The sequence below is a fragment of the Narcine bancroftii genome, chromosome 12, assembly GCF_036971445.1.
Source record: "Narcine bancroftii isolate sNarBan1 chromosome 12, sNarBan1.hap1, whole genome shotgun sequence".
NCBI classification, from domain to species: Eukaryota; Metazoa; Chordata; class Chondrichthyes; order Torpediniformes; family Narcinidae; genus Narcine; species Narcine bancroftii.
The window spans coordinates 92082352-92154440 of NC_091480.1; the positions used below are offsets into that span (position 1 = coordinate 92082352).

Here is a 72089-nt window from a genome sequence, read left to right on the forward strand (position 1 = left end):
GTGTGTGTGTGTGTGTGTTGGAGAAAGGGTATGGTTGGAGGCAGGGATTATCTGTTCAGGTGTCTTTGTGAGTGAAGATGTTGTTGAGTATTTTCTTGACAACTACAGAGCACCAGCTGATTCACAACATGCTTCAAGCACACAAAACCATAAAGTCCAACATGTAAGTGAAAATTTATTTTCTGCATTCGCACTTGGACTTCTTCCCTGTTGATCTTGGTGCAGTCAGTGACGAACATAATGAAAGGTTTCACCAGGACATTGCAACCATAGAAAATTGGTATCAGGACAACTGAAATCCATCAATGCTGGCCGAATATTGTTGGATACTCACATGAGAGGCATCAGATGCTGAGTACAAAAGAAAATTAGTGGGAAATCATTTTTAGGTCAGTTGAACTAATGAAAAGTATTACGATCATTATGTGATTAAACATGATAAATTCAATAAAACAATGGTTCTTAACCTTTCTCTTTCCACTCACATACCACTTTAAGTATTCCCTATGGCTCTGTATTTAGTAAGGGATTGCTTAAGGTGGTATGTGATGGGAAGAAAAAGTTTGAAAACCACTGTTTTATCGTACCTAATTGATGCCTTATGTGCACGGTTTCATAACGCCAAAGGAAATGGGCCGATGACAATTTTTCTCAAGCAAAATATTTCAGTAACAATTGGGTCAAGAGCAGTGATTCTCAACCTTCCCTTCCCACTCACATACACCTTAAGCAACCCCTTACTAATCACAGAGCACCGATGGCCTAGGGATTACTTAAAGTGGTGTGTGAGTGGAAAGAAAAAGGTTGAGAACCCCTGCAATAAAAGATCATTTACTGTTTCTCCAAATTTCCAAATGTTACAGCAAATCTGAAATTATTTTTGTGTTCAGCTTGAAGTTATTTATCATAATCCCCATTTTTTAGGAAGCAAACCTTTTGAAAAAAATTGTTGTCCAGTTTAATTTAGAAAAAATTTTGGTTTTAATTTCATCATTATTAGTATTGAGAATGGCAGCTAATCATTATATTATATCATCAACAATAATTATCTCTTAAAACCTCTATATTATCATGACCTTGGAGACCTTTGAATTTAATTCCTTTATTATATTTTTAATAATTTTTGGCTTTCCAAGGGTTATGGAATTGATGCAGGTCAGTGGGACTAACGATGTTATGGCACAGACTAGAAGGGCCAAATGGCTTGCTTTCCAAGTAACGATATCCATCTTCATGAACTTCACAAGAGGCTATCTGAAAATCAATCCTAAAACTGGTTGTTTCTTGGCACAGTTGCACCCTATTTTACACTATTATTTATTTGTGAGTCTGTCGACTTGTGGGAGATTTTTTTTTTACTCGTTTCATGTAATAGTTGACTCCAAACTGCCTTTGCTGGTGCAGTTTAATCAACGTCGTGTGTTGATGGGAGAATCGGGAAGAGCTGATTGCTAAATGAATCTGACATCTCAATATGATTTATCAGTTCTTAGAGCTGGGATTCAGAGGAGTACTGAAATGCTACGCAAAATTAATTAGAACCATTTTGTCTTTGCAAAGGACTGATAGACTCTGAGCTACTGGGTCAGGTGGGACCAGAGCTTTTCATGGAAAATCAATTTATTTGAACACTGAAGAGAAGTATAAGAGCTGAAAGCTCAGGCGCAGGAGACACAGTGCATTTATTTCTGCTGAATCTGGACATTGGGTCGGTTAATTAAATTTTAGAAGGTGATGTGCCAACATGTGGCCAGGAGCTTGCATCTCACTTATTTGTCACAGATGATCATTAATGCTGTTTTGAGGAAATTATATGGAATTAGGGAAGGTTGATGGGGGAATGAGAGTCAACATTGGCTCGATGAGGCAAAATGCTGCCTTCTGTATCCTTGGAAAATATGAGAATGAAATTTGATTTTAAATTTAGAGATACAGCACGGTAACAGAACCCCTCCAACCCACAAACACATATCTCCCAAATACCCACCTGTTTTGCTTACTATTGATTTTGTAAAATGCGGTTGATTCCTAACTGTTCTAAACTATGACTATAGAACACTACAGCACAGAAAACAGGCCATTTGGTCCTTCTAGTCTGTGCTGAAACATTATTCCTCTAGTCCCACTGACCTGCATCCAATCCCTAACCGTCCAGACCTCTCCCATCCATGTATCTATCCAATTTATTCTTAAAGAGTGAGCCCACATTTACCAAGTCAGATGACAGCTCGTTCCACACTCCCACCACTCTGAGTGAGGAAGTTCCCCCTAAACCGTTCACCTGAAGCCATGTCCCCTTATATTTATCTCTCCGAATCTAAGTGGAAAGGGCCTACTCACTTTTACTCTGTCTATACCCCTCATAATTTTGTAAATCTCCCCTCATTCTTCTATGGTCCAAGGAAAAACAGTTGTAACTGTTTAATCTTTCCAAGTAATTCCTGAAGGCCCAACAACACATTAGTAAATTTTCTCTGCACTCCTTCATCTTACTGATACCCTTCCTGTAATTTGGGAAGCAGAACTGCACATAATACTTCAAATACAACCTCACCATAACATCCCAACTCCTGTATTTATGAAGGCCAAGATGCCAAAAGCTTTCTTTACAACCTTGTCTATCTGTGATGCCACTTTCAGGGAACCATGTATCTGTATCTCCAGATCCTCTTGACCCAGCAGGATACTCAGTTGTTTGAAATCTCTAAATAAGGAGAGGTTGTGGCTGCCTCTCTGCACCTACTCCATGATTAGTGTAATCTTACCCAATTTTAACCCATGTGCCTATCTAACATTGAAAATCCGCGATATCCACGACCCATCTTTGGAAGCCGGCTTGCTTGTTCACGTAGAAAGCCAGGTCAGCGAAACACAGCAAGCCAGCTCCCCATGCAAAAGAGGTGGGATGTGTAGTACAGCCCCACTTCGCCTCTGTCCCTACCTAACTTGCCGGATAAAAGCCAGGTGTGTTAAGGACCCCCCCCACCACCTGCCTTTCACGCGTTCACACAGGTAGGTGAAGCGTTCGAAACATGGATAATACCCAGATTGAATTCTCTGTGTAAAAGGGGTATGAGTCTTTAAAATGTCCCGATTATACCAGCCACCACAATCATTCCAAGGAATGCAGTTATTGTTTAACAGGGCAATTAACTCTTTTCAAAGTGTATTTATTATGACGTAATTGGAAAGGCCAGCATATGCCACCCATTCCCAATGACCTTCCACTGAGGGTCCAGAGTTCAGAATTAATCATATTGGTGGATTAGAGCTAGGTGGTGGATCCAAAAGGTTTTTAGACAACAGATGGTGGTTTTGTAGTCAACATTATCTACTTTCCCTCACTTATCTACCTACTACTTCTTGCCTGTGGAACTGTGCTCCTCCCCACCACCATTTTGTTCGGGCACCTGCCTACATTTTGCTCCTACCTTGATAAAGGGCTCAAGCCCAAAATGTTGGTGATGTATCTTTATCTCTGCTACATAAGGGCCACTGTTTGACCTGGTGAGTTTTTCCAGCGTTGTGTTTTTACTTCAATCTTGGTGTCTGCAGAATGTTGTGTTTTACTCTGATCTACTAATTTAGTTACTTGAATTTGAATTCCCTGGTTGCCATGAAGGTATTTGAACTCTCAACCCTTTATTCAATGGTTCAGGCCTTTAGCCAACATGGAGTCATTTAATTTGAATTTTAGTTTTAGATACAGCATTGTGGAAGATCCTTTTAGCCCTTTAAGCCCAGCTCGTCCAATTACACCCAATTAACCTACCCAAACTTGGAGAATGGGAGGAAACCTATGCAGGTCACAAGGGGAATGTACAATCTCCTTACTCTCAGTGCTAGATTCGAACCTGGGTCACTGGCGCCAAGTGGTCTTTGATGACTTGATTCCCTGATCTAAGGCCTTGAATTGCAGCCCCTGATCACTTTGACTGAGTCTCCAACTGAATCCAGGATGTCGCTTTGAACCCTGACAGATCTTCAGGAACACAGGAGTGACAGAGGATCATTGGTGTCTCCGTTCTCCCCCCCCCAACCCCCCCCCCCCCCAACTTGACGTAGTTACTGGAATTGTGGGCTGAAGAGGGTGTGCAAAATCGCTGAGGAGCATCCTCCAGCTGCTCCCGTCAGGAAAGAGGTTCAGGAGGATCAGAGCCAGGCAGAGAAACAGTTTCTTCCCACGGGCAGTGAGAATGCTGAACGACCAAAGGAACTGTTCACACTAACTGTCCAAGATGCTTGTGTTTGCTGGATAATATTTATATATTTATTTGTATATATGAATACTTCTCCTGCATTTGCATTGATTGCATGTGCGTTATGTCTGTGTTTTTCACGCTGTTTTGTCAGGCTGTACTTGTGCAACCAGATAACAATAATCTTGACTTGACTAGAGCCTAATTCAGCTCTACCTCAATGGATTTCTGGACCATTATTTGTATGCTCAGGATTTCTCTGTTCAAAATTCCACTTCATGCTTATTCTTAGCTAGATAATTATGGTTGATATTTCTAATAAGCAGGTGGCTTAGTTCATAATCAGGATTTTTCAAATTACCAAAATTGTTTACAGATCATTTTGCTTCTCTCTAATAACCAGCACAATTTAAAAATGATTAATGCCTCATCAAATATGACACTTCTATTTATTCCTTTTTCATGTTCTCATCTCATCAAAGACACTGCTTCTTAGATTGCACAAGTAAGCTGCATGTTGAACATTTATTCTAGACCTGTATGAATTAGCATTTTTAAAAAAATGCATCATCTTCACCTGTGCTAAATACGTAAAATGGTGCGAGAACAGCAACCTGAGTCTCAACGTGTGTGGCAAAAGAGGTGACTGTGGACTTCAAGAAGATGAAGAGCAACCCATTTTACATCAGTGGTTACATTGTAGAGAGCACAGAGTTCCTTGGTTTGCATATAAATGGACCAATCCTGGATCAACAGTTGGTCAGGAAGGTGCAGCAGAACCTGGACTTCCTAAAGAGGGCCCATCTTGACAACTTTTTAAAGGAGCGCAATTGAGTGTGTCCTGTCCGGCTGCACCATTGTGTGGGATGGTAGTTGCAAAGCATTGGACCAGAGGTCAATACAGAGGATCACGAAATGACCATGAAGATCACTGGAGTCTCCCTTTCCTCTGTTGATGACATTTACCAGAGTGTTGCTTAAGTCGGGCACACAGAATTTTAGAAGACATTTTCCATCTACCACATAGTATCTTTGACCCACTACCATCAGGAAGGAGGTACAGGAGCAACGAAGTCGGGACTGGCAGGAACTAACTTCTTCATGCAGGTGGTGAGATTAATGAACAATATCCTGAGCAAAGTAACTGAGTAAAACATTCCAAAATATTTATAGATATTTATTTTAAATTATATATTTGTGTATTTATGTGAATATTATGTATTGTTATATCAATGTGCGCACCACAATCCAGAGAAACGCTCTTATGTGTGGTGGTTTATGTACAGTGGGATGATAATGAATTTGAACATGTCCGACTGTTCATGCAACCCCATCAAAACCTTTCCCTGTCTTCCACTGTGATTACAGCCATCATCCATGGTAAATAATTTTGTTCTCTTGATAAGCTTCGCTTTTTTGTTCTGTTGTGAAGCAATAATATCCAATAATCTTTTGAAAGCTGCATGCAATGGTTTCCAAATCATTATCACTCGTCCAGGAAGATCTAACTCCACGAAACTGGCATTATCCCCAAAGCACAAACATTTCTCCCTAATCCCCAATGTTCCAGATCTTCTGTCGGTTTCTCTGGTTACCATTCATCATGCAAATCAAAGAAAATCTCTTTATAAATCTGAACATTATTAAATCATTCCTCAATATTCTCTGGTCTAATGAGAACAATTTTAAATGTTTAAATTTAGACATACAGCATGGTAACAGGCCAATTCGGCATATGAATCCGGGCTGTCCAATTTACACCCCATTAATCTACACCCCAGAAGGTTTTTAATGATTGAAGGAAGCCAAAGCCCCCGGAGAAAACCCATGCAAACACAGGGAGAACGTGCAAACTCCTTACAGACAGCCTGATTACAATTGCACATCAATTTTCATTCTTGGCTCTTACTTTTGGTCATGTCACTGAAGATTAGAGCAGGTTGAAAATGTCCCACAATTTAACATTTTGCGGTAAACACTTCATGCTTCACAAATGAATTCAAATACAGTTCCAGAAACCGAGATGCGAGGGCGGTGCCCAAGAAGAGTTCAGTAACTTGCCTTAACCACTCTCAACGAGTCGCACGTACATCAACAGAGATGAAGTGTGGCAAAAGGCTGTAGATGAAGCATATCAGCTCCTGTCTGAGCAGTGACGTGGATACATTCCAGTTCGTCTATCGTAGCAACAGGTCTACGGAGGATACCATCTCACTTGCTCTACATAAAGCCCTGGAACACTTGGACAGCAGAGATGGATACATCAAGATGCTCTTTATCGAATATAGTTTGGCATTTGACGCCATCATCCTCTCAAAACTGATTATCAAACTGGGAGTTAACACCCCACTGTTGAATTGGATCATGGATTTCCTTACCTCCAGACCACAATCAACAAAGATTGGTAAGAATTTCTCCTCCACAATCTCCAGCAGTACTGGAACACTGTGTTCTTAGCCCCCTGCTCTACTCACTTTACACTTACGACTGTGTGGTTCAGTCGGCAAAAGCACCATCTACAAATTTGCCGACTATACCACAGTTGTATAAAGGATGGGGATGAGTCAGCGTACAGGAGGAAGATTGAAAACTTGGTTGAATGGTGGACCAAGAGCAACCTCCCACTCAATATCACCAAAACTACAGAGCTGATTGTTGACTTCAGGAAAGGAAAGCCAGAGGTCTACAATCCAATGATCATTGGGGGATCAGAGGAGGAGAGGGTGAGCACATTTAAGTTCTTGGAAGTCGCTACCTCAGAGGATTTTTCCTGGACCGAATGCACCAATGATATCACAGAGAAAGCACGTCAGCGCCTTTACTTCCTCAAGAGTTTGCAGAGGTTTGATATGACACTAGAAGCTCTGACCAATTTTTACAGCGGTGTGGTGGAAAGTGTGCTGACTGGCTGCATCACAGTGTGGTATGGGGACAATAATACCCCTGAGTGCAAAGCCCTTTTGGACACAGCCCAGGACATCATAGTCAAAACCTTCCCCATTATTGGAACATTACAGGGAACGCTGCCATCGGAGAGCAGCAGCAGTCATCAAGGATCATCACCACCCAGCACATGCTCTGTTCTCGCTGCTACCATCAAGGAAGAGGTATAGGTGCTGCAAGACTTGCACCACCAGGTTCAGGAACAGCTGCTACCCTCCACCTTCAGACTCCTCAACAGCAAACGCACAGATTGTTTACATTTGTTATCTGTTTACCGTTCTTTGTTTGCACTGTGTACAATTTTTTTTACACTACCAATAAGTTGTAATTCTCCCTTGCCCGCTGGAAAAAGAATCTCAGGGTTGCATGTGATGACATGCATGTACTCTGACAATCAATCTGAAATCTGAGGTGACTGAAAGCCTGGTCAGGCAAGTAAGTAATCATAAAGATCATATAGGTAGGTCCAACAAGTAAATGAGAAGGGCAAGTGGCATTTTTTTCCTTCAAGATAAAGAGTTTGGAGTTTCAACAAGGGAAGGTCTTGTTCCAATTGTAAAGGGTATTGGTAAGGGCTAACCTGGAACACTGTGTAGATCGTTGGTCCCTTTTCTTTAAAGAAAATCTGGAAATATTGGAGAAATGCCAAGGAAATTCACCAAACTAACTCCAAGGATGAAAGGGTTGCTCCCCTGTGAGTGACTAAATGATGTGCATTCGTATTCTTTGTTGTTCAGAAAAATGAGGAGTGGCTTTATTCAAACATACCTGCATATGATGCTGTAGTGGCATGGCAAGGTAGATAATGGGATGTTTTCACACGAGGGAAGGAAATTTGGTCCCATAATGGATAAAGCTAAATTCCATGTTTGGCGGAACTAGGTCATATGAAATTCGACGTAATTCCATTCCTCCTTCCCTATAAGGAAGCTATTCTTTTTGGCATGATAGAGAAAAAGAGAGTGAGGGCCCACTGGGATATTAATGTATAAGCTTATCATTTTATGTAAGCAAGCTATTGGAACAAGAAGCCATGGAGATGGAGTGAATCAGGAATGTGCAAGAGGATAGAATTGAAACAATGAAGATGTGTGATGCTAAAGATTTGTAAGGCACGCGTGAGACCCTGCTTGGAGTATTGTGAGCAGTTTTGGGTTCCTCATTTAAGGAATGACCTGCTGACGATGGAGAGAGTTCAGAGGAGACTCACATGAGGAAGGCTTGACGACTCTTGGTTTGTACTCGATGGAACTTAGGAGAATGAAAGAGGGATCTTATTGAAATGTTTCAAAGGTGAAAGGCATGGGAAGAGTAGATGCAGAAAGGTTGGTTCCCATGGTGGGGGAGTTGAGGACAAGAGAGCACAACTTCAAGTTGAAGGGTGTTCACTTCGAGCAGAGATGAGGGGGATTTTCTTTAGCCAGAGGGTGCTGAATCTGTGGACTTTGTTGTCATAGGCGGTTGTGGAGACCAAATCGTTGGGTGGACTTGAGGCAGAAATTGATAGGTTCTTAATTAGCTAGGGCATCAAAGGCTATGGGAAGAAGGCTGAGTGGGGAAATGGGTCAGATCATGATTGAATGGCAGCAGACATGATGGGCTGAATGTAAGGTCATGGAGCTCATGCAGGTTAGAGAGAAGGCAAGTCATTAGTGGGATTTGAAAAGGCGAGAATTCCTGGATCGTTTAATTCTGGATCGTTCAAAATGGGTATTTTATGTATTTATTTGCAGTGCAATTGAATTTATTTGCAGTACTCGAGATGGCAGAGGTCGACAGCATCGAGTCCACGCTGCTGAAGATCCAGCTGCGCTGGATGGGTCACGTCTCCAGAATGGAGGACCATCGCCTTCCCAAGATCGTGTTATATGGCGAGCTCTCCACTGGCCACCGTGACAGAGGTGCACCAAAGAAAAGGTACAAGGACTGCCTAAAGAAATCTCTTGGTGCCTGCCCCATTGACCACCGCCAGTGGGCTGATAACGCCTCAAACCGTGCATCTTGGCGCCTCACAGTTTGGCGGGCAGCAACCTCCTTTGAAGAAGACCGCAGAGCCCACCTCACTGACAAAAGGCAAAGGAGGAAAAACCCAACACCCAACCCCAACCAACCAATTTTCCCTTGCAACCGCTGCAATCGTGTCTGCCTGTCCCGCATCGGACTTGTCAGCCACAAACGAGCCTGCAGCTGACATGGACTTTTTACCCCCTCCATAAATCTTCGTCCGCGAAGCCAAGCCAAAGAAAAAAAAAGAATTGAAACAAAGATTAACTTGCAATTTTGTTTTAATTGCTCCTGTCCTAAAAATAATAAATAAATAAAATGAATGACTCAGGCACACAAAGTTGCTGAGAAAAACGTATAACCAAGGGAGCTGTTGTACCCAGGGATAGTTTTCTGTGTGGGATAGTTTTCTGCTGTGAGATGCATCCTCAAGGAGAGAGGCTACAGTTGACCTAATTAAGGCTGGTTTCAACTCTTGAAGTGAAAGAATGTTCCTCAGCCCCTATGGAATCTGTTCTGCTTGATACATACCTGCATCCAGCCAACTTCAAAGCAGGCAGCTTTTAAAATGCAGGATTGAATTCCTGGACTTGGATATCTTGTTTTCTTTTGATTTGATTGCACTGACTGAGAAGAGGCTGCATATTACACTGTGACTGGATTGAGGTCTTGCCATGGGCAAGTAAATGTCATGGCAATGCATCTCTCAGCTCTTTTTGGAGTTGGGTGCAGGTAGAATTTCACCGACAGTAGGTTACACTAAATTTAGTGGATCTTCTCACAAAAACAACTTTTGCTATGTTCTGTGAGCTACTTGGAAAAGTTTGTTGAAAGTGCAGGTGATCAGTAAAGCAATGAAAGTCATCAAAGATGGTACGTTTCATGTTAAGAATGCAGGTGATGGTGTTGAACAGCTACCTCACAACATCATTTGCAAGTAATGGATGTTCTTGGATTTAAAATTGGAGGATCAAATAAACTGCAGTATTTAGCTGTATGTTTACACACATAGAATGTAGTGCCATGTGTTTTTGCTTTTCAACTTTGGCTAAAAAACAATATCAATAACACTGGGCAACAACATTATTCAAATATTTGCTTCCTAAAAAAAAATTGACGATTAGGATGGACAACTTCAAGCTGAACACCAAGTAATTTCAGATTTTCTGTATCACATAGGAATTCGGGGAAACAGTAAATCAACTTTTATTGAATTTAGCCTGTTTAATCGTGTAATGAGGCTGACACGTTGCGTTAGATCAACTGACCAAAAGATGTTTTGCGGCTGATTTTCGTTTGTACTCAACATCTGATGCCCCTTGTGTCAGAGTCTAACAATTGTTGGCCAGTGATGGTGGATTCCAGTTGCCCTGATACCACTTTTCCATGGTGGCAATGTCCTGGTGAAACCTTTTACCATGTTCGTCACTGACTGCACCAAGGTCAGCAGGGAAGGAGTCCAAGTGCGAATGCAGAAAATGAATTTATAATATCATGTTGCACTTTGTGGCTTCATATGCTTGAAGTAGACTTAAAATATGACAGGATATCACAAAAATAGGTTATATCTAAAAAAAAAAGCTGTGCTTGTAGGAATATTTTAAGGTGATTTTCATGATCAGCCCAAAATCCATAAAATATGCCTAAAAGTTTTCAGGATGCAAAATCTTCATTGTCCAATGTAATGGGTTTAAATATTCTTTGGTATAAGATGCTTCGGAAAGACAGGGAATAGATGAACAGCATTGACAGGTGAAGGATGCAAGGCAGATCAGAGATGATGCCCTGCAGCAATCAGAATAGAGTAGATCCTCAGCTAATAGAGATGCTTCTATACATAGCCAGCTAGTGAGAATTATATTCAGGAGGATCTAACAGGGGAAGCACAGAGATGTACGAAAGCCATAGTGGTATGGGGATTTCAACTTCCCAAAACTAAAAGTGGGGGCTGGAAGAGGGGCAGTTTCGCAAATGTATTCAAGTGGGTTTTCTTGATCAGTTCCAGCCAGTGAAGGAGGCAGCACTGTTCGACATTGTTCTGAGAAATGAATCAGGCAGGTGGTGTAAGTATTAATGGAGGTCTGCTCAGAAAAAGCAGTTACGAGATCACTAGGTTTAGAACAGCCTTAGAAAAGGATATAGATTGCTCCAAGTTAAAATTAGTCAATTTCATGTGGGCCGATTGAAAGGAATGGGAACAGATCAGGCCCAGGTAAATTGAAATCAAAGCTCAGCAGGCAAAATTGTGGGAGGCCTTTCAGGCAGAGATAGTTCAGCCATTGTCTAGCCACTGGATTAGCCCAGTTAGCAAAGCGGTTAGCACAACCCTATTACAGCGCCAGCGACCAGGGTTCAAATCCGGTGCTGTCAGTGAGGAGTTTTTACCTTCTCCCCGTGTCGGCATGGGTTTCCTCTGGTGTTCCATTTTCCTCCCGCCATTTAAAACATACCAGGGATATAGGTCAATTGCATGGAATTGGGGAGCACAGGCTTGTGAGCCGAAAGGGCCTGTAACTGTGCTGTATGTCTAAATTTAAAATTCCCAGGGGGCAGAAGGTAGGTATATTAAAGCTAAATGGCTCTGGAAAGTAGAGCATCTGATTGTTGAATGGTTGTTAGTTCAATTTGGAACCAGGCTGATGACAGTAAGATCAGAAGGGAATGTTATAAAAAGGAAAGGAGAGACGAAGAGGGAGATGAGAGAAAATTGGTGGCAAAATTTAAAAAAAAAGAAATTGAGAAGCATTTTTCAGAAAGTGGCCAGGAAATGTGTTATTGGAATAATGGTGGTGGGGTGGGGGGGGGGGGGGGGGAGGGAGGTGTGTGATCACATACCGTACCAAATGGGAAATCTATCTACTTGTGGAGGCTGAGAGAATGGCTGAGTTCCCACATGCGTTTTTACAACAGATTTTAGAATCATAGATCCTTTCAGCCCAACACTATCCATTCTAGCTCATTTGCCCCAAATCGCTTGCACCCTTCTAGAAGCTCAGTATGTCAGGCAATATCTGTGGAAAGAGAAGCCACCAACATTTTGTGCTTTAGCTCCTTTTTCCAGAACTGGCGATAACAAGTTGCTTTTCAGTGGCAGGGGAAAGTGCATCCAATATGATTGGGTCGTCATCTGTTCCACAAGCATTTATTCCTTGTTTTGTGGCTGTTGTGAGTAATATCCACCAAATGCATTCCAATTACTCACCCAGATTACTCTATCTGATGGCACCTGCACAGTACCTGAGGTCAACAATTACATGGGGACAACATCATCTGCAGGTTTGCCAGACCTTTATCTTTGCTCAGTCTAACATCCTGATGGGTAGGAACATTCACCAGAGGGACTGCAAAGATTCAAGAACAGGGATGGGCAACCTATGGCCTGCAGGCCGGATCCGGCCCGCAATCCAAATATATTCAGCCCGCAACCCAATACAAAAGTACCACATGCACCGGCCCACTGATACAAGTACAGGCAGTCCCCAGGTTATGAACGAGTTCCATTCCAACGTCTGTCCTTCAGTTGAATTTGTACGCAAGTCGGAACAGATCATAAATGCATTGGAACGTGTCTCAGCTGTATGGAAGCCAAGAACAGTTCCTACTTGTCACACCTTCTTATCCATTTAAAGTACTCTGACCCACCCCCCACCCACCCCCCCCCCCCCAACACTGTGAAAATGATCCTGAACTACATTGAGTCCAGGGTCAACCAGAAACTTCTGGACTTTATACAGTAGTTTTAATGCCGTTTCTTTTTGAAAACATTCATCTCTTGGAACTGCAATGCCCGTTCTCCCCTGCACCAGTGTCCTGGAGATGACAAGGCACATACACTGAGCAAATGGTCGAACATTCACAGATGTACAGAGTTCACAAAAGTCAGACATAAAGTCATAGGATTCTTGGAATCCTGGCTACTTTGATTTAGAAATGGCTGCACACAAGGCAGAGGATGGTAATGGAAGGATTATATTCTGAGTGGAGATTTTCAGCAAGGATTTTTTATGGGACCCCTACACTTTGTAATTTTTTTAATATATAAATGAATTGGCCAAAGAAGGTGGGTCAGTAGGTTTGCGGGTGATACAAAGGTTAAAATGCTATGGATAGTGTAGAAAATTACCATTGGTTACAGCGGGATATAGACAGAATGCAAAGTTGTGCAGAAAAGTGGCAGATGGCGTTAAATCTGGAAAAGTATGAAGTGATTCACTTTAGAAGGTGGAAATTGTACTCCAATATTTATCTGCAACTTGTATGCAGTAATTGTTAGTGAATATTCAAGAGAAATAAAACGCACAGCTCCTTCATAAAATACATATTTTCTTAGTTATAATATATTTACAATAGTTACAAAAATATGAACAAAAAATGGTCAGTCATTGAGTTAATTTACTCCAGTGGTTCTCAACCTTTTTCTTTCCACTCGCATACCACTTTAAGTAATCCCTAAGCCATCAGTGCTCTGTGATTAGTAAGGGATTGTTGAAGGTGGTATGTGGGTGGAAAGAAAAAGTTTGAAAACTACTGTTTTAATTGTACCTAAATGACTTTTTATATGCAAATAACTCCAAAGGAAATGGGCCAATGGCGATTTTTCTCAAGAAAATATTTCACTTTTCCAATCTTTTTATTATTATTATAATTTATAAACACATACAGTTCAAAGAGATATGAAAAATACATAGTAAATAACGAATTAATACAGAGATATTAAACAATAAGAAAATATTTCAGTAACAATTGGGTCTAGAGCAGTGATTCTCAACCTTCCCTTCCCACTCACATCCCACCTTCAGCAATCCCTTACTAATCACAGAGCACTGATGGCATAGGGATTACTTTAAAGTGGTATGCGAGTGGAAAGAAAAAGGTTGAGAACCCCTGATTTACTCTAATTCATTCATTGTGGTGCATTGAAGAACTTGCTCAACAACAATGCTTTTAAAACGAAATGGGTCTTTTTTCATTTTTTGAAAATGGATGCCCTTGGGGCTGCCTGTAGCATTTCTCATTCACAGTTCAGTTACAATGCAAGAGAAAGAATAGTTTTGGAGTTTTGATTTCACTGTTCATCTGCACAAAATTGTCATGAATTTATAATTTGTGGGTGATGAGGAGAAAATTACTGTGGTGCAGTCTGGGTCAGCAAGGATAAAGCTGTAAGAGAAAACGGGGCTAGGAATCTGTGGTCAGTGGTGAAGGAAAGAAAAGTCTGCAGATGCTGGGATCGAGTGCAATACACAAATGTTTTGGAGAAACTTCACAGGACGTAAAGTGTAACAAATGTTTCAGGCCTGGGCCCTTTGTTACTTGTGATCATATCATTTTGTTGCCCACACATTTTACCCCCAAGTTTTTAGTCTGGCAACTGGATGTTTAGAATAAAATCACAAAAAAAAAAATTGCTGGAGGCACTCAGCAGGTAACGCAGGCCCATAATGATGTTTTAGGCCTGAGGCCTTTGTCAAGGTGCGAGTCAGAAGTGGGCAGGAACCTGAATAAAAAGGCTGGGAGATAAGGCAAGAAAGGATTTGCGGGGATGGGAGAGGGGGGAGGAAAGCACCAGGAACAGGCAAAAGGCAATAATTGGAGTTGGATAGGAGAGGAAAGGTGAGAATTGATGAGGGTATGGCTCTATGTATGCAGTGCTGGAATAAAGATGTCAGAGGGAGAGGGAAAGAGAGAGAGAGACAGAATGAGAGACTAGGATAGGGAAAGGGGAGATACGGGGGACACAAAACTACTGGAGGATGTCCTCTGGTCACGCAGCGTCCTTAAGAGGACCAAAAAATGCAATTCGTTTCAATATGCCTTTCAGTGAGATGCAGCTTGTGTGGTTCTTGCAACGGACATGTTGAGTGGAGACCAGGATGTAAAGGGGACCTCAATTTGGCCATATCAACCCTAACCTCCAACGAAAAAGTAAGTAGATTCATAAAATGAAAGGAAAGCAGTAACTTTATGAGTCTATTTCTCCAAAAAGCTAACAGCCCTGGTTTAAAACTAAATTGCTGGGAAGGGGCATTCTTGCCAGTTCGATGTGGGGCAACAAGGGAGCATTTCTTTACTTTCATGGGCTTTTCTGATCATCCAAGTTCACTGCAAGCATTTGCCAAATTGCGTATGAAATGTGACTTTGCTTTATCAGCCTGTGACAGGGGTTCTTAAATGTTGCCCACTGATAAACTTTGCTGTTCCAAACTATTGCATAGTTCATTGGGGGAGATTTGTTAGCCTATCATTTATATTGCGGAGCTAAAGATTTGGTTCAGGTTATTTTGATAAAGAAGTTCTACCACACAATCCGATGTTGTCTGTGATTCTATTTCATCGGGAAAGTAATTAACTATTTTATGGATCTTCCGAATATTATCAAGAACATGCTGGAATAAAGATGAGGGTGAGCATTTTCTCTCGGCCTGGAGGTGCGGGCTCTGATAGTCCTGTATCTCTTCCCCGACAGGAACAGCTGTGTGCCTGGTGGAAGGGATTTCGTTGATGGGGGGTGGGGGGCGGGAGAAGTTCAGGGAGACCCCAGTGATCCTCTCTGCCACTTTTATGGTTCGATCCATTTCTCTGCGGCAACCGCACCACACTGTGTTTCAGGATGCTCGGGTAGAAGGTGTAACAGCACTGATTCACCACAGCTTACAAACAAATAAAGAATGCACTCGTTTCTTTCAGCAGACCATGAAGTCGACTTTCATTTTTATGTAACATTGCATTCTTAAACTCCCCAGACACCACCCAGCTAAACCCCTCTGACCTTCTCATTGGCTCACTGCCACACTGGTGATCCTTACACTCTCACTCTCCTCCTGCATCTGAGATTCATCGCCCATATACTGATGCTTAACACACCCGCACATGAGCGCAGCTACACCCGCACGTCGCGTCACTTACATCATCACCTGCGGCCGCCACCGCTCCCGACGAAGGTAGACACGATGGTGGCCTTGCCCGCTTCAGTCTTCTCAGGAAGTGCAGTCGCTGACAAGTGAACTCCAAGGAACCCTGGTGCAGTTGGCTCTCTCCACTCTAGAGTTGCTGATGCGTAATGGAGGATGGTCATTCCTGGTCCTCCCAAAATCATCTCCTTTGTCTTGTCCATGTTCAGGCTCATGTTGTTACTCAAGATTATTTTATTGTCATGTAATAAAGCAGAAAATGTAATATGACATAACTTTAACTTTAGTCTACTGTAAGGCACACAAAGATTCACCATCGGCAGAAATTGCCCGGGCCATCACTCCTTACAGTCAGAGAAAGAAAAGCAAAAGAATCCCTTCAGAGTCACTGATTGTCTGTGGATTCACCTCCACCGCTCCCACTGCCTCTGCAGCCACACAGACTTAAGACCAAATCATCGGAAACCTAAGCCCTAGATCCAAACCTCTAACATGATCACAACCCCCTTGATACCATCTCGAATCTTGGCTCCGATACCTGGTTACCCCTTCAGCCAGACTCGAGCCAGTCACTAGCAGTCCGCTGCCTGGTGCGATTTCCTTGACCACAGTTACCTGTAGCCTGTGTGGCTGCCTCGCCTCAAGTCACCAACAGCCCACCACCTGTGTGTTCCTCAGCCTCAGAGGCCCCTCGCTCATCCGTCCCCGTTGTTACAATCCCATGGGCCATCTCCTCTGCTTCTCCTTCTCAAGTGGGGGGTGCCCTCTGCCAGTCCACTGCCTCCCAGGAGTCTGCAACTCCTTGAGGCTGCTGCCCAACACAGGCGCCGCTGTATTAGACCCAGAGCCCGCGGTCAGAGGATTTTAAAATAGACCACCGTCGACTCCTTTAACAGGCTGTTTAAAGCCTGTGCTCTTGCACCATATCATGAGATTTTCCACCTACTTATTGATACCAAATTTGTACAATATTAGCTTGTGCAACTGCAAAAAAAACCCCAGAAGGAATCCAAAGGTGGTCATTTGTATTCCAGGAGAAAAGCAGAGATGATTAATTATTCATTGACTGGTATGTCCACTTGGATGAGACACTTCAATGGGAAAATAAAGGAAGGTTGTTTACAATAATGCGCAGTGGGAAGTGAGAATGACTGAAATAAAAGCAAAGGGGGATTACTGCAAAATTCAACACAAGGAGGTCAGAACATGGTGCTCCAAAAGTGATGCTCTGAATAATCCTTGACACGTACCTTTAATGACTGACAATTTGCGCTCCCTGGCAAAGTGGCCAATGCTTCTCGCTGGTCAGGAGCATAGCTGGCCTGCAAAGATTTCGCAAAGTTTATGGCAAGACCTTCAGTTTCTCCAGTGCCCATGCTGTCAGGCATCAAATCAGAGAACCAGCGGATGCCAGTGAGTTGGCCAAGAAACCAATATGACTGGCCAAAATTATCTGTTCAAACGCCATCAGTTCCGGGCTGAACTTTTGATGTTTGCTTCTATTACTGTATTATCTAATGATGGCGTAAAGAAGGCTCAGTGAGCTTTCATTTCAGTGATGATGGAAGAGAGGCAAATTCCACGTAGTTCGCATTTTATTAATTGATTGACTTAATCTTCAGGTATTCAATTCCTCTTAAAAGTTTATGGTGATATTTTAATGCTTTAAACTTTTTAAAACAGTTATATTTTTAAATCTTGTGTTTAATTTTTAATAGTTGTTTTATTTTAATTGTTTTGTGATGACTTTTAATGCTTTAACTATTTTCAAAATGTTGTAATTTATATATTTTAACCCTTTGGACTCTGGTCATTTTTAACCTTTCATAGTATCTACTCCGGACTGGATCCATGGGTAATAACACCAGTAAAAACCATTTGGTGGCTGGGTATCAAACCAGTGTTGGAAAACGGGGACAGGGAGTATATACGGTTGTTGGTCGTCCCTGAAAACAGTGGCATGGCGTCCAAAGGGCTCAATATTATGCTTAATATTTAATAGCTTTTATTTTTCAGTGCTTTAATTATATATAATTTTTGTAATAACTAATAGGTATTAAATATATGTTTAATTTTTAATAGTTTTTGAATGCTTGTGAACATTGGAGGGCTGGTTCGGCTTCAAGTCAGGATTTCACCACTTGACGAGGAACTTCTGTGGCATTTGTGACTGCAACGCCCAGACCTACAATCAGGTGATCCGGTTGGACCAAGCTTCCGTGAAAAAAGTTCTCACCAGGCGTGAGTCAGGAGGAGATGCAGGAGGTTGGCGAGGAGTAAACCAAGCTGGTGAGCTACTCTAGGCTCTTGAAGAGCTCTCATCTACTGGAAACACTTCATCATTCTTTGAAGGTGGAGTCTCATGTAGTGATAACGAAGGCTTTTGGTATGCTAGCCTTTTATAAATCATTGCAGAGAATATATGAGCTGGGAGTTGGTGTTGAGACTGTTCAAGGCATTGGTGAGGCTGTGGTGGTACACCACTGACCTATTGCAGGGGGCAACCTCTGTACCTGCAGGAGTGAAAGGAGACAACACCTGGCTGGCTGTCAGTCAGTTGGCATGAATGGATCAAGCCCCACCCGGTCAGGTGTCAATCACCCTCCAGGATATAAGCCTGTGCTGGCCTCCCGAAGTCTCACTCAGAGTTACTGCAGCTACAGCCAGCCTGGCTCTGTGGAAGTCTTTGTGGATTAAATTGTGGTGTGCTGTTAGCCAGAATCACACACACAGGTAAAGACTGTACAACAGGTGGGGCTTGATCCATTCAGGCTGACTGATTGACAGCCGGCCAGGTGTTGTCCTGTCCCCTTACACTCCTGCAGGTACAAAGGTTGCCCCCTGCAGTAGAACGGTGGTGTACCACCACAGAGAACAAATTTGGAATATTGTGTGCAGTTCTGGTCTCCAAATTATAGGAAGGATATCAATAAGGTAGAGAGGGTGCAGAGAAGATTTACTAAAATGTTGCCTGGATTGCAGTATCTTGAATATGGAGAAAGATTGAATCGACTGGATTTTTATTCATTGGAGCGTAGAAGGTTGAGGGTGGATTTGATGGAGTTATATAAAATTATGAGAGGAATAGATAGAGTCGATGTGAATAGGCTCTTCCTCTTGAGGGTAGGAGAGATTGGAATGAGGGATCATAAGTTATGGGTTAGGGGGCAGAACTTTCCAAGTAACATAAGAGGAAGCTTCTTCACTCAGAGAGTGATGGCTGAGTGGAATGACCTTCCGGAAGTGGTGGTTGCAGCAGGGTCAATTTTGACATTTAAGAGAAGGTTGGATGAGTGCATGGATGTGAGGGGGATTGGAGGGTTATGAGCAGGAAACAGGTAGGTGGGACTAGTGGAGTTCACTTAAATTGATATGGACTAGAAGGGCCGATATGGCCTGTTTTCATACTGTAATTGTTATATGGTTATATAATTAACATTATCAATATTTTACAGTGATAAGTTGAAGATGTACACTAAGAATTAGATTTCAGATTTCAAATTTATTGTTAGAGTACATACATGACATCACATACAACCCCGAGATTCTTTTTATTGCAGTTGAGGCGGAATTACAATTTATTGGTAGTGTAAAAAAATATACACAACGTACATGTGTAAACAAATAAAGACATGGAGCAAGTGACTGTGTAATACATTGAGGGGGAAAAAAAATCAATAAAGTGCACGTTAGAGTCTTAATTGAGTCGCCAGTTGAGTTTGTGTTGAGGAGTCTGATGGTGGAGGGGTAGCAGCTGTTCCTGAACCTGCAGGTGCGAGTCTTGTGGCACTGGAACCTCTTTCCTGATGGCAGCACCGAGAACAGAGCGTGTGCTGGGTGGTGTGGATCCTTGATGATTGCTGCTGCTCTCCGATGGCAGTGTTCCCTGTAGATGTTCTCGATGGTGAGGAGGCTTTTGCTTGTGATGTTCTGGGCTGTGTCCACTACCTTTTGCAGGGCTTTACACTTGGGCAGCATAGTTGTGAAGTGGTTTGTGTAAGGCCTTTACAGCGCCAGCAATTGGGACCAGATCAGGGATCGAATCCCACGCTGTCAGTAAGGAGTTTGTACGTTCTCCCCATGTCTGTGTAGATTTTCTCCAGGGGCTCCAGTTTCCTCCCACTGTTCAAAAACGTAACAGGGATGTAGGTCAATGGGCAACACAATGGGCTGAAATGGCCTGTTACATTTTTTTAAAAAGAGAGTATTAGTGTCCCCATACCAGTCTATGATGCAGCTGGTCAGCACACTTTCCACCATACATCTGTTGAAATTTGCCAGGGTTTCCAATGTCATACCAAATCTCCGCAAACTCCTGATGAAGTAGAGGCACTGACGTGCTTTCTCATGATGCCATTAAAATAGCTGAAATATAAATAAATTTGAAAAAGGAAAATGTAATTAAAATCCAATGTTTTGAAATACTCAGGTAAATAAATTACAATATACATACATGAAATTAAATTTCTCGGATCAGCAAGTTTGGTAATCAGTAATTATTACGTAATATATCACTAAAACTCATTATGAACTCACAAGAATTGCCCGAGAAATCTTGCTTTCCCAAGTTTGCACTGTCATTCGTCAAGATCATGTAACATCACAGTTGGAGGAAGCCAACTGCACTTGATGGATGAAAACCTACCTTTTGAGGTAGAGTGATGTGGCTATTCCTGCTGTCCATAACCAAGATGGCGACCTTTTGCATTCATACCAAAGATGCTAGAAGGAAGTGAATTGCATTACCACATTATAGAGAAAGAAGCGACTGCCACCATTGAGACAGTGCCCAATGGAACCACTACCTGCCACTTTAGCTTGGTTGCTGATCAGAGGTCAGTGGTTTTTATGTTTGACAGTAAAAAGCATCCAAAGATAAAGAACGCAAAGATTCAAGACTGGAGGCTGGAACTTGCAGCATTTAGTTACACAATAAAGTACCGTCCTGGGAAAGAATATGGGCCCTGATGCATTTAGTCTGGTGTACACTTGTTCAGCCTTTACTACCTCCACACTTGCTAACAATCACAAAGAACTTTGTCATCTAGGAGTAACTTGGCTGCTGCATTTTATTAGAGCAATGAATCTCCCCTTTTCTACTGAAGATGTCAAGAAGACTTACACTTCATGCAGGGCTAGTGCTGAACTAAAGTTTCAGTTCTACCACCCACCAGGACGGACTAGTATCAAAGCAAGAAAACATGGTTCAGCTTAGTATTGATCTCAAGGGATCCTTGCCTACAGATTCATGTAACCCATACCTACTTACTCGCGTTTCCCCTTGGCCTCTCCATATGCATATTACAACAGTGATCAGATGCCTGGATCTGCTATTTAGCCTATGCAGAATGCCAAATTACATACACTCTGATCAAGGCACCACCTTTGTGTCTAAGCATCTGAAAGATTATCTCTCCCAGAAGGGGGTTGTCACAAGTCTTACTATCCATACCACCCAAATGGAATTGGGCAGGTAGAGAGGTTCAACACCATCGTATGGAAGGGGGTCCATTTGGCCCCTTCGATCACATAACCTGCCTGAGAAGCACTGGGAACTGATGCTTCTTGAGGTACTCGCTGTTGTGTACAGCAACAAATACTACACGCCATGAACGTTTTTTTGCATTCCAATGCCACTCAGACCGTGAAAGTTCACTGCCTTCCTGGCTAATGACCCCTGGACCTAATCTTCTAAGGAGTTTTGTGAGGAGTATCAAGAATGAGCCACTTGTAGATCAAGTTGAACTCATTGACAGGAATCCAAAATACACAAACATCAGGTACCCAGATGGACGGGCGTCTATTGTGTCCTATTCATAACTTGGCACCTTGTCAAGAAATTCAGGCAATCCCCACATCTCCTATTGTGGAACAAGATAAAAGAAATCTGGCAGTACCAGTACCAGAGGAGGCAGAAGATATGACATATGGAGGATGATGAAACAGTAGCTCCACAAGAACTAAGGAGATCTGGTCGTGCACCAAAACCTCCCAATCGATATGGATGAGAGATGTTCCATAGAGTGTTGCTTGATACTGCTAGTCTTTTATTTTAGGAAGGAAAAATTTAATATTACAAAGTTATTCTTAATTTTTACTGAGCTTGCATTTCATACTTAGTTGATCTTGGCTGCCACTGCCACCTGACCTGACTTGCTCCAATCAGCTTCTAGCTGCCTCACACCTTTCTCTTAGCTTAACTGTAACTGTACAATTAAGTTGAGTAAAGCTGGGAAAGCAGGCACTAAGTTTTTAATTCTGTTTATAGGTACTAATTGACTGACCCAGCAACGATTCACCTCCATGTGAGGTAAGACATATGTCCTTATTTCACTCTCAATTGGCATTACCTTTTGTTTTAAATTTGTGTCTCTTAAGTTCAAGACCTCACCCAGATGAAGCATCCCTCCCCTTCTGCCGAACACTGTAAGATGTTCACACTTTTCCATGATCTTGCCTGTTATTCCAGACTCGAGGCAATGCAGGAATTGTCTGCTTAGTTTCTCATCCTACAGCAAGTTTGCCAATGCCGGGTTCACATGTTCTGGATTTGCCCTAGTTTAGAAAAATTTATTTCAAACACTAACAGCGATTCTCAAGTTCTAATTAGAACTTTGCCCTTCAATTGCTCTATTCACATCATTTCAAGATGATGACGTTTTACTGACTCCAACTCAAAGCTAAATTTTATCCTTGACTTCACTGAAAGCCAGATGTGCAATTTTGATTTTATGGAAAGACAGTACTCCACCTACACCATCATTTTGGTTAAATGATATCATGTCTTGTTTCAGTTTAGAAAAAAATTAGATGTGTCATTAAAGAGTCCAAAAGACATAGCGTGCATTCATGGACGATGACGTGACCTAAAGAATTCGGGTTGCTCCGAAGCTTTGGCGCTGTGCTCTCCATCTCCAGGTTGTTGTCACTTGATTCCTACGTGTTAGCTTTTAATCTTGCTTTGTGGTAGGGGCTTAGAATTCTTTATTTTTCTCTCTCTTCTTTTGAACCTTACAATGCAATATATACTGTAAGAAAGGAATCAGTAGTCTCAGTACGATGTTTCAAAAGAAGGTGAAAGGTATGTTAAGCTTGTTCTAACATTTTAAAGGACAGAGAGATTTGCAAAGATAAGATAATATCTTATGTAGCTGGCTGATGGTATTTCTGACTGTGTGTTGGAGATAAGAGCAGTACTCACTTATCTTAATAACCCTAGGTCAGGATGGTGACTTTCACCTCCCTTTGACACAAATTCTGCATTCATCAACGTTCTTTTCAAGTACCTCTGACTCCCAGTTAATGAAAAAAATCACCCTCGAGCTGACAAATTCTAAACTTTCTCCATTATCAAGAACTGATTTAGAAAAGTGAGGTTCCCTTCCGTCAGCGGTCATCTCTGCCCAACATCAGGCTCAAGTGCAGGAAATACTCTGGGATTACTGTGCGTGAGAAGAGCATCGTATGGAAGGGGGTCCATTTGGCCCCTTCGATCACATAACCTTCGATCACATAACCTGATCTCCTTAGTTCTTGTGGAGCTACTGTTTCATCATCCTCCATATGTCATATCTTCTGCCTCCTCTGGTACTGGTACTACCAGATTTCTTTTATCTTGTTCCACAATAGGAGATGTGGGGATTGCCTGAATTTCTTGACAAGGTGCCAAGTTATGAATAGGACACAATAGACTCCCGTCCATCTGGGTACCTGATGTTTGTGTATTTTGGATCCCTGTCAATGAGTTCAACTTGATCTACATAACGTGAGAAATTTGGGCATCCCTCGTGTTCCCCCACACCTTGATGAAAGGCTCAAGCCCGAAATGTCAGTGATGTATCTTTACCTTTGCTACATAAAGGCACTGTTTGACCTGCTGAGTTTCTCCAGCATTGGTTTTTTCACGGTGTCAACAGAATCCTGTGTTTTACCTCTCTAGTAACTACTGCTCGCAAGCCTGAACATGGTTCTCAGCCCTTCCTGATGTTTTCATCCACTCTATCCAATGTGGGGTTTGTAAACTAGTTATATTACAGGCACAATATGATCAATGTCTCTGAGGCACCACGATTAGAGTAGCAGAGAGCACAATGATTTTACAGTGCTAGCGACTTGCGTTCAAATCCAGTGCTGTCTGTAAGGAGTTTGTACATTCTCCCTGTGCCTGCGTTGGTTTCCTCTGAGTGCTCCGATTTCCTCCCACCCTTCAAAACGTGCTGGGGTAGGAGATTAATTGGGCAGCGCGGGCTCGAAGGCCAAAAGGGCCTTTTACCATGATGTATGTCTAAAATTAAATTGAACTTAAAGCACAGGAACAAACCTGAAACTAGCATTAATAGTGGTAATCAGGATTAATTTAAATTTTCAGAATTTTAACATATATTTTCTGTCGTTAAAGTCACTTTAATACATCATATAGAGATACTTCTATCTTGCAGTTAAATATTTAATGAGTGATATTTAAAATTGATAATAATTGAGAGTTGTTCTGCTAGATATAAGGTCTTAATTGATCTAGAGAGAAATATTTTTAGCAATTGCCCTTTTAATGGGGACCCAGAAATAGAATTCAAAAAGCTGATTGTAATTCTATACCCACCAGTTGCATTCCATGTGGATCTTTAAATGTTAAGTATATTCTTAATTCAGCATTTAAAAAAAACTAGAAAATGTTGGAAATGCTCAACTGGTCAGACAGCATCTGGGGGGGCTGGAGGAACAGCGATAATGTTTCAGGTTTTCGTACTGGACAAATTAGAAAACAAGCATGTGTGTTGAATTGCAGAGGTAAAGTGGGGCAAGGAAAGGGCATGGCTGTGATGGAGTGAAGGTCAAGGCAAAATGGATTTAAACAACAAAATGCTGGGGTCAAGTACAATAAAGAAACATTCTGGAGAAACTCAGCAGGTCATGCAGCATCCATAGGAAGTAAAGGGTAACCAACGTTTCAGCCTGGGCTTTACTTCCTATAGGGAGAAAAAAATGGATGGCAGATGGGTGTCTGTTGAGAGATTGACAGATTGGTGGAAGTTGATCTGTCTCGAAAAGATCGGAAAAAAATTTGATAGGACAGAAAAACGCAAAGTAATTGCAAAGTAATGTTGGAACTGTTAGATATAGAACTCAACACTTACCAGAAATCTGAAAGGAAAGGATAAAACCATGTACGAGAAATGCTCAGCTGCACATTGATTGGTTTTGTATCGAGGTCCCTTTGCAAAACTTTGAACTGATGCTTATGGTTGGTTTGTGAAGTTATGAAATTCCACAAGTACCTGACTTGCCAGAACTTGATGTTCATGGATAGCAAGCTGCAAAAGCGTATCTTTTAAGGTTGTACATAAATGCACAAAATTTGTCTTGACTGCAATGACAATGAGTTTATCATCCATCTATGGTAAGTACAATGCACTAAAATTCTGACCTCGCACCCAGAGAGGTGATCTGCTTTAAAACATTTTTTTTATTAAATTACCCCAGTACAGAAAGACATAAGTATAAAAAGTAGATAGATATTCATACTTACAGTTAGTACAAGCAAAACAGTTCAGAAAATAATGTCGTGCAATAGTGTAGAGAAATCAACTTGTGGTCATAGTTAGGGGATAAAGGGAGGTTCAAGAGCCTGGTGGCCATTGGGAGAGAATAAAACTGTTCTTGAATGCAGAGATGCTGGACTTTAGTCCTGTCCCTTCATCCTGTAGCTAGCAGTAAGGAGAGATTGATCAAGTGGAGGGGGGGAGGGGGCTTCCTGATGATGGCTGCCTTCCTGACTCAGTGTCTGTATATAATGCTGCTTTCCTCAAGAAGTAAGGGCATTTCCTTCAGATCTGGGGCCTGTTTAATTCTATTTTCAGTTAACTCCATGCTGCTTAGGTTTAAATTATTTGAGGTGGGGGAAAAAGGACAGTTCAGACCATGAAAGATGGACTGCAAAAAAAATAAATGGGGATTAAATCAGAACAAAAGTTGCTCATTTCTTATTTCATTGACATTTGAGTGTGGCTTGTGCGTGAAGGCTGAGTAACGTTGGCAAGGAAAGCGAAATGGATTTTGACTTTACTCCTTGATGAGAGGCAATGTTATGTACACAGTCTGTTTCAATGTGTCATAAACAATTTAAATTCTGTTCCTTTCTACTATTGAACTTTCTGCACCTGGTGTCATTCTACTATGTCAAGAGAGTGCCTGGCAAGGGAGAAGCAATTTGGCGAGCCCAACGTCAATCTCAACGTTTGCTGGATAATGGGCACCAAACAGTCAGATAAATCGGAGATACAAACAGGCCCCAGATCCTATTTTATTTATGAACAGATTTAGCATAAGTTTAGGATTGGCACAGCCACAGAGCTCAGGCTGGCAATTGTTTCGGCAACCAACCCAAAGTATGATGGAACAGAACCAAGGAGTGATTCTCTTGTGGTCTGACAGTACAACAGTCCATGCTGGATTTCTTCAGAGAAGTAACAGATGGTTCAATACTTGGCAGTGAAATTTCTTTATGAATAAGTAATTCAGATGAAGCTTTGTCTTTTTTTTTAGATGATAAAAGTTTGTAATGGACTAGAAAAGATGAATAATCCAATCTCAGTTCACCCTGTCGCTTTGTTGAATGGGGTGACTGTGTTGGGATTGGATTGTCCTTGTTTGGTGATGTACAGAAGTGCCCACTTTCTTGGTTTGGTGCATCATTCAAAGCATTTTGCTCGTGTTTTGCTGTGCCTCTTCCACATCTTATGGGAAATCCCAATGTGTTTACTGAAAAAACAACCTTTTAATTTTTGTAGTCCATATAACTATATCACCATATAACAATTACAGCACAGAAACAGGCCAGTTCATCCCTTCTAGTCCGTGCCGATCACCATCTCCCACCTAGTCCCATTGACCCACACCCAACCCACAACCTTCCACACCTCTCTTATCCATATACCTATCCAACTTTTCCTTAAATCTTAAAATCAAGCCCTCATCTACCACTTTGGCCGGAAGCTCATTCCACACTCGTACCACCCCCTGAGTGAAGAAATTCCCTCTCATGTTTCCCCTAAACTTTTCCACCTTCCATGTCACTGATTTGATTTTGGAATCATGGTAACAGGAAGTATATGGAGTAACTCCCCACACAAGATAACCTCTGCTGCCAGAGTGGTAGACTTTTGGGTCGGACATTAAACTGCCGAGGTGCCTCCTCTCCGGTGGAAGTCTAAGGATCAACGATCTATTTCTACAGAGTTACCCTTGGCAATCCCTGACTCAATATATTCATGTAAATAAAGATTAGCTCATCATTTGTTGCATGACTTAATTGTTGAAGTTAACTGAAAAGATCTTATTTTCCATTTAGAAAACTTACAGAACAATACAGGCCCTCCAGCCCATGAAGTTGTGCTGAACATGCTGTCTACTTTTCTAACCTTCATGTACCTATCCAAAAGTCTCTTAAAAGATCTGAATGTATCCACCTTCACCACCGTTGCTGGCAGCCCATTCCATGCACCCACCACTCTCTGACATCTCCTCAGTACCTAGTCCCCAGCACCTTAAATCCATATCATCTTGTGGCAACCATTTCAGCTCTGGGAAAATGCCTCTGACTATCCACACATTCAATGCCTCTCACTCATCATCTTAAGCACCTCTCTCAGGTCACCTCTCATCCTCTGCCACTTCAAGGAGAAAAGGCCATGTTCATTCAACCTTCATAAGACCTGCTCCCTAAACCAGGGTGTAAATCTCCTCAACACCCTTTCTTTGGCTTCGATATCCTTCTGGTGACCAGAACTGCACACAGTACTCCAAGTGGTGTCTGACCAGGGTCCTGCACAGCTGCAACGTGACCTCTCGGCTCCTAAATTTAATTTCACTCCTAAATTTGAAGTATGTTTGAAGTGTAGATATTGTTGAAGTTTAGACAGTTTGATTTCCAGAAGACGCAATTTGCTTTTCAGTCACACCTGATCAGAATGGACCATTTGAGTCTTTATTTTGCCAGTGAAATCCCATGGCAGCATGCCTTAATGGTGACCAACCCTGGGAACTACCTTCTCTTAAACCAGCTCTCCCTTCGACTTCCTCATTCCTGCCACAACCTTCTCACCACTTATCAAGGCCACCTGATTCTCTCAGCCATTAACCTACCACATAAGCTATCTCAACTACTGTTTCCATGCTCATTTACTGTTGCCTTCTCTTAACTCCTCTTTTTCTCCCAACTTCTGATCCTATCACCTCCACTGCTCATCTCACCTACCATTGATTCCTCCTCCTGATGTCACTCCCTTATCTATACAATACTGCCAATCATTCCTCCCATTAACCAACCTCCCAACCATCAGCTGCTGACCCAACACTTTCCAATATCCCTAGCATCTGGTCTTTGCCCCTCCATCTCTTAACAATCCTCCTCCTGGCCTCACTCACCGATCAGCGATGAGCCTTCCGATCCCATACCTGTTCTTCACCCTCTAACAGATCCCTGGAATCAGAATTAGAATTTATTATAAAGGACATCTCATGGAATTTGTTGTTTTGCGTCAACATCACCATGGAAATATTGCTACAAATTACATTTCAAAATAAGAAAATAGGAGAAAGTGAGGTAATGCCTGTGGTTCATTGTCCTTTCAGAAAAATGATGGCAGAGGGGGGAGAAGCTGTCCTTGTGCCATTGGGGCTCATCTTCAGGCTCCTGTACCTCCTTCCTGATGATAGCAGAGTGAAGGGGGCACGGCCTGGTTGTGCAGGGGGGGGGGGTCTTTGAGGATAGAAGCTGGTTTCTTAAGATACCGTCTCTTGTAGATGTCCTCGATGGAGTGAAGGCTGGTGCCCATGATGCCACAGGCCGAGTTTTTAAGTCTCTGGAGATTTTTCCTATCCTGTGCATTGGCACCTCTGTACCAGTCAGTGATCTGACTAGACAGAACGCTCTCTTTAGAATTTATTTTTGAGAATCTTTGGTGACAAACCAAATAGAACTCATCCCAGCTAAGAGTTACCAGGTTTTGTCTTGTAGCCTCGCACAGTAAAGCATCTAAAGTGAAGGCCTTTGTGGTTGGGTAGCCTTCAGCCCCAAGCAACAGCTTGTACAGCACACTGCTGTGTCGTAGAGACAAGCCCACATACCAAAGGCCTGCTGCACGTCCACTGTTTAATGTACCTACACATGAGCTGACAATTTCTAGGGCAATTGACTTTCATTAAATGGCATGAATTCAATGTTATTTAGATAATCTTTTGCGCTTAACTTAAAAGTCATTATTTACAAAATAATTTAAATTCTTTGGTGAGTTCGACACCAGATATTTGGACTTTTAATAACTTTATCACACAAGTTTTATTGCACCCTGTACAGATGCCTCAGAGTAACCAGTCTTCTTGTAGATCTCTGCTCATTTGATGTGCCTTCAGCCAGCCAAGGACGCCAAGGACACTACTGTATTATCCAATCAAGACTTTCTCAAGAAAGTTTGCCCCGCAAACTCTACTGGATGCTATGGAAGATTGGACCTGACACTGCCTTTATGTTGGAATACAGGCTCTACTGACAAACCCAGCTGGTAGCCCTTGGATAGGTGATGGTCCAGCCCCAACTCAATCCACTGCAGTTCTGGAAGGTGGTGTTGTGGTGCTTTCTATGCAGGTGTGAACCAATCCTTGAAATGCTTTCATAATTCAGTCACCCACACACACACACAAGACTAATTGAGTTAAACAATAAAATTGCAGACACTACGGTCAAGGGCCATACACAAATGTTTTGGAAAAACTCAGCCGATCATAGGAGGTAAAGGGTAGCCAATATTTTGGGACTGGAGATTCGATAAAACAAAGGGTGGCAGCTGTAAATTGAATCCTAATTATATTTCATTTGGAGGAGGCAGTAAATTAAAAGCCCAAATGATTTAAAAAAAAAACAGAGAAAACTAGTGGCAGAGAAAATGAGAGGAAAGCAGATTTAAAAGGGAAGGATATCCTGCAGGTGTTACATCAAATTTCCATTATTTAATTGGATCGAGCAAGGCCATATGTAAATATTGTGCCTCAACACTCCTCAAACGATCTTTGGGAAAGTTGGAACTGTATTATTCCAATGAGCCACAGCTGTGAATGGAAAAGGGTTCTGGTTGCATGCGGCCTCTCCCCACAGAATTTACTTCCAACGCAGGGGGAATACAGCCGGTTTAGATTGTTTACTATGGCAACTTTAGAACATTTAGGTGGTGAATCAGAGGGAAGAGATTCACTGTATGGTTTATAACATCAGTCACAAGCAATGGCTAGGGGCTAAAAAAAGACCACAGAAGGATAGAGCAGTAGACGCTAAACTTAATTTTCTGTTATTGTTCACACTTCTCTCGATCTTCCAGTCAGAAATGATAAGGGTTCAGACCTGTGCAGGCAGTTGTGACTGAGGGCACGGAAGGAAATTTCTGCCAGTCCCTGCCCAAAGATCGCACATTCACTAACGGTCAGTGAGAGAAAGAATGTGACGTCCACATATGATACATCCTATCGAGGGCGGCAGCGGCTCCTGAGGGCACTGGTCATGTCGGAGGTTTTGATCTGGAGCTCGGGCTGCTCATGGTTTGGACTGAAGTTTGTGCGGCTGCTGGCGATGAATCCACGGACGCACAGAAGGCACTTTTACACAGCCACTGAACAGCAGAAAATTTCTGCTCCGGTGGCAGTGCAAAAATGTCGGGACGGAATTTTTAATGCAAATTCAATCCCATAATTTTTCCACTTGTACTCCTACACATTTTTACGGAGGGGCTGGAAAGTAAATTGACCGCAGCCACTCCATAAGAAACAGGCCTAATGAATGCGACGTTGCCCCTCCGACAAACTCCGCAACACAGGAAGGATGTGTGAAAGTGCCCCTGTGTAAATGACCATTTGGAACACACCGGAGATAAATATGCTAGTTTTTTTCAGAATATTTCCGAAGTTTCTGGGTAAAAATGCCAAGTGACTCTGAAGGCGCTCTCTTTTTCTTCCCTTTCTCAGACGGTCAGCAGTGCACTTAAATTTCATCTGATGGTGAACATTTGGGTTAACACAAAGCTGTTCCAGCGCCAGCAACCGGGGTTCAAATCCTGCGTTGTCTGTAAGTAGTTCGTACCTTCTTCCCGTGACTGCGTGGATTTCCATCGTTCTCTTCGTGACCTGTGTGGGAGTCCTCTGGGCGCTCTGGTTTGCTGCCAGCCTCCAAAAACATATGGGGTTCGTAGGTTAATAAATGTATATGGGCAGCGCTGGAAGGGCCTGTTATCTCTAAATTTAAACTTTAATTTAAAATTTAAATTTAATTTACTTCCAGCTCCTGAAGATTTTTTTAATATATATTTTCAATGAAAGGAAGACTCAGCATTCAAGATTTCCTCATTGTTATGTACTGAACAAAATAGCCTTTTGCCTGACATAAGGCAGACCGTCACCATTAGTGTTGCCCAGCGGCCCTTACAGTAAGAGAGAAAAAGAAGCAAAACAGATTCCCTTCAGAGCCCGTGGATTCGCCTCCGCCACCTCCCCCCCCCCCCCACTCCCGCAGTCTCTGCAGCTGCACAGACTCCTGCTCGATCCGTCGGCTGCCTGAGCTCCAGAACCAAACTTCCAGTACGTTCAGGAGCCCTTGCTCTCTCAGCCCCCTTTTGAATACCAGTTCTGATACATGGTTCCCATGAGCCAGGCCCTGGCATCCTGCAACTGCAAGTTCCCCACAGATATTTTGCGTGCCCCTCAGCCCCTTGCTGCTACTATTGACCCATAGGACAGTCTCATCTCCACTGGTTCTCCTGCTCAGTGGGGGGTGGGGGGGGGGGGTTGGGGGAAGAATTTTTTTCCCCATTTCTGGTGCTCGGTGCCAGCTGCTTGGCAGAGGTCAGCAAACACCTCACGGCTTCTGCCGAGCAAAGGGGCTGCAATCGTGGGCATAGATCTCCGCGGTGGCACGATTCTTACTGACAAACACCTTTGGCTCCTTGAGATGGTCTGATTAAAGTCTGTACAGAGTCACCGGCATTAGGATGGTGAGTGGGGGGGGGGGTGGGGTGGTAGTTGATCCTTTCAGAGCGGTGCCGTGTTTCTGGTCTCCGCAGTGCTGCCGTTACAGCAGTTCCGCCACCGCCGCCATTTTTATTCCTCAACATAAATGTATTTTGCGTAACTGGCAGCTCGACGCTGAGGAGAAGACTCAGTGTCAAATATGAACGCTAAAATTTACCCGTTACCGCACCTGTACCCAGGACCAGTTTGTTTCTTCAAGAAGTTCCATTTCCACTTGTTTAACCGTGATTATTTTAAAGTCCCTTGCTGATTGGTTTTCCAAACTTCATAAACAGCACCTATCACGCAACTCCGAGAGCAAAAAAAAAAGTGGCATCAATCCCTGGGGTTCACAAATTGCATGCTGTCTGCGAACATTTGCCTCTCGCTTAGATAATTGTCCCAATGGTTACCTATTTATTTCACCTGCACACAAATTAAACACCAGAGTCTCTGTAGACAGCTCTTCACAGATTAAAACAAAAGATAACACCTGGTTGTATGGAATTGATGAATAACATAGAGCCACGCCATGCCTGGATGAGAAACAGCAGTATGTTCATCAATATAAGGCAATAGTTTAATTCAGGTCTCTATTTGTAACCCCTTACTTTTACCTTTGGCCCAACATTTCCAAATATAGCTTGGAAATGAAGCAATACAGCACGTTACAACATTTTACATTTTTAATGCTGTCGTGTGAATAATTTGTTGTAAAGCACATCCATGATTCTATAATTCTGCCAGTACAGATTTTAAACAGTGTCAATTAAAATTATGATACATGGTAGTTTGACAAAATAATGTATCAGGATTAAAAAGGTAGTTAGGTGCTTAATCAAAACAAAGATTTCTACACGTCTGCGTTATAATGCATTCTTTTAATTTCTTTTTCAGGGTCTGGTTATTGCTGACAATATGTGGCCAATCCCTCATTGATTTGAACAGTGGCTTTTGTTCTGATGAAGGTTCTCAACATAATAATACATTAAAATGTAACAGTAAAATTCTGGACGGCTCGGGGATTGGGCCGGTCCGAAGTTTTGGATTTTGCAGATTTTTCGGTCAGTACTTTTAAAATTCAAATGTAAGGAGGAATAAAGAAGAGATGATCAAGTAAATGTTGATTAATTTGCAAATACAGCGTGCTTCATTTATCAAAACAAAAAAAAATTAGATACTTGACAAAAATGTAAACATAAAAAAATTCCACTATGGGAACACAATCCTTTATCCGGACATCTAAAATCCAGAAAGCTCCGAAAACCAGCATTTTTTTTCCTGATGTTTGTACAGCAGAGGTTGAGAGAGAGAGAGAGACAGCAGCGTGACTAGGTTGGATGGGGATGGGGGGGGAGGAGATGGCAGTGCGACTCGGGTGGGCGAAGGGGGAGAGAGACAGCAGCGTGACTCGGGTGGGCGGGGGGGATTAGAGAGAGACGGCAGTGCTACTCGGGTGGGCTGGGAGGAGGAGCGAGAGACAGCTGCACGACTCGGGCGGGGGGGGGAGAGAGATGGCAGCGCGACTCGGGCGGGGGTGAGAGAGACGGCAGCGCGACTCGGGTGGGCGGAGAGAGATGGCAGGGCGACTGGAAGGGGGTGGATATGGCAGCACAATTCGGGTGGGCTTAAATCTGGGGCAGCAGGCTTTTGTTCTGAAATCCGGAAAAATCTGGAATTCGGAACACCCTGTCCCCCAAGGGTTCTGGATAAAAAAGAGTATAATGCCTGAAATTGTGTTTAGAAATTGACATTGTGAAAGAAAAATACAATATACAAATGAATTTCTTTGTGATAAGATTAACTGCATTAAGCGTGGTCTCTTGTCGCTGGAGAGCTTTCACATGTACACTCTCACCCTCGGAGAAGCCTGCCAAATTTAAAGAAGTTTGAGGGTCTGGATTCTCAGGTGGTCGAGATTTCTGGCATCCGCTTTTTTGGGCTTTTACTGTATGATGTACTTTTGCCTGCTACAAGGCAGATAAAGAGTCACCATTGGTATTCCTTACATAAAGAGAAGCAAAAGAGAGCCCCTTCAGAGTCACTGAGTGTCCGTGGATTAACCACCAGCACTTTTGCAACAGTTTTAGCTGCACAGACACTTTGATGCTGAGGAGGGAGATTTTAAACCCTATGACAATGAAGATCTCAATGACGTGCTTCGATAGCGGGAGAGGATGTTCAGGGTGGTGGTCTTCCCATTGCCTCCCTTCCTTGTTGCAACACCTCGTGCGGTTTTGCGGTATCGAGGGTGGGCAACTGCTTATGAAGCGATGGTAGTGTCTCAGGGCTGAGTCCCCAGCAAGCTGCTGCTCACGTTGTTGACTTACGACTGCCCTGCGAGATTCAACTGAAAATCTGCGGATGATTCAACAGTTGTGGGCAGTTTCATTTACAGGGAGGAGGTTGAAAGCCTCGTAAAAATGGTGCGAGAATGACCTGAGTTCAACGTGGGCAAGACAAAGGAAATGTTTGTGGACTTCAGGGCTCCACTACACATCATGGAAAGAGAGGAGAGCATCAAGTTCCTTGGCGTGCATATAAATGGCCAACCTATCCTGGACTCACAACACTTCCTCATTCATCAAGGAGGTGCAACAGCGCCTACACCTCCTAAGGAGGCTGAGGAGAGCAAGGCCACAAGCCCCATCTTGGCAGCATTTTAGAGAAGTACATTTGAGAGTGCCCTGTGTGACTGCGTCATAGTGTGCCTTGTAGCTGCAAAGCATCAGGTTAGATTAGTGCAGCAGTTAGCACAATGCTGTTAGAGCACCAGCGACCAGGGTTCTAATCCAGTGCTGTCTGTAAGGAGTTTGTATGCTCTCCCCATGTCTGCATGGGTTTCCTCTGGGTGCTCCAGTTTCCTCCCACCTTTAAAAATGTATGGGGGCTGTAGGTCAATGGGTGCAAATGGTCTGCAGGGGCTCGTGGGCCGAAAGGGCCTGTTACTATGCTGTATATCTAAATTAAAATCTATAGAGAGGATCATTAAAATAGCTGAGAGGATACTGGGGTCTCCCTTTCCTCTATCGACATCACTTACCGGTAGCACTGTTAATAAGGCTCAATGAATTATAGAAGACCCTTTCTATCCAGCACACGGTATCTTCATCCTAGTACCATCAAGAAGCAGCAGGAGCATCAAAATCAGGACCACTAGGCCAGGGCATCTTCCTTAAGGCTGTGAGACTGCTGACTAGTTTCCTGTAACCTTGTAAATCACCCCAAACATTCAGATATATTTATTTTGATCATTTACGTGGTCATTTTTACTGTGTATTGTGTGTTTTCGTAGTTTGGAGAGACACCATTTCGTCAGGTTGTTTATGTTCAATTAAACGATAGTAAACGAAGATTTAGGTGATTAATTGAGTGGGATGCTTTGTCCTGGGTGCTGTCAAGTGTTGTTCGAACAGCTCTAAAATCCCTGAAAGTGGAAAGAATGCCATCCCATTCCAGACTTGCACCTTGTAGATAGTGGGAAAGGCTTTGGAAAGTCCGTTTGGTGTGACTCCCACCACAGGATGCTCGGCCTCTGATCTCCTTTTGCAGCTATGGTATTACGTGTCTGGTCCAGTTGACCTTCTGGTCTCTGGTGACTCCTTGGCACTTGGCAGAGGGTATATTATTGAATGTTAATTCTCGGTGGTTGGACTCTCACTAGTTGAAGATGGTCATTCCTAGACATTGTCTTCAGATTAGATAAAACTAAGATTTGATATATAAAAATTGTAATAAAGGTCTTGCTGTAGTTTTCACCAGGTTTACTTCATAATGCAATCCTATTTTCTGTAACAGCTTGTTTGTTTCTCTGTATAAATATGCGTGCTTGTGGAAGTAGATTTTAAAGTCAGTGAACAGTGGTGACCTTCTTCATAGTCTCCAGGATATATCATGTAAAATAAAGTCTGTGAAGCGATCCTCGAGGTCTCCAATCGGCTAATTTTGTTGACACACGATGATCTTCGAAGCAAGGGTAATTTGACTGTGAAGAGGGTGAGGAGAGCGAAGTCGATCAGAGATAATTCGGCAGTATGGTGAAGAAATGGCATTTTCATTATTTTTGCTTGATAAGGCAAGATCTACTGAAATAAGTAAAGCAGATTTTAAGCTGCAGGTTCAACCTGCCTTGAAATAAAGCAGTTATTGATTCATATCCGTGTGGTTTGCAGCTGTTACCGCAGTCTGTCACAGATGTGCAATAGACAGGAACATCCGGTTCAGATTACACTTTCAAATATTTCAATGTTTAAAAAAAACTATCAGTCTTGGGGCTTGAATAATGTGATATTTGCTTACATTGTGATGCCCATCCTGGGGGAGTTCAGGTTCGTTTATCTTCACATTCTCATATCTTGAAACCTTGCCATTGCTGGATATGAACTTGTATTCCAAAACAGGATATGAAAGGGTGGGATGAAAAGGGGAAGAGTGGCATTGCTCGTCACGACTCTGCTCAGGCAGGACAGACCTACTGAGGCTATATGGGTGGAGCTGAGGAATGGGGAAAGGTATGACCACACTCATGAGGGTTGTATTATAGACTGCCCAATAGTAAATGAGAAGTTGAGGAGCAAATCTGTAGAGAGAGAGAGAGAGAGCAGACAACTTCAGAAAACACAAGGTTGTGATAGTAGAAGATTTAAATTTTCCACATATTGACAGGGACTCCCATACTGTAAAAGGGCTGGATGACTTGGAGTTCATCAAATGTGTCAGGAAAGTTTTCTAAATCAATATATAGAAGTACCAAATAGAGAGCTGTCCTGTCAGAGAACGAGACAGGACAGGTGACAGAAGTATGTGTAGGAGAACATTTTGCGCCCAGTGATCATAATGCCATTTGTATCAAGTTAATTATGCAGAAAGATTGAGGAGAAAGACCAATTTTGAGGAAATGAAAAATGATCAAGAATGCGTGGATGGGATAAGTTGTTTGCGGGTAAGGATGTCTTAACCATAAAACCATTTATGGAGCGGAAACAGGCCATGTTGGCCTTTCGAGTCCGCACCGGTTCACAGACGACTCCAAAGATTAGAAGGAGGCCTACTCTCTTATACCTGCACCAATGGAGGAATATAACACACCTGAGTACTCACAAACACATGTGAAGCCAAATATCCCAGATGTTAAGGTATCCTGATCCTCTGTATAAAAAGTGCTGTAATTTCCACAAAAAATTGTCAAAGCAAAAACTATACAAATAACCTTTAATAAAATCTGTAATGTGTACTTTGATCACATGTGAATTATTTGATTGCACTTTTAAAACTGTGGAGCACAGGGACAAATAAAGAAAAAAAAATGTCTGCCCCGAGCATAATGGAGGGCTCTGTACGTACATAAAAATAAATATTGTTTAATCAATAGTAGCATCTCAGAGAGTTTGTCTGAGCAGTTCATCACTTATTCACCAGTCTCACTGCCTGTGGCAATAAGCCTTTTCTCAGCCTGGTGATTCTGGCTCTGATACTCCTCTATCTCTTTCCGAAATGGGAGTAGCTGGATGATGCTGTGTGCAGGGTGAAATGAAATGAAATCCATGATCCTACATGCCCACTTTGGACAATGATCCGGGCTGATCATGTCGATGGTGGGAGGAAGACCCCAATGATCATCTTGGCCATTCTTGTGGTCCTGTGGATTGACCGCCGATCCAATGCTCTAGAGAACAACTGTGCCACACAGTTCCTGTCGAAGGTTAACATGATGGGTGGCCGGTAGTCTTGCCTGTCTCAGTCTTCTCACAAAGTGCAGTGGCCGTGGGGCCTTCCTGACAAGTGAGAAGAAATCGTGTATCCAGGAAGACTCTCTTCGTAAGTGACACCAAGGAACTTAGTGCTCTTCATTCTCTCCATTACCAAGCTATTAATGTGTAGTGAAGGGTAATCCTCCCTGGTCCTCTTGTAAGAATTGCATTCCAAAATTGGTCAATAAAATCATATAAGCACACAGAAAAATGTAACATCGAATGCCACAATTTCAGGTAACTCACTGTTCCTGTGCATATTAGAATTTGTCAGGTTTTCTGAAGGTATCCATCTGTAATATTAATTAATCTTTTCTCTCACCACAACTGAATCTGTTTCATTGTCTTGTATTCAGCAAGTTTACTTGTTTTCCCTCTCCCTAACTGCCCTCATGCATCTAATTAAATGCGTTCAGCAAAATCTTATCCCAGCAATTCTATCGTCACTTTGTTCATTCCATCACTACCTCACCTTCTCAGCAATTTAAAATAAATTTGTTTTCTTTTGCTTCCAGTCCTAATGAGATGTCTTCAACCTGAAAAATCATCTATTTTCCCAATGATGCTAATTGACCTGCTCAGTTTTATTCTTGTTTGGAAACAAGTCCTCTTGGATCAGGAGGAGTGTTTGAGTAAATCTTCTCCACTTTGCACTTTGCATGAATAAAATATAATTGCTAGTCAGTCTGGTGAATGACCTGTTCCTGTTAACCTAACTAATGACTTAGAGTGGGCACATAACATCTCCTCACTGGTCAGGAAGGTGCAACAGTGACTGCATTCCCTGAGAAGACTGTAATGGGCAAAGCTACTGGCCACCACCATGTCAACCTTCAACAGGAGCTTTATCGAGAGCATCCTGGCCGGCTGTATCGCAGTGGGGTGCAGTTGCTGCAGAGAAATGAATTGGAGGTCAATCCACAGGACCATAAGAGTGGCAGAGAAGATCACTGGAGTCTCCCTCCCCCCCCCATCGATATGATCTACCGGGCTCATTGTCTGAAAAGGGCTCAAAAATCATTGATAACCACCCCCCCCCCCCCCCCCCATCTGCACACTGCATCTTTCAGATATTCCCATTGAGAAAACGAGCCAGGAAGTATCAGAGCTGGTACCACCAGGCTGAGGAATATCTTCTTCCCACAGGCAATGAGAATGCTAAACGACCAAAGGAACTGCTCACACTAATTGTCTGAGATGCTCACATTTATTTAACAATGTTTATTTATTTGTAAGTATGAATACTTGTCCTGCATATATATTGTTAGTCTGTATGTGTGTTTATCATTGGTTGTGTGTCTGCGTGTTTTACACTGAGGACCTGAGAACCCTGTTTCGTCGATTTGTACTTGTGCAATCAGATAAATTTGGCCTGACTGTGTTTCATCTCCTTTTATATTTCCATATCTCTGATTTCAGATATCCATAAGTCCAGAATATAGATTTGAGTATGGGATTGTGAGATTTCTGCTCCACTGCTTATCTGCAATTTAAGACTAAATAAGATCAAGGAGAGACTGATTAATGCCATTTGGAAAGTGTACTGTATATGTGGGAACATCTTGAACACAGGCTGGAGAAAGGATGAAGACTGTTGGGTGGAGTATTGAATTAATCACATGGAATAACCATTTGGAAAATGATATTGTGTTAATCTATGTACCTCTACAACAATGAATTGGTTATTCTTTTCTAATTTGTTTTGCAGCATATTGATATATGCAAGTTGGCTGCCCAGTTTACCTGCAATTGACAGATAGCACTTCCAAAAATAATCCATTGGCTTGAGAACATGCTGTGTAAACGCAAGTACTTATTTTCCTTTCACTGATTTGAGGAGGAAATAATAATTATGATAATGTTATTGTTGTACACATTGTACAATGTATATATGCATTTAAATCCTTGCTTGCTGCAGACAGAAAGGTACTTTGTTAAAAAAATAAAAAGAAAGGTGAAAATTATGCTTTTATCAAATGCATAGTTCAATACTGGAGTTAGGTCATAAATTAGATCAGCCATGATCTAATTGAATGGCGGAGCAGGCTCGATGGGCCATTTTTGGCCTACTCCTGTTCCTACTTCCTATGTTCCTATACCCATAGAGCATAATGAAAGCAAACATAAGATTTAGAGTAGATCACATACATACACACTTTTTAAAACCGATCTTATTTGAAAGACTGAAGAATTCACATTGCAAGATCTCTTGGAGAATGTAAGCACCTTTCACAAGTAGGTGTCAATTGAACTGGCATCATAAAATGCTTGACCAATGTCTTGTTGGAGTCATGTTGTCTATCAGTACCCTTTCTGCAAGGTGCTCTCAGAAAGGTAAATTCTGGATTGTTAACCTAAGGTAACAACTTGAGAAGAAGAAAGAACTCCTGTTGTTTGCTGGAGAAGGTGGGGGTTTTGCAAGACATGAGTCACATGCTCTCTTTGAGTTGGAAAAGAGAGAGAGTTGAGTTAACAGCTCAGTCAGTCAGTCAGTGTGTGGGTCACTGACAAATAACTGAAAAGTGCAATCCATTGGATTGTAACTGATGAAAGCAAGTTCCAGAGCAGTAGATGGCTGGAAGTGCTATCTGTCTGATGTTTCTCTTGAAATAGAGGAAGGAATGGAAGAAAAAGATTATCTGAAAGACCCTGATGGGGCAAGTTTCATCAGCGAGACCCTGAGGTGACTAGTGGTGGTACCTCAGTTGTGGAAATCCTGGAGTAACAAATATCTCTCACTGCAAACCTTACAAGAACCTTCCTGAGCTGTGAACTTTATATATGTTAAATTCTGTGCACAGTAGGTGTTTGCCTGCAACCAGAGAACTTGGAAAAAGGAGAAGTGAGATTAAACTGTGAACCAAATAACTTTTCTTAAATTTATACACACATAACATACACGTGCGCTTAGAATTAGAAGGGGGTAATTTGGGTTAGTATAGAGTATAGAATAAGAATAGAGTTAAGTTAAAATTTGATTATATTTTCATGTTTGAAGTTGATTAAAAATAACTTTTGTTTTGAAAAACCACTTGTCTTGGTGAATGTCCGTTGCTGCTGGGTTTTGGGGTCCTTTGGGCTTGTAACAGTATGCCCTGAGATACTGCAGTGTGTGAAGATGTGCTGTTGTGTAGGGGGCCAGTGCCAATTTTAGATCATTGAACACTACAGCAGAATACAGGCCACTCGGGCTCACGATCATGTGCTGAACCATATATACCTAATCCAAGAAAAACCTCATAACCCTCTATTTTTCATTAATCTATGTGCCTGTCAAACAGTTTCTTAATGTCCCAACCTCTACCAGCAATGCAGATTGTGATGGGGTGGGGAGGGGGATGGGGGGGGCAGGGTGGTTGACATTCAAAGTTTCAGGATCTTTACACATTGACAGGAGATGAATGAGCCGAGATGTTTGTGGTCAAGATTCCAATGAGAACATCGAAGGCTAAATTGAAAATAACATAACTGCAACAGTATTCTTGGGTCTATCCAGGGGAATCTCCCTCGGTGTGGTCCAGATAAGCACAAGCTCCTCAAATACCCTGGTATTTGTTTGCATTCCACAATCTTCTGACTCTGCTCAGTCTATAAAGTAAAAACACAATGCTGGAGAAACTCAGCAGGTCAAATAGTAAACGACAGCAAAGATAAAGATACATAACCAACACTGAGCTTGAGCTCTTCATCAGGGGAGGGTTTAAACTAGTTTGGCAGGGGGGTAGGAATCAGAATGTGAGTGGAGCGTTAGGGTAGAAGGACAAAACCATGATGCTATGTGCTCTGAGATGGTGAGGAAGGACAAGCAGAACATAAAGGTCGCCAGTTAGAGGGGTTGAAATGTGTCTATTTCAACAGTAAGAGTATTAAGAATAAAAGGGATGACAGAGCATGGATCAGTATGTGGAAAAACGATGTTGTTCCCATTACTGAAACTTGGCTGGAGGAAGGGCAAGATTGGCTGATGAAGGTACTTGGGTTTTAGGTGTTTTTTAAAAAAAAAAGGATCGAAGGTAGAAAAGTGGGGAGAGTAACATTGAGAGTAACATGGCTATGGAAAGGGAAGACACTGCAGAGGGAGGGTCCACTGAGTGGGTATGGGTCAGAAATAGGAAGGGAGCTGTGCTGGGAGTAGTCTGTAGGCCCCAAATAGACCTCGGGGTACCGAGGGGCAGATGGAAGTGTTAGATCTTGTCCGGCCTTGGAGCCGGATGCAATATACCCCAGGCTGCTGTGGGAAGTGAGGGAAGAGATAGTTGGGGCAGTAGCTATGGTCCTGGAATCCTCTTTGACAAATGTATAAAGTTAAGGGAGGAAATTGTAGGGGAGACAGCAGGAGTAAGGTTTTTTTACACAGAGGGTTGTGGGGGCCTGGAATACCTTGTTGGGGATGGTGGTGGAGGCTGAAACATTGGGGCCATTTAAGAGACTCAGACGGACACATGGATGAAAGGAAAATAGAGGGTTATGGGACAGGGAGGGTGCTGGAAAAACACAGCAGATCAGACAACATCCATAGGAAGTAAATGTTTTGGGCTTGGGCCTTTTGTTGGGTTTGTTAGTCACCCTTTGCTTGCTATGGATGTTGCGTGACTCCAGAACGTTTCTGCATTGCCTCCTAAGCCTTAAATCCTTTTTACTTTCACTTCAGATGCCGACTTACCAGCTGCACATCTTCAGTTTTTCCTATTTTTATATTATGGGGGGAAGCAAAGTTGGCTCAGGGTCCAATCGGTTTCTTTTGCCCCCTAACTATGAACAGATGAAAGAGCCCACATGAGCGCATCTTTCCATTCACAAGCCATAATCACCAAGGGGCACCTCTTTTTTTTTGTTGCTGTGTAAAGTTGCACATTATTTTTTCCCCAGAAAACTTCTGTAAGTAAAACGACTTTTTATTTGGTGATGGTTGTTAACATGAATGTCAGCCAATCCAGGGGTGTAGATTTGAGGAGGCTGAACTTCAAATGACCATGAATAGAAAATGTTCAAGTAAAATTGCAAACTTGATTTGCAGTTGAAGAAATTCATTATGAACACAGAACGGAAACTGTTCGAATGAAAATAGCTAATTGTAGACCCACGTAGGTCATTAGAATGGGATATTGAATCTTTAAATGAGGAATACATGTGTCCGTACAGGCAATGCATTAATTCACAGCAATGTCCAAATGCGCTGATGTGGACTCTTGTTTATAATCCGATATGCCCAAAGGTACAACAAAGTTGGACTTTCTCGACAAGCTATAGAAGGCGTGCTCAAACACAAAATTATTTTTGTTACAGTTTTTCGCCCTTGTGATTAGATTTAATGCTTGCTGTGTTTACAGGATAAGGGCTGAAAGAGGATTATTTATTTGATTAAATGTAATATAACTCAGAAGCTTAATGCTTGTCTAGATCTTCCTAGAACAATACAGCGCAGTAGAGCCTCTTCAGCCCTCAATGTTGTGCTGACCTATATATTCCTACCTTGTAATATTTTTTCTTTCATCCATGCGCCTGTCAAAGAATCTCTTAAATGCCCCTATTGATCTAGCCTCCTCAACCACCCTTGGTACCCACAACTCTCGGTAAAAAAAACCCTGATGTCTCCCCTTTCCTTCCCTCCCTTCACTTTGTTTAGATGTCCTCTGGTGTTCGCTACTCCCTTCCTGAGAATAGGGCGCTGACTGTCTACCTTGTCTCTGCCTCTCAGGTTCTCTATTAAGTCACCTCTTGTCATTCTATGTTTCAAAATCTCCCAGCTCTGATTACCTGACTTGAAACCGGGCAATATCCTGTAGCTTCTGTAGCTTCCACATCCTTCCTATAATGAGGTGACTAATTGGATATTAGAGTTGGGACCACGTATCGTATTAGAGCTGTACAGGACATTGGTTCAGACCCCACTTAGAGTGCAGTTCTGAGCACCACGTCACAGAAGAAATGTGATAACGCTGGAGAAAGTACAGAAGAGATATTTGTTGGAATGGGGGACATTAGTTAGAACATGAGATTAGAAGGTTGGGCTGTTGTCACAGGAATTCAGGAGGTTTATAAAGTTATGAGGGGCATTGATGGGGTAGATGATCATAGTTTTAATCAGGAGTAGGAGAGTTAGACTATCTTCACCCTGCTTTAAGAAATCTTCTGGATGCATTGATCTTATTCTTCCCATCTAAGCCCCTTTGGCACTAAGAGACACTTTCAATATTGGGGAAATTAATATCACCCATCACCACAAGCCTGTTTAGTTTTACATCTTTCCATGATCTTTTTGTATATTCCTTCCTCTACCATGGTCATTGTAACTGTATTATTCCTGAACCTTCCCCTGATGGCTTCATCGAAGGAGCCCTCAAGAAATCCTCCTCTCTGTAATGCTATGACATTCTCCTAATTCATAATGCAAACCCTCACCTCATTACCGCCCTCTTTATTCAAACTCAAATGTCCAGATGTTTACTTCAAATGCTGGTTTTAGTCTTTGCAAAATAAGAAAGTGTGAGTTTAAGAATAGAAGGAATCCAAAGAAATGTTTATTTTAAACATGGTTACTTGAATATTTGTCTGGAGTTATTTCACAGGGAATATGGAAGGATAAACTGAACGACGAAGCCATTTAGTACTGACCCCATATCTGGTCAATGGAGGACATAGTTAATCTACTCATCTACTCTTTCTTGAAATACTTACAATTTTCCCTCCTGACTCACAACCATGCTCCAAACCTTACTCTTCAGAACTAATCCAATTACCTTTATAAACTACTATTAAGTCTAATTCTACTAACGCTTTATAGCAACTCATTACTCTCAAAAATATTCTTTGTCTCCTTCCTAATTGCTTAGTCAAATATGTTAAATATCTGCCCTTTGATTATTAACCAGGCAATGAGTGGACCCAATTCTCCATGTCCACATTCTCAAACTATCTCAGAACTTTCAACTCTAAGACCAAATCTGCCCCTGTGCTTTGTTCTAGAACAGCGTTTCTCAACCTTTTTTGATAACATGTCACGGAACATATTATTTTACTCTCCACAGACCGCCAATAATAAATCTGCAGACCACCAGTGGATGAAGTAGTGGGGGGAGGGGGGTGTGGTGGGCAGAGGGGAACGAACCCCTTCGCAGATTAACAACAGGATTTTTGTTTTGTTTCAGTGGGAATTTTCATGGTTTTTGTTGTCAAATTAAAAACTTTCTTTGATGTATTACATACTTATTAATCAGTAATACTTGTCTTTGTGGCATTACCTATGGACCCCACACCAAACCCCTGAACCGGCAATGGTCTATTGACCACAGGTTGAGAAAGGACACCTAGAGCAGTCATTCTTCATGGAGGCCACAGCACATTTAAGTAAAACCCTGCTTTCTTTCACCTTGCGTAACATAAATATATATTTTTTGGTTTTTTTTATATGGTCGGAACGAGAGAAGTATGGAAGAAACCAAAACTTGATTGCTTTGCGGGAAAGGAGGTTCATTAACCTTGAGTGGAGTGCTGGGGGTGTGTGGTTGGGCGGGGTGGGGGGAAGCATAGCCAATAAAAGGTTGAGAATGGCTGATCCAGAAAATCTTTCCACATAAATGAAATCCTTCATTCCAATTGCAGAAAATCTTTCCAATCTCTCTTGAGGAGAAATCCTTAAAATGCAGGGCCCAGAACTGAATGATGGTGATTAGCAAAGATTTAGCATAACAGCAAGTTCATCTAATTACTTAAAAGGTGCATTATATTACAGAAGACAAGTGCGCTAATTTCTGAGGTTCAACTACATTACTTCATGAAGGTTGAACTACCTATAAATTTATATTGTTACAGTTTATTCTTACTTTACTGAATGTGTTGAACAAAATTTTAATTATCCATTACAACTAGTGTTGGAGATAATCATTCCCTTTGCTGACCTGTGTTTAATTTATGAGCAGGAGCCTTGTCAAAAATATGGATGAGAGTGGGAGTGGGCAGATGGCAGAACCTCCATGGGTGCTTGGGAATAGTTTCTTTATTTCTAAATGAACCAAACAATTGGCACGCCACGTGTGGCAGGTTCTCGCATTGGCAGTGGGCTTCAAGGGTGACGTAGTCCGGTGGGTCGTCGAGTTCTAAGTGAGGAGTACAGCGCTGGGTTCTGCTGGGGGTGCCGTACTTGATGGTGGGGGTTGAGAGGAGGATTGCTCAGGACATTGTGCATTTCTTCCTCTCTTTAACCAGGTCACAAAAATCCGTGACCACTTCTATAGCACTGGTCTGAGCTCTCTGCTGAGTTATCGATGAGAATTCCATTCAAACTATCAAAATTGCACTGCTCAGATATGATATAAAATCCTCCATCATAGAGATTCAAAGTGCATTGTGTTTCCATAAAGGTTTGTTCTTTATTTTGAGCAGTTGAAAGCCTTCCTATGGTTATCTTTTTTTTAGCTATCTGCCCTCTCCCATATCACTTCTTTCTCTTCTTCCGCCTCCCACTTGTATTCACCTGCAAGCTTGTCTCCTCCCCCTTGCCCTCCTACCCGTCTGCCTGATTTTCGGCCCTCCTGAAGAAGAGCTCAGGCCTTTTGCTTTCTCTGGGTGCTGCGTGGCCCGCTGGTTTTCTCCAGCACTTTTGTGTCCTGCCCTAGACCCTAATATCTGCAAATTTTCTTGTTTAGCTCCAGGTGTAATTAATGTTAAGGTCAGTTCAGAGACTTAATAATGCCTCTGAACTAATTCAGTAGGTGGTGGAACACAGCAGTGCAGGTGTGACCTCACTGGACTGTACAGTCAGGCCCACCCCCGTCCCTGTAACTCCTCCCCAATGAAGGCTGATAGCCCTAGTTTCTTCCCTCCATACCAGCCTTGGATCTGAGCCAGCAGGCATGTTGAGATATGCCCGATGCTCCTGGATGTGAAAACCTTTAATCACTTGCTTGGTGTCTACTTGTGGTTCTTGATCGAGCTACACAGTACTTCTGTTCACCGAGTTCTGATGCAAAGCTGTAATATTAAAAACAGTCTTGCTTATGGAGTCATAGAATTCCAACACAGAGATACAGGCCCTTCAGCTCAACTTGTCCATGCTTACCAAGATAGTTTTATTTGCTTGTATTTGGTTCATATCCCTCTAAACCTTTGCTAATATCTTTTGTATGTCACAATTGTCCCAGCTTTTCCTACTTCCTCTTCCAGCTCGTTTCACAAACTGTGTGAAGAAGGTGTCTCTTAGTTCCCTTTTAAATCTCTCCTCTTTCACCTTTAACCTATGCCCTCTAGTTTGAGATTACCCTATCCTTGAAGGTTAAACTATGACTGTATTAGAGCACTGTCTTAGCCTCCAACACTGTTTCTTCACTACTTAGTCCATCTGCGTCAGTATTTTCATGGCACTATACACCATCCCAGCCCCCCCAAGTATTTCTGATCTACAACACTCCCCATGACCCTGACCATTCCTGTGCCAGTTTGACCAGCCAAAGTGCAACACCTCATACTTGTCTGAGTTAAACTCTTATCTGCCATTCCTTGGCCCATATCCCCTGTTCATCGAGCTCCTGTTATAATTTCTTCTCTGTCCACCACGCCATTAATGTTTAGCCAAAAAGCAGTCAACATGTGGAGTAGAAATCCTGATAAAACTGCCAGAATCTTGCAAGAAATTATAAGGAAATGAATGGGAATATATTGATGGAGTTTTCTAACCATAATTCAGTGGAGAGCTCATACATCTAATGTGTTACATGTGAGCAATGTTGGATACAGTTGGCCCTTCCTTCTACTCCTGTGCTGTTCCTGTTCTCTTCCTACATTAGTGGGTTTTTTTTTATTTTGATGTTTTGTCCATTTAACTCGGTTGTAAGGCATTTGATTCCCTTCCTGCAAATCTCTGCGTCAGAGGTAACCTTGAAACCGTATTGAATTATGTGGGCTGCGGTAACTGATGCCTTTCCAAGGCCCACATTTATAGCTATTGCCCAACCTGTGCTAAAGATGCAGGCACTTTTCATTCTTATCTCATGCTGAAATCCACACTGAGTGATTAGTGAACGTTACCTGTTTCTGTTTTTTATTTCTGGTGTAGGCCTGTAATGACAGAAACTCATTTGACTATGTCAGCAGGTTTCTCCCTTTAGATATTCATTTTGAATAATTTGCCGACTCAAACCACTGGTTGACTTCACTTGGGTCTTACAATAGGCAGTGGATCAGAACATTTTAATTTTCAAGCTCTGCAACAACATACTGAATTGGGTCCCTATTTACTACCCAAAGTACTCCCAGTCAGCAAGATTCAAAATAGAACGTGTAATCTGAACTGAATCATAGATCTCGAGTATCGATGCTGCTGTATCCGAAATCTTGCCATGAGTTTCTTTGTTTGGGAGACATTTATCCATGTAGTCTGTCATGACTCTCTATCAAAGTCAAATCCAGGACTTAGACGTCTCATGGATGCACTGGAAGCAGTGATAAAGCTCAAAAGATTGTTTCAATCAAGAGGAAAAGCATCGATTACTTTAAAAAAAAATTATATTTTCAAATCAACATGAAGACAAGAAATTCATCAATTACATAAAAGAAGCATAATTTTATAATTCGATATTGACTTTGAGAAGACGAGGGAAAAAAGAAGAAACCCGAACTCTCCCCCCTCCCATCCACCCAAGGGAAAAAAGGAGAGAGATAGTGAATAGAATTGAAGAGAAGGTTTCATTGGATTCATCCAATGGGACAAATATTCTCACTTACCCGGAATCCCGGGTGGTTCCCAGATACAGGGGGCCGAAGGCAGGGTGGAGTCATCATTAAGAATCTACACCTACATGTTGAAGATATGGACTCCAAATTTTTAGAAAAACATAGTATTTTTTCCTGAAGTTAGAAATAATTTTCTCCAATACAAGCATACATTTCCGCTTTCCAATGAGTCATATCTAGATGGGGAATCAGATTTCCAGGCAATGGCTATACACTTCCTGGCCACCGCCAATGTAATTTTTATAAATTCTAATTGGTGTTTCAACAGCCTCATTTTAGGTCTGCTATATTTCCAACATAAACAATTCTGGTATTTGTATAAATTGAATCTTAGTGATTTGTTCTAAAATTTTCCCAAATCTTCCCAGAAAAGCCTAACTTTGGAACAAGACCAGGTTGAATGCAAAAAGAATCCTGTTTTTTCGCTGAATCTAAAACATTGATCTGATATTTCTGATTTTAATTTGTGTAGTTGTTGTGGCGTAAGATATAATTGGTGCAAAAACTTGTATGCGCCCATCTATACCTTACATTAACAATATTGGTCATGCTGTCGTGACATAAGTCAAACCAGCTTTATTCATCAATCAGTATACCCAAATCTTTCTCCCATCTTTGTCTAGATTTATGCAACCCCTGTTTCGGGAAATCCATTGGAAGTAGGAAATACGCTTTTGAAATAAATTTCTTTGGCATCCCCTTTCGAACCAGAGTCTTGACTTCACTGCACTGCAGTAAGGTCACCATTGGGCCCAATTTGTCTCTTAAATGAGATCTTAATTGAAAATAACAAAAGGTATTAATATTAGTAATGCCATATTTGGTTTTTAATTGATCAAATAGCATTAATTACTCCTGCTCATAACAATCCTCCATACCTGATCCCTTTTTGTGACCAGATGTCCAGGATTTTATTGCCCATTGTTAAAGGAACAAACCTATTTTGAGCTAGAGGTGTTTTAGAAGATCGACCCTCTTTAGCCCCAATTTGATCATTTACTTTATTCTAAATATTAATGATATGTTTTAATAAGGGGGATTCTTTTACACCCAAAATTAATTTTGAATTCCATTTGTATATAAAATCTTCTGCTATCCTCTCTCCAACCTTATGCAGCTCTCGTTTTGCCCAAGAAGGCTCGTCTCCTCCATCAAAGAGGGAAGTGACAAACTTCATTTGGGCTGCCCAATAATAAGTCTGGGATCTTCAAACCTCCCATCTCATAATCCCATGATAATTAATCCAGAGAGACTCTGGTGGCTTACCCTTCCAGAGGAAGAGTTATTGGGAGAGTCATCCATTTACCAAGGTCTTCCTCGATTCTCTTAAGCAAGGGAAGATGCTTCAACTTATATAAATTCTGAAAATTACTATCTATCTTTATCCCTAAAGATTTTATACTATTTAGCGGCCACTTAAATTGCGAATTTCTCTGAATTTGATTATAATTCCCACCTATAAGTGGCAAAAGTTTGCTTTTATCCTAATTGACTTTAAAACCCAAAACTATCCCATAATCCTTCAGTTTAGATTGAAGTTTTTGTAATAAGGTTGCTGCTCAGATATATCAGTACATCTTCAGCAAATAAATTAATCTTATGTTCTTCCTGATTGACCCTGAATCCTTTTATATCTGAATCTCATTGGATAGATTTCATTAATAAATCTAAAGCAAGGATAAAGAGAGCTGGAAATAATTGTCCAGCCTGTCTACTGGATCTGGATAATGGGAATACGGATGAAATTTGCCTGTTAGTAATCACTTTGGCTTATAGCTCAGAATATAGAGCTTTAATCCAATTTATAAATGTTTGTCCTAACTCAAATTCTTCCTGCACCTTAAATAGAAAATCCCATTCCAGTCTGTCGAAGGATTTTTCCTCATCAAGAGCCACAGTGACATCTCTTGTTTGTGCCAGATGAATTATGCTGAGCAAGCTGTTTACATTATCTGCAGATTGTCTCTTTTGCACAAAGCCTGTTTGGACTGCATTAGTTAATTTTGGCAAATACTTTGCCAAGTTATTTCATAAGGCTTTGGAAATAATCTTATAGTCTGAATTTAATAATGATATGGGTCTATAAGATGACAATTTCAAAGGATTCCTATCTCTTTTTAGATACCATCATAATTATTGCTGCCTGATCAAATACCTCCAATAAAAAGAGGTACAGGTACACAATCCTTTATCCAGAACCCTTGGGGGACAGTGTGTTCCGAATTTTGGATTTTTCCGGATTTCTGAAAGCCAGATTTAAACCCACCCGAATTGTGCTGCCATATCCACCCCATCCCCTTCCAGTTGCCCTGCCATCTCCCCCAACCCCCTCGTCCACCTGACTCACACTGCTGGTCTCCCCCCCTTGCCCGCCCAACTCATGCTGCCGGTCTTCCGGCCACCCGACTTGCACTGCCGGTCTCCCGCCCTCGCCTGCCCGACTCATGCTGCCGGTCTACACCTGGCCCGCCTGACTCACTGCCGGTCTCTCCCCGCCTCGCCCACCCAACTCTCTCCCCACTTGCCGGATTTTGGAGCTTTCTGGATATTAGATGTCCAGATAAAGGATCATGTACCTGTATAAAATTTTCTTTAAATTCTTTATAAAATTCAGAGGAAACCCCTTCCTCTCCAGGGGATTTATTAATTTGTAATGAGGCCCAATGCTTCCTTCATCTCTGCTTGAGTAAAGGGAGCATTTAGACCTCGTTGTTCTTCTGCATTTAAATTTGAAAGGTCCATTTGTAACAGGAAAGCCTCTTTTAATTCTCATCTCCTTATGATTACAATTTATATAAATTAACATAAAATTGTTTAAAGCTTCATTAATGTCTTGCGGTTTATAGGAAGTCATGTGTGATTCTGTTTTAATTGCATTTATCGTTCTGGAGATCTGTTCTGGTTTCACTGCCTAGAGAGGATCGTGTGGGCTCTTTCCCCTCGCTCATAGTTCTTTTGTTTAGTTCTAATATTCATTTCTTCTTTCAGTTTGAAATGTATGTACTTGAGCCTTTTGTTAATTAATCGGCTGTTTTTCCTCAGAGCCCATTTGTTGAAGGTCCTTTTCCAAATATAATATCTCTTGCTCCAATTCTCCTACTCCCTTCATATATTCCTTTTCAATCCTAGAGGTATAACTAATTATTTGTCCTCTTAGGCAGGCTTTCAATGTGTCCCATAAATTAAATTCATCAGTAGCTGGATTGCAGTTGTCCTCACAGAACAAAATAATTTGTCTTAATAAAATTACAAAAATCCAGTCTCTGCAACAGCAATTAATTAATACATTATCTATAGACTGTATTTTGCTTATCTGGCATAACAGTTGTTAATACAAGAGGGGAATGATCTGATAACAGTCTCGCCTTGTATTCAGCTTTCACAATCCTACCCTACAATTGTAAAATATAAATCTATCCTCGAGAAGGAATCATATTTTCCCGAATAAAAGGAATAATCCCTTTACCTTGGATGGTCTTCTCCAGATAGCCACTAGATTCAGCTGACTCATTAATCCCAAGGTAGCCTTAGCTGCCTTCATCCTTGTAATTCTCCTTCCTGACTAGAACTAGATCCAAACAAAAATTAAAATCTCCACCTACCAATATGTTTTCATGTGTGCCTGCCAATTTTCTTTTTTTTAAAAAAAGTCATAAATAATTTTTTTTGTCATCGGTGTTTGGTGCATATAAATTCATCAGGGTCCAGGATTCTGAGTATATCTGACAGTGTGTCATAATATATCTACCTCATAGGTCAACAACTACATCTTGCACTCTTATTGGAACATTTTTCCCTATTAATATATATGGCCACTTCCCTTGCTTTAGAGTTGTAAGAAGAGGCTATGACCTGGCTGATCCAACCCTTTAATTTTCCAGGTTCTTTTTCTATTAGATGAGTCTCTTGAAGGAAGGCCAGGTCAACCCACATTTTCTTTATGGGTGCAAGGACCTTTCTTCTTTTAACCTACCCATTAAGGCCATCCACATTAAAGCACAAACATTTAATTGTGTTTTTCATCTCCTCAGAAGTTTACATATCTATTTACCCCCCCCCCCCTTCCCCCAGCACCGAACACCCACTACCTGATTTCCAATCATAAGTATCATGAGGGAATTCCAAATGACACCAAAAAGAGAAAATTAGATAGAAAAGACATAGCAAAGAAAAAAAAAGAGACATCCCCCAAAACAAACCATAGATGCCTACCCAGACCGTGGTAAGACCAGTGCCCTCTATATACTGGGTGGTGCTAAAGGCACCCATTGACCATGAGGTTAGGTAGAACAGAAAACTACCACCTCACGCTCCCCCCAAAAAAATATCTAGTTACCCTTAATACATTATCTACATAAAAAAAGTCTTTTTGTGCAAAGGAAGAAAGCATATCATGGTTAACGTTATTAATGAAAAATACTATGAAACAAAATAATTTTTACAGTTCTTTATATTTTCAGACTGGTTCTTTTTCAGCTGCCAAACTTGGAAGTATTTTAGTAAAGTTCCCTGCTTTCCCAATATCTGTAAAAAAATTTATTCTCCCCGCCCCGCATCGATATCTTCAATGTTGTGGGGGGGCGAAGTATGTAGCTTTTTCCCTCAAAACCCTTTTGAGGGGATCGAACTCCCATCTTTGTTTCAGTAGCGTGGCACTAATATTCGGATAAAAGAAAATTTTCTTGCAGTCCACCTCAAGTACACCTCGGCTTTCTTTGATCCCCAGTGCTGCCACTCTGTCCTGGGCAGAGTGAGGTCTCTTGGGCATGGCATGTTCTATTTCAACTTTTTTTTTAGTACTTCAGGAATCTACTGTTGAAAAAGATTAATAGGGTCTTGACCCTCCACGCCTTCCTGCAGGCCAACAATTTTGACATTATTGCATCTGCTAAAGTTTTCCAAAAATGTCTGATTTTCCTGAGATCTTATCTTTTTCCCAAGTGTTCACTTGAATCTCTGTTTTCTCCAGGCTTCCAGCCATATCCTCAAGCCTGTCTTCTGAATTATTTACTCTCACTGTCACTTCAGCCAAACTAGTCTGGAAGTTGTTCATTCGAGCATGTTTATCATTTAACTTTTGCTTATTATTGACTAATAAAATGTTCATCACATCCTTCAAAGCGTATTTGGCAATTTCTTTACGCTTGGCCTTTTTTTCTGTGGTCTTACATTTGCTCTTTGTAGAACTTCTTCCTCCTGTTCTGATACTTCCTCCCTATTTATTTCCACTTCCTCGTCAGAGGTTCCACTCCCTGTGCCAGAACCTTGAGTGTTGGGCTCTATTCATCCGTGCCAGCTCTCATATAACTAGGCACTACCCACATCAACACTCTCAGGAGAAGTACTTACCTGGGGGGAGGGGGGTGAGAGTCAGTTGAACCTCCACCCCCAGTTTCTTCTTTGAAGAAGGCCTCATTCCTGCAACGCCGAGTTGAGCCCCTGAGGTTGAATTGAATTGCAGGTTCTTTTCTTTTATCCATTAAGTTAAGTTTTAAAGTTGGTTATTTAGATGAAGTGTCTTTTACGACTTTTTTTTTAATGATTGCTGAGAGCCACAAGATTAACGTCCTGTCCACTCACAGCATCCCGTGATCCCCACCCATCGATCGCTTTTGCGTTTGAAAACGTGCTGCCCATTCTGTGGGAGGATGGGGGGGGGGGGGGGTCACAGTTGGGGTGTTGGTAGGGAAAGAGGACTGGAGGTTTTGCACCCATTTGAGCAGAGGGACTGGGTCTGTGGACAGACCAGTGGAAAGGCTGCTAAGGAGATGCAGGCAGGAGAGAGTCTGGAAGTAAGACGTCCACAAATAAAAGCTGAGATGAGGAATGCTGCAATGTGGGTGGTAAGTGGGGTGAGAGTGGGCTTACACTAACCCCTTACAGCTTTGGCAATGTTATAAAAGGTTAATGGTGCTATTCCACTTGGGGCTGATGAGGAAGTCGTATTCTTCGTGTATAAGCCAATCCCACCTGGACGTGCCCCGTGCAATCTGTGAAGTAGCCTGGAAGTGATTCATTGATTTCTGTTGGGAGGCAAGTCTGCTATCATCACCCTGTTTGGACTGTATGATTCCTGCTTCAACATCTCCTTGGCTGGACTCTGAACTGGTCACCCCTCCATTACAAACCACCTTCACTCCAGAGGTTTATTGCCACCTTGTTCAGTGCATGTAGGACTGAGCATTCAGTAAAATCAGAGCATGCTGGATGTACTCAGCAAGTCAATCAGTATTCATGGAGCAAGAAGCGAAGACAATGTTTCAACTCAATTGTCTTTCATCATTTCTGGCTCTGCTAGCCGGATGTGACCTTGGTGGCAATGGCTCATAATGAACTTGGGGCACTAATCACCTCAACTGTCCCCCAATTCCCCTCTCCTTTGATTGATCACCCCTGACCAGATAAGGATTCCCCCAAATTGAAAAACCACTCTTAGTGTTACAGCATGCTGTTGAATTTCACTCTCTCAACCTGAATATGAGGCCTAAGATCCATTGAAACATAGGGATTTCCCCTGCCCTTCCCCCTCCCACCCCCACATGTTCAAACATGGGTCAGCCAAGTTTATAAGCCAATGTTTTAATTCCATGCCATCACTGTGTAACTCAAGATAATGAAAATAATACTGTTCTTGCTGTTTTAGCTACCAAATTGGACAATTGGAGTCTATCTTTTTTCTGTTTGCTGGTGACGGGCCTTTCTCTTATACACATTAGCCAAGTTGATTGCATTCTTTCCTTAGCCAGTTGGTTTGAAAAGCTAGGTGGAACCTTTCTGCCTGATTGTCTAAATTGGCACCATGGAGAAACCTCAGTTACTAAGTGCTCGCACAAGACTGCACATTTCAATCAGTGAGCAGTCACTACGAAAAGGACAGGCGTCTATTTGCAGTACAAAAATAGCAGTGAACTTTGGAAAATTGAAGCCTTTGGTTGGCGATGACATTTGCACGTCCACGCCAATCCTCGTCCTTGCCGCTTTCAATTCCGTGGCTTTTCTCTCAGAACATTACAGGGAGATTTCTGTAAGTGCTCACAAGTCACTTCAAGAGATCTCTGCTCAGATTTCAAAAAGACACTGTGAGAACGGTCTTGATCCTTATTATGCAGAATAAATGTTTCCTTTTCTTTCATTGTCAAGAAAATGATTATTCAGATAATTATCTTCCTGCTGTGGAGAGACAGTTTGCCTTCACTTTGCAGGATATTCAAATGGAAGACTGATTGATGTAGGTTTGAAACAATAATTCAGAGAGAGTAAGAACTAAACTGCATTTTGATTTTTTTTTCCGTCTTAATTTTAAAAATTCTTTCATGTCCATTCCCTGTCTTGCAATCTCCTCTGTGTGCCACCTTAAGGCACAGAAAGAGACTATTTGTCCCAAATGCTCTCTGTTTGTGTTTATTCTTCTTGCCTTGAGGAAGGGTTCAGGCCTGAAACGTTGGTAATATATTTTCACCCCCTATAGATAACGCGACACCGCTGAGTTCCTCCAGCCCTTCTGTGTGTTTTTACTGCATTCTGCGTCTGCAGACTTTTGTGTTTCACTTTTTTTTCCTGCTTCCTCTCAGCTCCCTTGTTTCATTTCTCCCCCTTGAACATTTTCCTTTCTTTTCTCATTCAGCACAGGTTCATTTGGTAGCATGCCTCCTGACCGAATGACAGGCTGATGATGGAAAGGTTCTACATTCACGTATAAGAATGTGTCGGAATCAGGTTTGCCATTCCAAGTTTGCACATGTCCTTGCTTCAATACTAGATTCCCTTGCCTCAGGATTTTCCACTGTTACATCTGTATGGGGTGAGTATTGCACAGAATCAGAATCAAAATATATTATCACAAAATTCATGGTTTTGTAGCAGCGACACAGTGCAAACATTTATATAAGTTGCCTTACAAAAATAAAGTTTTAAAAGTGCAAGAAAAAGAAAATGTCAAAAAAAGGCAGTGTCTGTGGTTCATTGTTTATTCGGGGATTTAATGACAGCGGGGGAGAAGCTATCCTTGTGCTGCCGGGTGCTCGTCTTCCGGCTCCTGCACATTTTTCCCGATGGCAGCAGAGTGAAGCGGGCATGGCCCGGGTGGTGGGGGGGGGGGGGGGTCCTTAAGGATAGAGGCTGCATTCTTAAGACACCGCCTCTTGTAGACGTCCTTGATGTCTGGTGCCCGTGATGTGGAGGCTGAGTCAACTGGAGTTTTTCCTGCCCTGAACATTAGCACTTCTGTACAGTGATGGAACCAGACAGAATCCTCTCCACCTGTAGAAGTTTTTGAGAGTTTTTTGGTGACATACTGAATCTCCTCAAATTCCTCACAAAGTATAACCGCTAGTGAGCCTTCTTTGTGATTGCATTGACATGGAGACTCCAGGACAGATCCTTGGAGATGTTGGAATTTGAACTCTCAGTCTCTATACTTAACAATTGGGCTCCCAATGTATCCTGAACCACTGCACAGTAGCAATCTTGATAATGCATTCCCTGTACCTTTCTATTAAAATACTCCATAAATTAACTTAGTTCAGTCTGTTCCTTCAGGTTGGTACACCTCTCTTTGAACATACTGTATCTGCATTTTGCAGTGGAATTTTCTATTGACATGGTTGTGAAATGCTTGCACCAAATAATTTGTTCCATTTTATTTTCAAATTTAAGCTGATTTGTTCCTCACAGAGTTGGTCACTTTGTGTTATTAACAATTTTGTGTTGAATGGTTGGTTTGAAACAAGTTGGTGGTTCTCAGAGTCCCACCTGGTCCAGACGCCCAGTCAATTGCCCGTGGTTCTGCACGGGCTTTGAAATCCCGCGACCGCGGGGTCTACTCACACATGGCAGCCCCTACTTTTGGCAGCAGCCATGAGGGGTTGCAGACTCTAGGGAAGTGGAGGTCTGGAGCAGGGCACCAGAGGACAGGAAGATCACCTGAGAAGGAGAACCGGAGCAAACGACCGGCAGGGATGGTGACCATGGCGGCGGACCAGTGAGGGGGCTCTGCAGAGGAGGTCCAGTGCATGCGGTGGGCAGCTGGTGACTCAGGGCGAGGAACCCACGGAGGCTGCTGGAGACTGCTGTTGGGAGACTTGCTCCGGGCTACGGACTGCTGGAGATTGGATCGAAGCTGGCTGGAGGGGTGCCAGGTATCCGAACCGGGATGCAAGGGGTTTGTCAAGTGTGCTGAAGGGCTCCTGACCTTGTTGGAGGTTTGGATCTGAAGCTCGGGTTCCCACTAGTCTGGACTGGACCCTGTGTGGTTGTGGAGCCTGTAGAAGCGCTGGAGGTGAATGTATAGACACTCGGTGACTCTGGGGGAACTCTCTTTTGCTTCTCTTTCTCTGACTGCAAGAGGTGTTTCAGGCAATTTCTGCCGATGGCAAATCTGTCTGCCTTACAGCAGGCAAGAGCAATTTCATGTAATATGACACTGTTTTATTACAATGACTATAAATTGAATCTTGAATGTAACTTCAAATTCAGTAAGTTTTTAATGGTACTTCCTTATATACACAATAGAGTTGTTAACCCCTGTAGTAACTACAATCAGAGCGTCTGCAGACATTCATGTTTCAACCACTTTCAAGATGCTTATATTGATATATTGATCATTTACTGTAATTTTGATTTCTATCAGTGACCAAGTATCATAAAAATGGTTTCATAAAAATTATAAATAACAATTCCTCGGTGCTCATCATTTTCAATACTATATGCCACAAACCTGTCCTTCGTGGGTTCCTCTTTTTAGTTTTGGTTTCACATTGAGAACCTTCTCGGTTGATAATACTTTAGTCTGAAGCATTTCACTGTTCTCAGCTGCATTCCAGTGCTCCATCCCATCAGTAACAGAGTTTTCTAACTTAGTTCTGGAGTTTGCAACTTTGTTCACCATTAATTTTGCCGTTATCCACTGGTTGAAATTCCATAGCATTTTAAATTTAAATTCAGGCATTCGGTCCATGAGCCTGCGCCGCCCAAATACACCCGCAGCCCCGGTATGTTTTTGAAGGGTGGGTGGAAACCAGAGGAAACCAACACAGGCACAGGGAGAACACTTTCCTTACAGACAACGGTGGATTCAAACCCAGGTCGCTCGCGCGGTAATAGAATTGCGCTAACCTAGCCGTGCCACACCATTACAAACCTCTCCATCGATGTGACTATTTTACACAAATTCAGATGTTAGGATTTGTCTACTTAATAAGTTGGAGTTGTTCATTTGTTCAACTACAATTTGTCTCAGAGTTCTTGAGAGGTGTCATTATCACAGACTTGAGACCCTTCTCTGTGCACAGATACACAATTGTTCAAACATGTCATTTAGTGATGACACATCTTTTAACAAGTACCGCAAAAAGGGTTTTCTAAACTGAAATGTTTCATTTCTTAATCCATATCAGTATCTGCCTGATGGTACGATTTAAGAAATACCAGCTTTTGTCTGATTTCAGAGATAAGACAGCGTCAGGTCCAGTTAGCGCTTAGAAAGAAAGCTTCTGGTGAAACCAGGCACTGGGATTGTATTTGAAGAAGAGAGTGCTACGATGTACTCATTAGGGACATCACCAGTTCCTTATGTTGGTAAGTACAGCATGCTCCCTAGTGCCTTTGTGTTTTTTGTCTTATATATTACCTCTCTTATGTGAAAATACCTTTCAAATCCCTTGTCTTCTCCTCAACTTTCTATTTTATCGAGAAAATGACACTATCTATTGTATATTTGCACCTTTTCCAGTGCTTCTGAAAGACAAAAGGATATACTGGCCTTCAACAGATAAAGCCTCACAAAGAATCCGGCGTCACAGTGGAAGAATAAATCACTGGGCCATTGTCAAGTTTACCTACTTCCGCAACAATCTGTCATGTTGAGTTTGCGTCAAAGACAATGGCAGAAATGCCAGGGTAAACCAAATAATAGATCTGTTTTTCTTTAATACACCGAAGTATTGGAAGTACTCAGCGGGTCACAGCATATGCTTTATGGCAAAGGTATATTATCATCGTTTAGGGCCAAAAGCCCTTCATTGAGGTAATTGACATAGTTCATCGATATAATAATTAATAAAAATAAAAAATAAAGGAAATTTATCAAGGGCTCAGGCCCAAACATTAGTGATATATCTTTGCCATGAGTTTCTCCAGCACTTTTGTGTATTGAACTAAATTTACTGCATTTGTTTCACTCAATATATCTCTTTTTTGCTTTGATTTCTCCTTGCCTTTCCACTCTGAGCACTTGGTGCATTCTTACAAAGGCACTGTTTGCAAATTGACCCTTGAATGCCACTTACTTAATGCAGGGCTGGAACCAAGACAACTCATAATTGTTCAGTTTTTCTGTTTTTTCACCCTATCTCCTCCCAGAAGAAACTGTTCCTTAGGTCACGCAAGGAGCACCCTACCCTTCTACTCGTGTTGTCTCAGGAAAAGCCGGAAATGAGCTTGTGGAAGGCACACTGCTCTTGGCATGAGAGAAGGTGAAGTTGGTGCTGTAGAGCTGCATTGTGGCTAATGACAGAATTATCAAGCACTGCATCCTTGTGAACAACTACATAGTCACAAGCTTCTGCCCCCAATTCATCCTAATGTGGTAACTCTCATTCGGTCAGATGGCTGATTTTAATGGGAAGTGACCTCTTGCCATGTGGAGGACAAGGAGACATCTACATTTGATCTGGACTTTCTAACTCCCAAGAATTTATGATACAGGGCTAAATTCCAAATCAAATTCAAGTTTATGATCACCTGATTGTACAAGTACAACCTGATCAAACAGAGTTCTCTGGACCTCATTCATATATACAAATAAATAAATGTCATTTCATAAATATGAGAGTCTCAGATGGTTAGTGCGAGCAGTTCCTTTCATCGTTCAGCATTCTCACTGCCCGTGAGAAGAAGCTGTTCCTCAGCCTGGTGGTGCTGGCTCTGATCCTCCTGTATCTCTTTCCCGAAGGGAGCAGCTGAAAGATGACTATGTGTGGGTTGGAAGGGGACCTCAAGTATTTAGTGTGCTGTCTTCAGACAAAACAGGACCCAAATCTGGCCAGAGCCCACAAACTGATGGGATATCCTGAGGGAAACAAGAAAGTTGGCAGCTGCTGGGGTTGAGTGGGCTGAAGAAACTCAGGAGGTCAGGAAACATTGTAGGAAATAAAGGCTGACCAGCGTTTCGGGCCTGAATTTCTCCAGCACGTTTGTGAGTTGTATAGGATATCCCAAACCTGTGGAGTTGGGGAGACTGAAGCAGGATGTACCCTCAGCTGGTGTCAGCGTCCACATGGAAGTCTCGTTGAGAGGAAACAACAGTGGCCTCCTCTGTCCATGACCTGGACTGGGTCTATTATCAGTATTAAATAAATGCAGGGTTCTTGTCCAGAGGTCCAATGAGCCCTCCATACGTGGGTCCAGTCAGTCAGACATTTCTTTCAACTCGACAAAGGATTACAGACGCTGCTATTCAACTCTGAAGTTTCCTGGACTTATCATTTCCAATTCAACTTTTGCTTCTGAAAACTCTACGTTGGTCACTTTCCAAATCTGCACTTGAAGTTATGCCAATGACATTTCTTCTTTCTTTGGCTTGGCTTCGCGGACGAAGATTTATGGAGGGGGTAATTTACTTTGCATACATATTGCACATTTTCATTTCCTCTATCTAAATTTAGCAAGAGCCATTCTCGGATAAACTTTGCCAAAAGCAGAAAGATTTTGCTGCAACTGAAGTCCAGAACATTATAATGTTAAAATATCCAACATTAACACGTTGGCAATTTAAAATCTTTAGGTCAATGAGGGTTTTACAATCCTATGCCTTGGTGACAAAAAAAAACCTTCTTGTGTTCCTGCTCGTCGAGTACCATAAAATGGCACAATATTTATTCAGGTGTCTGATCACTGATTTCGTACATATTAAGTGGAACTGTGAAGTAGTGATCTGTACATTAGTCACCTTGACTTTAGGATCTTTGCAGGTTAATCACCCTCACGGTTGAAACTCCAGGCTGAATTTTCTGGTTGCATAGAAACTGAAATTAAAGATAACTGTGGAGCAGACATAGCAGGTACATTTGGCAGGATTAAAGTTATGCAGCAGAAAGAATGCACTTGAGAAACCTTGTAGCAATAAACCACTGAATAGACCAATCCAAAGGCATCTGCAATTTCGTCAGCTTAAAGTTTAATTATGGGATTATTCAGATTCAAACTTAATCAACTGAATCCATGTAAATAAGGTTTCTAAAAGTCTTTAAAGTTTATCCCTTTGAGCAACAGAAATCTGTTGCCTTGTGATAATAATGTTCCTGTTATATTAACGAGGCAGACCGTTCGGAAAAAAAAGTGATTGTTTGGCACGTTGACAGAAACGAATAGCTGGTGCTGCCTTCACTGAGTGTGTGTGATAAAATCATTCCTTTGGTAAGAATACTCCAAAGAACGTTCCAATGCATTGAAAACAAATGCATAAAACACCACTTTTGTGATCACAAGCCGCTTTCAGGTGGAATAGCTGGGAGAATGCGACTCCGGAGCGGCTGCGGGTGTGTGCGAAGCGACGTTCAGGTGGCAGAGCTGAAGGTGCTTTTCTGGCATCTGAAAGGTCCGCAGCGGGGATAGGCGCCGCGGAGCAAATGCCGCTCCTGTCGACTGTGGCCGTAGTCCTACTTGCTTTCAGGTGCCCAGGGGGATCGCTCGGAAGCGGAGAATACACCTACCCGAGGAGGGTTGGGTAAGTACTCCTTGGGTCAGGGTTTTTCGCTTTCAGGTGGCCTTCCAACAGCCGCATTCGGGTATCTCAGTGGCTTTACGTTGGGGTATTCTGGCCACCTGAGAGCGGCTCCAGATTGGCTGTTATGTGGTACTGGGAACAGCCAGAGGCTGAATGATTGACAGGAAGCCATTTCAGAGTCAAGATCGAAATTTATGTTCATGATACAAAATTTGCTTTACATCAGCATTCCAGTGCAAATATCACTCTAAATTACACTTCCAAAATGAATAAGTTGTGTAAGAAAATAGGATAAAGTAAGGTAGTACCTCCCCCATTGTTTGAATTCTGAGATTTCCTGCTTCTGGTTTATTCTGCTTATTTCTTCGAGAGGTAAGGTACATCTTTTAATGAACAGTTCAATTAAGTCCTCTGTCTCCACAACACCAGGACCCAGAGTTGGTTGAATGCATTTTCTCTTGCTCAGAATGAGTGAGGAACCACAAGATTAAGCCTGCTATCCAATGTTCAGATCCTGCGGACAACACCGTGAGGCAGCTGGCAAACCCGCAGCCTCACAGCTCTGAGAGGCCTTGGGTTACATCCCCATCTCCCACCCTTTGTGCAGTTTGCACATTCTCTCTGTGAACTCTTGCAGGTTCTCCAGGTGCTCTGGTTTCCTCCCACATCCCGAAGGGGTGCAGTTGGTCGGTTAATTGGCCACTGTAAATTGCTCCAAACAGAACTGTGGCAGATACCATGGGAGAACATAATGTTCCTAATTATTCTAATAACGTGCAGAAAAGCTACCTCGTATTGTAATCTCAGAATTTATAAAGTTGGGGGATTTAGGACTGAGGCGGTTTGGGTTTGAGATTTTTCAAGTTCAAATTCAAGTTTATTGTCATCTGACTGTACAGGTACAACCAGATGAACAGTGTTTCTCCAGACCACGGGTGCACACACATATACAGACAATACACAGCACATGTAACCATAAAAATATAATTTAAAATAAAATTATTTAAATATTTTGGAATAATTTACTCGATTACAGGATACTTTTTGTCAATTTTACAGCCTGCAAGAAGAAGCCTAGCAGTCCTGATTTTGATGCTCCTGTATCTCCTTCTAGATGGAGGTAGGTCAAAGATACTGTGTAAAACACGAGAGTCTGCAGACGACTTATGCGGAGCTTTGTAGCAGGCCAATGTAAAACAGTTTTGCAGTGGACAAAAGACAAGGCCTACCTTGTTGAGGGCCACAAACCCGAAACATCGGTTATAAATATCTTGATGGAGGGCTCAAGCCCGAAACATCTGTTATAAATATCTTGATGGAGGGCTCAAGCCCGAAACATCTGTTATAAATATCTTGATGGAGGGCTCAAGCCTGAAACATCTGTTATGTACCTTTATCTTTGATATGTAAAGAACACTGACCTGCTGAGTTTCTCCAGCATTGTGATTTTACAAAGATACTGTGTGCTGGATGGAATGGACCCTCAATAATTCCGGTGAATGTTGTCAATATTAAAAAGCTGACCCATGCTGCAAATTGCCCAGAAATTCTCTTGTACCCAAATGGCATTGCAGCAGGATGTTAGACACTGCATTATCAAATGGGCATGGCACTTTCCACAAAGGAGAATATATCCAAGTGGAGTTAAGGCAAATGAGGATGAGGGTCAGGAAGGTCGCTGTGTAAGGAAGGTACCTAGATTCCTTTATCTGGAATGGGTGCAGGTTGGAAGCTGAGGATCAGGAACATGGGAAAGGAGCAGGGCTGGAGATGAGGTGCACCTATTAGATTTAAGGCAAGCTTGGGATGGAGATGCACCTCAGTACGTTGCTTCCCACATTGGAAGATTGAGATGTTGGCCTCTGGATCTCACTGCCCTGGGATGAAGTTTGGTGGGACAATAGCCCAGTACCACAGGGATAATGGGTGTGGTCAGAGAATCAGAGGTAACTAAGGCACATATTGTGACGTGCTGTGATAGCAGCAAACAGACACAAAAGACTACTCTAGGCTTTATTCTGCTAAAAGTCTGTACACACCAGTTTCAGCTATGGTGGTTCCCGAGTGACTGGCTCAGGAGGGGCCGGCTCAGGCTTAAATTAGGGTCAGCTGATTGACAGGCAGCCAGGTGGAGTCAGACCCCAGGTGGTCCTTCTGCAGGTACAGAGATCGCCTCCTGCAGTAGGCTAGTGGTGGTATCACCACACATATATTCTGTGGTGGTCTATAATAATGGTCATTCCCAGGACATTGTTTTGTGAGAAAAATTACTTTAAGTGCCAAGTTGTGTTAGTTTATTTCTTACTCCTTGGGGAATGTCACCCTATTTATTACTCACACTGTGAAGAGCCTGGTCAAATCAGTTGCAAACAACCTGGATGTGGTTGTTGCTCAATTTAAATTAAGTTAAAAGCACCAATTTTTAGTCACAATTGATGAAGATATTCACTTGGATCTGTGATACATTGGTGAAGACACAAATTTTCTTTGAATTTTCTTTTTCTCAAGTGTTAGTTCGGGTTTTCCAGACTGTACACCAGCATATAGGGTGTACAGCTTATCCAGGATTAGTTTAGAGCTGCATTGTGTCCTCTTCAGCCACCCGTTCTGGCTAGAGGTATTCTTCTCAGCTCACTATGGTCCTGCTTTGTAGTGCAGAGCGACCAACTCCGATGGAGCCTGCAACCTCCAGATTTGCTGCTGGACTTTCTCCTGATTCTCGGGCAGGATCAGCTGCGCAATCAGCTGGGTGCGTTTCATCTCGGAGCATCAGCCTTCACACCAACATGTTAGCATATCACATCTGACCAAGGGTCGAGCCACTGCCTCATAGAGCCAGAAACTTGGGTTCCGAATGGACCTCCGGCACTGTCTGTGTGGAGTTTGTGTGTCGTCCTTGCGATGGCGTGGGCGCATTTGTTCCTCTCAACACCATGGATTGACAGGCTGATAGATTATTTGGACACAGTAAATTGCCCCTTGTGTTTAGGTGATTGGTTGAATCTGTGAACGTGGGGAGAATGAAGCGTGTAAATGAAGGATTAATGTAAATGTGTGGCTGGTAGTTGGTGTGAATTCAGTGGGTAGAAAGACCTGTTTCCCAGCTCGTCTATCCCATACTCTATGACTGTCTATTTTTTGCGTCAATGACTGGAATTGAAAGTTTATTATTTTAAGTGATATTAATGTTTTATTTAAGCTATATATCTTTAAAATTGTTTTAAAAAATTTAATTCTTATTTCTATTTTATCTTTTCTTCTTTGGCTTGGCTTCGCGGACGAAGATTTATGGAGGGGGTAAAAAGTCCACGTCAGCTGCAGGCTCGTTTGTGGCTGACCAGTCCGATGCGGGACAGGCAGACACGATTGCAGCGGTTGCAAGGGAAAATTGGTTGGTTGGGGTTGGGTGTTGGGTTTTTCCTCCTTTGCCTTTTGTCAGTGAGGTGGGCTCTGCGGTCTTCTTCAAAGGAGGCTGCTGCCCGCCAAACTGTGAGGCGCCAAGATGCACGGTTTGAGGCGTTATCAGCCCACTGGCGGTGGTCAATGTGGCAGGCACCAAGAGATTTCTTTAGGCAGTCCTTGTACCTTTTCTTTGGTGCACCTCTGTCACGGTGGCCAGTGGAGAGCTCGCCATATAATACGATCTTGGGAAGGCGATGGTCCTCCATTCTGGAGACGTGACCCATCCAGCGCAGCTGGATCTTCAGCAGCGTGGACTCGATGCTGTCGACCTCTGCCATCTCGAGTACCTCGACGTTAGGGGTGTGAGCGCTCCAATGGATGTTGAGGATGGAGCGGAGACAACGCTGGTGGAAGCGTTCTAGGAGCCGTAGGTGGTGCCGGTAGAGGACCCATGATTCGGAGCCGAACAGGAGTGTGGGTATGACAACGGCTCTGTATACGCTTATCTTTGTGAGGTTTTTCAGTTGGTTGTTTTTCCAGACTCTTTTGTGTAGTCTTAACTGTGTTTAAATACCTTTGCACTTTGGGTCTTGTCTCAGAATTCAAGAATTTCGGATTATCATACCTAAGTCTATTGGTGAAGTTTCAGGTATTCAAAATCCTTTTTGCCCCAGACTCTTTGTCTTGGGAGACACACTTGGGTTATTTGGGGATAAATACTCTCAAAATTGGATTCAGACAAGTATAATGGGTAGGAAGACAAGTTATACTTAGAGGTTGGAAGAATTTGTAAGGGGGGGGGAAGATGCATCATTTCAGGGTTGGGCCTCAGGAATGGCCAAAGTGGGAACATTTGAACGTGTGCCTTACAAACAGTTTAATAAATTTGACATCTATACACAAAAATGGGGCACCAGCTCTGTCGCCACGCAAGCCCAGCAGTGCCTCGACTTCCTGCGAAGGTTGAGGAAAGTCCATCTCCCACCCTCCATCCTCACCACATTCTACAGAGGATGTTTTGAGAGCATCCTGTGCAACTGCATCACCGCCTGGTTTGGAAGCTGTACCTCCTCGGACCACAAGACCCTACAGAGGATAGCGGAGTGTGCGGAAAAGATCATTAAGAGCTCTCTTCCTACCATGAAGGATGTCCACAACACTCAATGCAGGTGAAAGGCAATAAACATTGTGAAGGACTCCACACACCCCTCACTTAAACTGTTCTCCCTTCTACCATCTGGTAGGAGGTATTGCAGCACTTGGGCCCCTTACATCCAGATTGGGCAGCAGCTTTTTCTCCCAAGCCATCAGACTCCTGAATTCCCAGAACATTTGGGGATCGGGTACAGTGGACTGCTCATGTAAAAGTATTAATATTTTAAATGTCTAGGTTTTGGGGAGTGATAGTGGTGGATGTGGTGGTGAAGCATATTAATGAACAGCAGTTTTTTCTGTTATTAGAGGTCTAAATAGATACATATGTTTATGATATTGATATTTTTTGCTGCCATGGTTGTTCCTATTTTATGGATAAGTTTATGTTTTATAACTTATGATTTACATAATTTTAACACTGACTCAAGGGTTTGGGGAAACCTTTTTTTCAAAGAACAATAAAATTTAAATCATTGGAAACAGTTGCAAAGGCCTTTAGTAGCACATGCCTTGGGAACACCATCAGACGTCGATGTTGAAGATAGAGTCCATCAACTAAAGCCCAGTCACTGCTCAAGGACTGTCCGGTTCCATAGAGGGGCCATGTCAGTGAGGTGTCCAACTCAGTTCGATCCATGGGAACATTTGTTATGACCATTGGGATTATGTGTGGGCTCTGTGGAGAAGGCGCTGAAGGACAATTCCATGTAATCATGGACGGATACACCACTCTGAGATATTTGTGGAGGAATTGTCATTTTGTGGGGTTTTTTTTGTTTCAGTAATGTCTGTGCTTCTGGGCCAATCTTCACTTGATCCAGACTGCTGCCCCTTCGAGATGCCAGCTCTCAGAGGAGATGTGAAGTTAATAATTTATCTAGTCTTACACCAAAGATTTCATGCCCATATTTCAGAGAGGACAGTAAAATAACCTCTTGTGTATTAATAATATCTATAACTTATTTCCACATCACTCAAGGATTATTTGGTTATTTATTTTAACTATTCATTTTTTAGGATCTTGGCATCTTTCACAAGCATAACATTAATTGCTCATTAATTGCCCTTGAGAAGCTATGGTGAGTACAGTAGCCTTTCGAATGCAGCCACTCCAATAGTGTGGTTGGATAGAGAATTGTTAGGATTTCTGCCCAATGACAATGAAGAGTTGATGACATACTTTCAGCTCAGATGATTGGGAGGGGAAGCTGAAAGAATGGGATTCCTTTGCAGATATTGCCTTTATATTTCTTGGTGGAAGAGCTCATCCATTTGGGACGTGCTGTTGGAGTATCCTGAACCAGTAACTGCAATGCATTATACTCTTCAGCAACTGTATGCTTGTTGTGGGGAAATGAAGCGAAGGATGGCTGAGGGAAATGACAGTCAAAAATGATTGATTTGACCTGGATAGAGTTGTCATCAGACCAGCTCCTCACTCAGACATGTCAGTGGTGGAAAGGCTTTGGGGTGTAAGGTGACGAACCACTCATGTGGACACCCAACCTCTGATCCATTCTGCTAACCACATTATTTATGTGTCTAGTCAATGGTGGCGTCACTCCTCCCAGGATATTGACAGGGAAGATTCAATTATGATAATGCCGTTAAATGTCAAACATACCATAGGTGTTTAGATTTCCTTTTTGATGATTAATTATTAGCAAACGCCCCCCCCCCCCACTAGTTTGAAGGAGAGTCACTGATGCAGCAGCTGGAGGTCGTCAAGGCCTGGGGGATTGTCCTTGGGAACTCCTACAGAGCTCTGCATAAAACACGAAAGTCTGCAGATGCCGTGATTAAAATAAAAGCACAATGCTGGAGAAACTCAGCAGATCAAACAGAGGACTTTATATAGCAAATGATGCTATTAGTTCATTTTCAATTGAGTGGGACTGTCACTTTAAGAAAACAAATCAAGCCGCAAGTTTGGGAGTTTGACTGTGAGCTGGTGGGCTGAAGACAGCGTGTTCCTAAATTGGATACATCTGAAGGAAGAGAAAACCCAGGCGCAGAAACCATGTGACCAACAGATTCAAGGGACAGTGCAGTTTTGCTCAGAAGCCATTTTAAGGGTGCAGCACAGGAGCAACAGCTCTTTGAATTACACTGTGGTAAAGTGGCTTCATGTGGCCAAAGGAAAGGTCACTTTGAAGGGGGTGTTAAATCCAATCGTGGCCAAAGGGGAACTTATTGAATCCCATCGTGACAAAGGAAAAGTAATTTCTGAAGGGGCCATTTTGAGGAGGCAATGCTGTGGAGCAGAGCTCTTGGAAATAATACAGTACTGAAGTGGCCTCGTGTGTGGTTATAGACAATCTGTCTGATTTCTCTGTGTTATAGGGGAATGAGACTACCCCTCTGTGACCAAAAGTGAAGGTCACTGAACGGCTGACCCACGGAAAGGGTTCTGGAAGCCTTGTGAGAATCACTCGCCTCGTGTCCCCTATGCCAAAGAAGAGAGGAGTTTTGGTTGCATCTCGTCTGAAAAGGACTTTGATCTGGAAGCCTCGACAAGAATTTTGTGAGTTTACAACTATCTGTCTGAAGCCGGTCTCTCCCACCTACCTTGCAAACTTCTTTGTGTCCATCTAAAGTCTGCGTTTCGCATCGATTTAAAACCTGTGTGTCAATGATGGATGTTTTGACATTGAACTTTGAACTGGCTTTTGAGAATTGTGCCTCGATCTGTAGTAGCTTGGGGTATTCCGCACACACACATAAGTATATTTGCACATAGTTGGGGGTTAAGTTAGGTGCGATATTATTGTTAATTAATAATTTAAAATACTATTTTAAATTTTCCACTGTCTGGGCTCATTTCTATTGCTTTTGTCTGGTACATAATAATACATAACCCGCATTTCAGGCTTGAGCCCTTCGTCAAGGTATGAGCAAAATATAAGCAGGTCCCTGAATAAAATTGTCGGGGGCAGGGGCAAGGGGAGGAGCACAAGGCTGCAGGCATGAGGTAATAGATGGATAAGCGAGGGGGTACGAGAAAACAGAGGGAAGGGGGATGGCTCTGTGAATGGAGAGAGAGGGGGTGGAGCGCTGGAGGAAAGAAGGCAGAGGGATGGGGAAGAGAAAAAGAACAGGGAGTGGGCTTGCAGAAACTGAACAAGTCAAAGCTAATGCCATTCGGTTGGAGAGTGCCCAGATGGAATATTAGTGTGATATTCAATCCAGTGCATGAGGCCAAGGAAAAACATGTTCTCCCAGGTCTGGGATGATGGCCCTTCAACAAATGGAGCTTCACTCTCTTTGGGTGAGTATGACTCCAATCATTTTTCCCTCACCTCCACCCCCGCCCCGCCCCACTCCCAATTGCACAATGACTAGATTTATGAGAGCTCCTCAATGTTTCATTTGATCAAATGTTGCCTAGAAGAGGAAAGGAAGTTACCTTATGATTATGGCAGCTTGTTGGGTAGAAATGGCAGCTGCGTTCCCCACGTTACAATACAGGCTGCACTTCAGCCATGAAGCACTGAAAAATTCTTGATCATGTCGGCCTTTTTGAATTGACACAAGATGGTGCCTGTTAATACCATCTCTGATTCCAAAATGTGGGCCGAAGGGCTTTTCCAGTTCTTTTCCAAAGCTGCAAATCCAGTGGATTCTTTGGTTTTTTTTAATGTAGACATACACCATGGTAACAGGCCCACGGGACGGTGACCACGGAGGCAGACCAGTGAGGGAGCTCTGCGGCTGAGGATCCAGTGCACGCTGTTGACGACTCAAGGCGAGGGACCCGCGGATGCTGCGGGCTGCTGGAGACTGTTGGCAAGTGACTCGTGCCAGGCTGCGGAGTGCTGGAGATTCGCTCGAAGTGGCCGGAGGGGTATCAGGTATCGGAACTGGGATGTGAGGGGGTGCTGAGGACGCTAAAAGGTCTCTGACCGAATCGGAGGTTGGGATCTGGAGCCCGGGTCGCCAATGGTTTGGATGGGACTCTGTGGGGGCCGCAAAAGTGTAGGAGGCGAATCTACGGACACTCGGTGACTCTGGGGAGATTCTCTTTTGCTTCTCTTTCTCTGACTGTAAATCTGACTGGAAGAGCCACTTAGGCAATTTCTGCCTGCGACAAATCTGTCTGCCTTGCAGTGGAACAAACAGAATTTCATGTGATAGCACACTGTTTTAGTACCATGACAATAAATTGAATCTTGAATCTTAATGAGCCCGCACCCACCTATTACACCCAATTGACTACAATCCTGGTTTGAAGGGTGGGAGCCCCCAGGAAAACCCACGCAGACATGGGGAAGAGCATACAAACTCCTTACAGACAGTGCGAGATTTGAACCAGGGTCCCTGATGCGGTAATGGTGTTGTGCTAAACGTGCCACCCTCATGTGAGGTGCTACATTTTGGAAAGGCAAATTTAAATAGGTCATATACATTGAATGGTAGACAATTGAGGAGTGCAGAGCCACAAAGGGATTTAGGAGTTATCGTAAATAGTACCCTCAAGGCTGATACTCGGGTAGATGGTGTGGTGAAGAAGGCATTTGGAATGTTGGCCTTCATAAATCGGAGTATTGAATTCAAGAGTTGGGATGTTATGATGAAATTGTACAAGGCATTGGTGAGGCCAAATTTGGAATACTGTGTACAGTTTTGGTCACCAAATTATAGGAAAGATATAAACAAAATAGAGAGAGTGCAGAGAAGGTTCACGAGAATGTTGACAGGATTTCAGGGTCTGAGTTACAGGGAAAGGTTGTGCAGACTGGGGCTTTTTTCTCTGGAGCGTAGAAGATTGAGAGGGGACTTGATAGAGGTGTTTAAGATTTTAAAAGGGACAGACAGAGTAAATGTGGATAGGCTTTTTCAATTAAGAAAGGGGGAGATTCAAACTAGAGGACATGGTTTAAGCTTGAAGGGGGAAAATTATAAGGGGAACATGAGGGGAAATTTCTTTACGCAGAGGGTGGTAGGGATGTGGAATGAGCTTCCGGCAGACGTGGTCGAGGCGGGATGATTGGTTACATTTAAGGAAAGACTGGATCGTTACATGGATAGGAGGGGACTAGAGGAGTATGGACCGGGTGTTGGTCAGTGGGACTAGGAGGGTGGGGATTTGCTACGGCATGGACTAGTAGGGCCGAACTGGCCTGTTCTGTGCTGTAAGTGGTTATATGTCTGATGTTTTTGTTTCATTTCTGCCACACGTTTTTTTATTGGTGAATTGCTTTTCAAGAGCTTAAAACACAATTGATTA

The 72089-nt window shown here is 42.4% G+C and overlaps 2 long non-coding RNA genes across 4 annotated transcripts; one reads left to right on the top strand and one right to left on the bottom strand.

The window, feature by feature from the left end:
- Positions 1-19578: 19578 nt before the first annotated feature.
- LOC138747299 (uncharacterized) lies at positions 19579-25273 on the bottom strand. 2 transcript variants are annotated; one of them, XR_011347417.1, is made up of 4 exons: positions 25192-25273; positions 20703-20779; positions 20280-20422; positions 19579-20179 (listed from the first exon to the last, which is right to left on the bottom strand). It is a non-coding gene; the product is annotated as an uncharacterized lncRNA (long non-coding RNA). The 2 variants fall into 2 exon arrangements; XR_011347418.1 differs by lacking the exon at positions 20703-20779 and having other exon boundaries at positions 25192-25270.
- Positions 22905-33208, top strand: LOC138747298 (uncharacterized). 2 transcript variants are annotated; one of them, XR_011347416.1, is made up of 4 exons: positions 22905-22975; positions 29595-29699; positions 31067-31166; positions 33002-33208. It is a non-coding gene; the product is annotated as an uncharacterized lncRNA (long non-coding RNA). The 2 variants fall into 2 exon arrangements; XR_011347415.1 differs by lacking the exon at positions 22905-22975 and having other exon boundaries at positions 29419-29699.
- The last annotated feature ends 38881 nt before the right edge of the window (positions 33209-72089 follow it).